At 45.7% G+C, this 71,768-nt stretch overlaps 3 protein-coding genes across 4 annotated transcripts; 2 read left to right on the top strand and 1 right to left on the bottom strand.

Moving 5' to 3' along the window:
* Nucleotides 1–27,562: 27,562 nt before the first annotated feature.
* On the top strand, nt 27,563–40,670 carry LOC123413511 (MADS-box transcription factor 5-like). Of its 2 annotated transcripts, XR_006613759.1 has the most exons (9): nt 27,563–28,010; nt 32,668–32,743; nt 33,500–33,561; nt 37,765–37,864; nt 38,066–38,107; nt 38,243–38,284; nt 38,867–38,997; nt 39,376–39,486; nt 40,579–40,670. XR_006613759.1 is itself a non-coding variant. In XM_045106445.1 (8 exons), the coding sequence occupies exons 1-8, from the start codon at nt 27,826–27,828 to the stop codon at nt 39,413–39,415; spliced, it is 678 nt and encodes a 225-aa protein (XP_044962380.1). In that variant the 5' UTR covers nt 27,565–27,825; the 3' UTR covers nt 39,416–39,683. The 2 variants fall into 2 exon arrangements, 1 of the variants encoding a protein (XP_044962380.1); XM_045106445.1 differs by lacking the exon at nt 40,579–40,670 and having other exon boundaries at nt 27,565–28,010; nt 39,376–39,683.
* Nucleotides 39,851–42,445, bottom strand: LOC123413513 (transcription factor MYB3R-4-like). Its single transcript, XM_045106448.1, has 3 exons — nt 42,036–42,445; nt 41,785–41,911; nt 39,851–40,893 (listed from the first exon to the last, which is right to left on the bottom strand). The coding sequence occupies exons 1-3, from the start codon at nt 42,443–42,445 to the stop codon at nt 40,153–40,155; spliced, it is 1,278 nt and encodes a 425-aa protein (XP_044962383.1). The 3' UTR covers nt 39,851–40,152.
* Nucleotides 42,446–43,612: 1,167 nt separating this feature from the next.
* LOC123413512 (rRNA N6-adenosine-methyltransferase METTL5) lies at nt 43,613–47,440 on the top strand. Its single transcript, XM_045106446.1, has 9 exons — nt 43,613–43,780; nt 43,881–43,937; nt 44,427–44,524; nt 45,061–45,130; nt 45,927–45,975; nt 46,396–46,484; nt 46,574–46,621; nt 46,746–46,805; nt 46,944–47,440. Exons 1-9 carry the CDS (start codon nt 43,721–43,723, stop codon nt 47,052–47,054), a joined length of 642 nt encoding a protein of 213 aa, XP_044962381.1. The 5' UTR covers nt 43,613–43,720; the 3' UTR covers nt 47,055–47,440.
* The last annotated feature ends 24,328 nt before the right edge of the window (nt 47,441–71,768 follow it).

The raw sequence follows: 71,768 nt of genomic DNA, 5'->3' as shown, positions 1-71,768 counted from the left end.
GTTCTCAAACTGAGGGAAATACTTATCTCTACTTTGCTGCATCACCCTTTCCTCTTCAAGGGAAAAACCAACGCAAGCTCAAGAAGTAGCAGGAAGAATTTCTGGTGCCTTTGCCTGGGAGTATTCAAGTGAAGCATATCTACCAAGTACCTATCGCAAACTCATCTCTTGCATTTACATTATTTTCCATTTGCCTCTCGTTTTCCTCTCCCCCACTTCCAAAAAAAATTACAAAAATATTTGCCTTTTTCTTTTGCCTTTATGTCTTACTTAGTTTGCTTGCTCGTTTTCTTTGCATGATCTTGTTGGTACTCAAATAATAGAAAGAACAAACTTATGGATCCTCATCCACTTGCTAATCTCTTTAAGAGATCCAATTATGTTGAACCAATTGCTAGTTAGTTTTGTGCACTAGATTATCTTTATGAAGTTTTGCTTGAGATGCGTGAATCTGAAAATTGTGATGAAGAAATTTATGATGTGATTCACGAGGGCTCCTTGAATGAAAAACATGATTGCAATGGTTTCACTATAAATTCTATTAATGTCAATCATGCTAAAAATATGCAAAACCCTAAGCTTTGGGATGCTAGTTTTGCTATCTCCACTACTTGTTGCAATGATCATGATTGGGGTGATGATTTTTCCTATGATCTCGAAACTTTGTTTAAGTCTCATGATGAATATGATATTGATAATAATGTTTGCAATAATATTGAAAGTGAGTTTGGAGAAGTCATGACTTTAGTTGATGATAATCCCACTATTTTTGAAGAACGCCAACTTTGCATGCTTGTGGATCATGAAAAGAATATCCTATGTGATACTTATATTGTTGAATTTGAAGATGATCCCACATGTAATTATTATGAGAGAGGAAAATATGGTTGTAGAAATTTTCATATCACTAAATAACCTCTCGTTATGTTGAGATTGCTATTGTATCTTTCTTCTTCCTTGCATATGGTAGCTATTGGTTGTCTTGATAATTTGTTTCCCTATAAAATTCCTATGCATAGGAAGTATTTTAGACTTAGATGTGATTTTCACATGCTTTATGATGCTCTCGTTGTGCTTCAATTCTGGTCTTTTGTGTGAGCATCATTGAATTATCAATGCCTACCTAAAAGGCTTTAAAGAAAAGCGCTTGTTGGAGGCAACCCAATATTTTTATTTCCTGTCCACGCCATCATGATTCTGTTATGATTGTGTTTTTTATGTTTTAATTAGTGTTTGTTCCAAGTAGAACCTTTATGATTAGTTTTGGTGATAGTTGTTTAATCATGCTGAAAAATACGGAAACTTTGTGCTCACGAAATTATTTTTAATTCCTATCCATAAAGAGATTTTGAGTTGATTCTTTTTGCTGCGGATTGATATGCAAATTACCCGAATTTTCATAATTGTTCAGAATTTTTGAGATAGCAGAGGTATACGAAATATACAGATTGCTACAGACTGTTCTGTTTTTGATAGATTCTGCTTTTGTTGTGTTGATTACTTATTTTGATGAAACTATGGTTAGTATCGGGGGTACGAGCCATGGAGAAGTGATAATAAATTGATATAACATCAATCTAAATGGAAATAAAGTTTACTACAGTATCTAAAAAGTTGGTAGTTTGTTTTCTTATGCTAGTGATATCACGAGTTTCTGTTTAAGTTTTGTGTTGTGAAGCTTTCAAGTTTTGGGTGATGTTCTTATGGACAATGGAATAAAGAGTGGAAAGAGCTTAAGCTTGGGGATTCCCAAGTCATCCCAAGCCAAATCCAAGGACACCAAAAAGCCTAAGCCTGGGGATGCCCCGGGAAGGCATCCCCTCTTTCGTCTTCAATCCATCGGTAACGTTACTTGGAGCTATATTTTTCTTCACCACATGATATGGGTTTTTCTTGGAGCGTCGTGCATTATAGGAGTCTTTGCTTTTTTTATCACAATCATCCTTGCTGCACACCTTTTTGAGAGTGACATGCACTCATCGTGAATTTGTTAGAATACTCAACGAGCTTCACTAATATCTTTTGAGCTAGGCAATTTAGCTCCCATGAGCTTCACTTATATATTTTGAGCTAGATAATTTTGCTCTAGTGCTTCACTTAAATCTTTTTAGAGCACGGCGGTGTCATATTTTGTAGAAATAAAAACTCTCGATCTTCACTTATATCATTTTGAGAGCGCTCTCTCTAAGTAACTTGGTAATTGGCGTGTGCTACGAAATTAGTCCTAAATATGATAGGCATCCAAAGAGGATATAATAAAACTTTCATATTCAAGTGCATTGTTTAGTAAGAGAAGTTTGATTCCTCACAATTAGTTTTGAGATATGGATATGGTAATATTAGAGTTATGTTAGTTGGGTGTTGTGAATCTAGAAATACTTGTGTTGAGGTTAGTGATTCCCGTAGCATGCACGTATGGTGAACCGCTATGTTAGGAAGTCGGAGCATAATTGATTTACTGATTCTCATCCTTTGTGTGGAGGTCGGGATCGCGCGATGGTTAACACCTACCAACCCTTCCCCTAGGAGTATGCGTTTAGCACTTTGTTTTGATTAATAATAAAACTTTCGCAATAAGTAAATGAGTTCTTCATGACTAGTGTGAGTCCATGGTATAGATGCACTCTCACCTTCCACCATTGCTAGCCTCTCTAGTGCCGCGCAACTTTCGCCGGTGCACAAACCCACCATATACCTTCCTCAAAACAGCCACCATACCTACATATTATGGCATTTTCATAGCCATTCCGAGATATATTGCCATCCAACTTCCACCGTTCCGTCTCATGACATGTGTCGTCATTTTCATTTTGCCATTGCATGATCGTAAGATAGCTAGCGAGATGTTCCAACGTCATACGCTAAGCTAGATCGTTGCACATCCCGGTACACTGCCGGAGGCATTTCATATAGAGTCATTATTGTTCTAAGTATCGAGTTGTAAGTAAATAAAAGTGTGATGATCATCATTATTAGAGCATTGTCCCATGTGAGGAAATAAAAAAAGAAAGAAAATAGGCCAAAGATGCCCACCAAAAAAAAAATAGGCCAAAGAGCCCAAACAAAAAAAATGATGAGAGAAAAAGAGAGAAGGGACAATGCTACTATCTTTTTCCACACTTGTGCTTCAAAATAGCACCATGTTCTTGATGATAGAGAGTCTATTGTTTTGTCACTTTCATATACTAGTGGGAATTTTCATTATATAACTTGGCTTGTATATTCTAATGATGGGCTTCCTCTAAATTGCCCTAGGTCTTCGTTAGCAATCAAGTTGGGTGCACACCCACTAGTTTTCTTTTTGAGCTTTCATACACTTATAGCTATAGTGCATCCGTTGCATGGCAATCCCTACTCACTCACATTGATATCTATTGACGGGCATCTCCATAGGCCATTGATACGCCGAGGCGATATGACCATCTCCTCCTTTTTTTGCCTCATAACCTCCACCACACTCTATTCCACCAATAGTGCTATATCCATGGCTCACGCTCATGTATTGCGTGAGAGTTGAAAAATGTTGAGAAAGTAAGAGTGCGAAAACAATTACTTGGCCAATACCGGGGTTGTGCATGATTTAAATTCATTGTGTGGGGATGATGGGGCATAGAGAGACTATATGATTTTGTAGGGATAACTTTCTTTGGCTTGTTATTTCAAAAGTTCATGATTACTTTGCTAGTATGCTTGAAGTATTATTATTTTCAAGTCAATATTAAACTATTGTTTTGAATCTTATGGATCTGAACATTCATGCCATGATGAAGAAGTTACAAAGGACAAATATGTTAGGTAGCATTCCACATCAAAAATTTGGTCTTTATCACTTCCCTACTCGAGGACGAGCAGGAGTTAAGCTTGGGGATGCTTGATACGTCTCCAACGTATCTATAATTTTTTATTATTCCATGCTATTATATTATCAACTTTGGATGTCTTATATGCATTTATATGCCATTTTATAACATTTTGGGGACTAACCTATTAACTCAGTGCCTAGTGCCAGTTTTTGTTTTTTCCGTGATTTGACCTTTTTCAGAAAAGAATATTAAACGGAGTCCAAACGGAATAAAACCAGCGGGATGATTTTTTTCCATAGCAGAAGATACGTAGAGGACTTGAGAACCAAGGCAGGAGGTCTCGTGGGAGGTCACGAGCCCCCTAAGCACGCCCTGGGGGCGCCTAGAAGGCTCGTGGGCCCCCCGTGGCTCCTCTGCCCTACCTCTTTCGCCTATAAATTCCCAAAAATCCCGAAACCAAACAGGAGAGCCACGAAAATACTTTTCCGCCGCCGCAAGCTTTTGTCTCCGCAAAATCCCATCTGGGGACCGTTCCGGTGCCCTGTCGGAGGGGGATTCGGACACGGAGGGCTTCTTCATCAACACCATTGCTCTCCGATGATGCGTGAGTAGTTCACCAGATCTTCGGGTCCATATCTAGTAGCTAGATGGCTTCTTCTCTCTCTTGGATCTTCAATACAAAGTTCTCCATGATCTTCATGGAGATCTATCCGATGTAACTTTCTTTTGTGGTGTGTTTGTCGAGATCGATGAATTGTGGATTTATGATCAGATTATCAATGAATATTATTTGAGTCTCCTCTGATTTCTTATATGCATGATTTTGTATCCTTGTAATTCTCTTTGAGTTATTGGTTTCATTTGGCCAACTTGATCTATAATTCTTGCAATGGGAGAAGTGCTTGGTTTTGGGTTCATACCGTGCGGTGTCCTCACCTAGTGACAGAAGGGGTAGCGAGGCACGCATCGTGTTGTTGCCATCAAGGGTAAAAAGATGGGGTTTATATCATATTGCATGCATATATCCCTCTACATCATGTCATCTTGCTTAAGGCGTTACTCCGTTTGTTATGAACTTAATACACTAGATGCATGCTGGATAGCGGTCGATGTGTGGAGTAATAGTAGTAGATGCACAAAATATTGGTCTATTTGTCTCGGATGTGATGTCTATATGTATGATCATTGCCTTAGATATCGTCATGACTTTGCGTGATTCTATGAATTGCTCGACAGTAATTTGTTCACCCACCGTAATACTTGCTATCATGAGAGAAGCCTCTAATGAACACTATGGCCCCCGGGTCTGTTTTACACATCATATATTCAGATCTACATACAAAAATACCAAAAATACTTTGCTGCACTTTTATTTCTTTTTACCTTTTATCACCTTCACATCTCACATTGCAAGTAATCGTGAAGGGATTGACAACCCCTTTATCGCGTTGGCTGCAAGTTTGTTTGTTTTTGCGCAAGTTCATTGGTGCCTCATCTTGATACTCCTACTGGATTGATACCTTGGTTCTCAACTGAGGGAAATACTTATCTCTACTTTGCTGCATCACCCTTTCCTATTCAAGGGAAAAACCAATGCAAGCTCAAGAAGTAGCAGTCACGAGGTCAGAACCTTTCTTGGGTTTAACCATGGAACGCTTCGACATTCCGACTGATTTGTTTCTGAAGACAATTTTGAATCATACGCTGGAATGTAGCTCCAACGCTATTAGACCGAATGGCATCGTGATGTAACAAATACACCTGAATGGGGTGATGAAGGTTCTCTTTATTTGATCCGGTCCATACATTCGGATCTAGTGGTACTCGGAGTACGCATCCAGGAACGATAGGCATTCACATCCGGGAATAGAATATACAATTTGATCTATGTGAGGCAAAGAGAAGTGGTCCTTTGGGCAGGCCCGATTGAGATGCTTGAAGTCAATACACATCCGGAGTGTATGGTTCTTCTTTGTCACGAGGACCACGTTCGCCAACCACTCGGTGTGGTAGACCTCGCGAATAACTCGGTATCTAGGAGCCGAGCGATCTTCTCGCCGATTGCCTTACGCTTCTCCACGGAGGAGCAGCGAGGTGTTCCTTGATGGGCTTGATCTTCGGGTCCACTCGGAGGCGATGCTCATCCGTCTCCTTGGGGATCTCTGGCATGTCAACGGCTTCCATGCAAAGATATCCCAGTTCTCACGGAGGAACTGGATGAGCTCATCTTCCTATTTGTCTCCGAGTGTGGTGGAGATGTTGGTCGCAGCAGCACTCGGATCGGTAGGGTGGATCTGAACCTGCTTCGTCTCGCTGGTCGACTGAAAGGTAGATTCAATGGTTGGCCGCTTTGACTTTAGCAGACCTGCAGTGTCCACAGCCTTCTTGTACCCACCATGCTTGGCTCCAAGGACCTGCTCGTTGGCAATCCTAGAGCCTTGCTTGAGGCACTCTTTGGCGACCTTCCGATTGCCAGTCACCGTGATCACGCCTTTCGGACCTGGCATCTTAATTTTACGATACACGTAACATGGGCGTGCCATGAAACGTGTGTAGGCGGGCCTACCCAGGATGGCGTGATAGGCGTTGTAGAAGTCGACCACCTCGAAGGTCAACCTCTCCTTGCGAAAAGATTTCTCGCTGTCAAATACAACGCTCAGAGTGATCTGACCGAGTGATTCTTCTTTCTTCCTGGGGATGACCCCATGGAACTGCATGTTGCTCTTGCTCAGCTGGGACAACGGGATGTCCATGGCCATGAGAGTGTCCACGTAGATGATGTTGAGGCCGCTGCCTCCGTCCATGAGGACTTTCCACAGTCGGAACCCGTTGACTGTAGGGTCGACGACCAGTGCCTGCCTCCCGGGAGTGGCTATGCTAGCGGGGTGGTCCGACAGATCGAAGGTGACGAGCATCTTTGCCCACTCGAGGTACTTTGTGACAGCCGGAGCTGCCATGTTCACCTCCCGATTGATAACTTTCAATCGGCTCTTGCTCTCAAAATCGGCGAAGATCATGAGGGTCTCCTGAATGTTAGGATACTCGGAGGCATCCGCAGGGTCGTCCTCGTCCTCCTTGTCTCTGGAGGTCTCTCCCCCCATCTTCGTTCGGAGCAGTCGGCATTCATGAGCCGTGTGCTTGGCGGGGATAGTCTCCCGCTCCCCGTCTTTGTGAGAATGGATCGAACGCGGCTGGTCTAGCAGATTGCTCTTCGACTCGGCTTTCTTCTTGCCAGCCCAGTCCTTCTTCTTCTTGGTTTTGCTTTGCCCCTGTCCTGGGACAGCAGCTACTTCGGCTTTACCCAATGGGTCGCCTTTTCACTTTTGCTTCTTCCCAGTGTTGCCCGACTGAGGGGCTTCGCTCGCTCGGCACTTGCTTCTATGGAGGCGGTCTTCTTCCTCGCCATTCGCGTACCATTTGGCGAACGATGGCCCTACCGAGACATAGGTCTCCTGATCGGCTGTACTTGAGGATGAGCTCTCGATACAGAGTGCCCGCTTTGAAAGCGCACACGGCCTGATGCTTGGTAACATTCTCAAAGGTATTGTGGAGAGTGGTCCACCGTTGGATGTACTCACGGAGAGTTTCGCTGGTCTTCTGGACGCAGTGTTGCAGATCTGTTAACCCGCATGGGAGCTTGTACGTGCCCTCGAATGTCTTGATGAACACTCGGGCGAGATCGCCCCAGCTGTGGATGCTGCTAGGGGCAGTTGGTTTACCATGCCTTCGCGGACCCTCCAACATTAGGGGCAGATGCTTCATCACGACGTAGTCGTCGCTCCCGCCGATCTGGACGGCCACTCGGTAGTCTTCCAACCAAGTCTCTGGCTTCGACTCATCATTAAATTTGTCGATCCCCGTGGCCAACCAGAAGTTCGAGGGGATTTCGGCCTCTCGGATGTGTTGGCCGAAGCACTCGAGGCCGAACACTCCTCGGTCTGCTCACGATCGATCGATCACCTGTTGCGTGATGATCGACCGAGCATTGAACTCGGGGGCCCAGTAGTCTCCGCCCTCGTGACCCCGACGCTACCCCGACGCTGATTGGGACTTGATCTGTCGTCGTGAGGACGACGGTCGAATGAGCCTCTCCCCTAAGGGGGTGACCTGCTTCGGTCCCGATGACCTTGCCTCGTGTCTCCCCGCGGGCCTCTCGGAAGAGAAGGAGACCTTTGGCGTCGCCTATGCATGCACGGTGTCTGCCGTGACGGACTTGTTGCGAATGTGATGCCGCGACTATGACACTGTGGAATTATGCTATAAGGCCGTCTTCAGGAGAGCTTGGATCCACCGAATGCCTTCCCCGGTCGAGCTATCACTCGGCTGAACTAAATCAGCGATCTGATTGACAGCGGCCAGGTTCAGCGGAGGAGTCTGCATCACCTCAGTGTGTCGCGAGCGGTCGTTCGAGAACAACTGTGTGCGGCTGCGACCGGAGCTCGGCTCGTCTCTCACAGCCCGAGCATCGAATGAATGCTGGAGCCGCTCGAGGCGCTTGCGCTCGGCCAGGTTGGCCAGTCGCACGTTCTCCAGCGCGATCTCCTTCGGGGTGTTCCCGGTGATGGGGGTGTGAAGGACTTGATCATTCCTCTGCCGAAGTTCGTCCCGCTGCTGCTCGGTGAGCAGTTGCGGAATGTGGTGGTTGTCGTCGCCCTGGAGATGCTCCCTGCCGTCACGTTCGAGAGAGTTCTCCGCGGCGTGTGATATGTCCCAAACGTATCTATAATTTGTGCTTTCTCCATGATCTTTTGGGTGACATTGTTATATGTTTTGATACACTTTTATATCTTTTTACACATATTTGGACTAACCTACTAACTCAGTGCACCCAGTGCCAGTTTCTGTCTGTTGATGTCTTTGTTGCAGGGGATTTTACCCAAATTTCCAGAGCCCCAAAAATCCCGAGAAAATCAGCGTGACGGAAGGTTCCAGATCACCGAAGATGGGCTAGAGGGTAACCAAGGGCTGCCCAGGCGGCCACCCTGCACGGCCTGGCCCCTGGTCGCGCCAACAGACCGCCTGGATGGGCCCCACCTCCTCTGACGCCCTCCTTTGGCCTATATTTACCCCTCCGATCGGGAACCCTTGAGGCATATCCAGAATCACGAATTTCTCCATCGTTCCGCCGCCACAGCACTTCCGAGATCGGGAGCGTCAGGAGACCTCTTCCTGGCACCCTGTCGGAGGGAGGATTGACCTCCGGGATCTTCTCCACCGCCATGGACGCCTCTCGGACGTGCCGTGAGTAGTCCTCCTTGGACCATGAGTCCATGACCAGTATCTATGTGATGTCTTCTCTCCAATCTTGTGCTTCCATGATTAGCCCTTGTGAGCTTCCCTACATGATCAAGGCATCTATGTAATTTTCCTGCTATTGCAATGCTCGGTTTGCTGGGATCCGATGGATTACGAAATTATGTTCAGATTGTTATGAGTTATATATTTGATTATCCTTTTATATTATGTTCTTTAGTGATTCATGCATGTTCTCCGTTGCTCTTTATTGCTTTGGCCGAGTAGTAGATTGTAACTCCAAGAGGGAGCGTTATGCATGATTGTGGGTTCATGCCTCGTGATGTCTAGCTTGAGTGAGAGAAACATGACAGTAGGGGATGTGATGTTGCCACCAGGGCGAAAACAACGGTGCTTGTGACCACGGTTGCAAGGATTGTTTACCTTACACATAGTTCGTTAATGTAGTTGTCCGTTGCTTTGAGTTTACACTTTGTGTGGGGCCCGCAACTTAATACGAGCGAGATGTTCTGGATAGATATCTCAAGGTGGATTACTAGTAAGTAGATGCTGATGAATAAACGATCTACTTGTCTTGGCGTACTGCCCATTACTATTGAGCATCTAGCTTTCAAGTAGCATAATTAGCATTCCGGTGCGTTCATAATTATGTCAATTGTCCAGCTGTAATTTGTTTACCCATGCATAGTTGTTTATCGTCTTTTGGAAGAGAGACATCACTAGTGAACATCATGTGACTCGGGTCCATATCACCACCATTCCTTACACCTCCATAATTTACTGCTTTAATTTACTTTTCCGTTGCTATCACTATCACAATTCCCGCTTTTGTTTTGATCCTTTGCAAACTACAAGGCCGGAGAGATTGAAAACCTCTCTATACTCGTTGGGAGCAAAGTTATTTGTTGTGTGTGCAGGTCCACGTCTTCTGCTAGCGCCAGGGCAGCGGACACCTACTTGTTGATCCTCTGAGTCCTCCTGGTTCGATAAACCTTACAGTCTCCGTGTGAGGGAAACTTGCTGCTCACTACATATCCACCTTCCACTTGGGGTAACCAACGAGGGGCGAGAAGTATATCCATCAACGCGTCATCAGCGTGGCCGGGGTTGCCTCCCCTTTCGGTGTCAACCATCAGGATCTCAGCTGCACCCTTGTTGCTGTCGCAGACTGATACGTCTCCAACGTATCTATAATTTTTGATGGTTCCATGCTATTATCTTGTCAAACTTTGGATGTTTTGTATGCCTTTTATGTCTTTTTTGGGACTAACTTATTAACTCAGTGCCAAGGCCCGGTTCCTGTTTTTTCCGTGTTTTCTACCATTTTCAGAGGAGAATATTAAATGGAGTCCAAACGGAATAAAACCTCCGAAAAGATTTTTTTTTTCCGGAACAGAAGATACGCACGGAGCTTGAGAACCAAGGCAGAGGGCACCAGGGGAGGCCACAAGCCCCCTAGCCGTGGCCTGGGGGGCCCACGCCTAGCAGGCTTGTGGGCCCCCTGTGGCTCCTCTGCCCTACTTCTTCCGCCTATAAATCCCCGAAAAATCCAAAACCACGGGAGAGAGCCACAAAAATATTTTTCCGCCGCCGCAAGCTTCTGTCTCCGGAAGATCCCATCTGGGGCACGTTATGGTGCCCTGTCGGAGGGGGGATTTGGACACGGAAGGCCTCTTCATCAACACCATTGCCTCTCCGATGATGCATGAGTAGTTCACCATAGACCTTCGGGTCCATAGCTAGTAGCTAGATGGCCTCTTCTCTCTCTTGGATCTTCAATACAAAGTTTTCCATGATCTTCATGGAGATCTATCCGATGTAATCTTCTTTTGTGGTGTGTTTGTCGAGATCCGATGAATTGTGGATTTATGATCAGATTATCTATGAATCTTATTTGAGTTTCTTCTGATCTCTTATATGCATGATTTCATATCCTTGTAATTCTCTTCGAGTTGTGGGTTTTTTTTGGCCAACTTGATCTATGATTCTTGCAATGGGAGAAGTGCTTGGTTTTGGGTTCATACCGTGCGGTGCCCTCACCCAGTGACAGAAGGGGTAGCGAGGCATGCATTGTGTTGTTGTCATCAAGGGTAAAAATATGGGGGTTATATCTATTGCATGAATTTATCCCTCTACATCATGTCATCTTGCTTAAGGCGTTACTCTGTTTGTCATGAACTCAATACACTAGATGCATGTTGGATAGCGGTCGATGTGTGGATTAATAGTAGTAGATGCAGAAAGTATCGGTCTACTTGTCTCGGACGTGATGCCTATATGTATGATCATTGCCTTAGATATCGTCATGACTTTGGGCGGTTCTGTCAATTGCTCGACAGTAATTCGTTCACCCGCCGTAATATTTGCTATCATGAGAGAAGCCTCTAGTGAACACTATGGCCCCCGGGTCTACTTCACATCATATTTTCAGCCCTACACTTTTACTTTGTTGCACTTTACGCCTTCAGATCTCACCTTGCAATCAATCGTGAAGGGATTGACAACCCCTTTGTAGCGTTGGGTTCAAGTTTGTTGTTTTTGCGTAGGTACTTTGGAGACTTGGCTTGATACTCCTACTGGATTGATACCTTGGTTCTCAAACTGAGCGAAATACTTACTGCTACTGTGTTGCATCACCCTTTCCTCTTCAAGGAAAAAAAACCAACGCAAGCTCAAGAGGTAGCAAGAAGAATTTATGGCGCCGTTGCCCGGGAGCATCAAGTGAAGCTTATCCAAGTAAGTGTCGCAAACTCATCTCTTGCATTTACTTTTTTTGCCTCTCGTTTTCCTCTCCCCCACTTCTGAAAAATATTTGCCTTTTTCGTTTCCTTTCCTTTGCTTGTGTCCTATGTGCCTTCAATATGCTTGCATCTTCGCTTACTGAAAATCTATTGATATGGATCCTCATCCACTTGCTAATATCTTTAAGAGATCCAATTATGTTGATCCAATTGCTAGTGAGATGAGTGCACTTGACTATCTTTATGGAGTTTTGCTTGAGATGCATGAATTTGAAAATCATGATGAAGAAATTTATGAAGTGATTCACGAGGGCTCCTTGAATGAAAAGCATGATTGCAATGGTTTCACTATAAATCCTATTAGTGTCAATCATGCTGAAAATAAGCAAAACCCTAAGCTTGTGGATGCTAGTTTTGCTATGTCCACTACTTGTTGCAATGATCATGATTGGGGTAATGATTTTTCTTATGATCTTGAAAATTTGTTTAAGCCTCATGATGAATATAATATTTGCAATAATATTGAAAGTGGGTTTGGAGAAGTCATGACTATAGTTGATGATAATCCCACTATTTTTGAAGAGCGTCAACTTTGCATGCATGTGGATCGTGAAAAGAATATCCTATGTGATAGCTATATTGTTGAATTTGATTATGATCCCACATGCAATTGTTATGAGAGAGGAAAATATTGTGGTAGAAACTTTCATGTTACTAATTTACCTCTCGTTTTGTTGAGATTGATATTGTCTCTTTCTTCTTCCTTGCATATGGTAACTTTTGGTTGTCTTGACAATTTGTTTTCCTATAAAATGCCTATGCATAGGAAGTATGTTAGACTTAGATATGTTTGTCACATTGTTTCATGATGCTCTCATTGTGCTTCAATTCTTGTCTTTTGTGTGAGCATCATTGAATTATCAATGCCTAGCTAAAGACGTTAAACAATAGCGCTTGTTGGGAGGCAACCCAATGAATTTATCTTTGCTTTTTTGCTTTCTGTTTTGTTGTGTCCACACCATCATAATTCTGTTATGATTGTGTTTTTTGTGTTTCTTTTTGTGTTTGAGCCAAGTAAAACCTTTATGACTAGTTTTGGTGATGGTTGTTTGATCTTTCTGAAAAAGACAAAAACTTTGCGCTCACGAAATTATTTTTCATTCCTATCCAAAAAGAGCTTTTGAGTTGATTCTTTTTGCTTCTGGTTGATATGCCTTTTGCCCAAGCAGTCGTAATTTTTCAGAATTGTTGAGGATTTGTGAGATACCAGAAGTATACGAAGTATACAGATTGCTACAAACTGGTCTGTTTTTGATAGATTCTATTTTTGTTGTGTTGGTTGCTTATTTTGGTGAAACTATGGATAGTATCGGGGGGTACTATCCATGGAAAAGTGAGAGTACAGTAATCTAACACCAATATAAATAGAAATAAAGTTTCCTACAGTATCTAAAGAGGTGGTAGTTTGTTTTCTTGTGCTAATGATATCATGAGTTTATGTTTAAGTTTTGTGTTGTGAAGTTTTCAAGTTTTGGGTGATGTTCTCATGGACAAAGGGATAAAGAGTGGAAAGAGCTCAAGCTTGGGGATTCCCAAGGCATCCCAAGCCAAATTCAAGGACACCAAAAAGCCTAAGCTTGGGGATGCCCCGGGAAGGCATCCCCTCTTTCGTCTTCAATCCATCGGTAACATTACTTGGAGCTATATTTTTATTCACCACATGATATGTGTTTTGCTTGGAGCGTCATGTATTATAGGAGTCTTTTCTTTTTGTTGTGTCACAATAATCCTTGATGCACACCTTTTGAGAGAGAAATGCACTCATCGTGAATTTGCTAGAATACTCATTGAGCTTCGCTTATATCTTTTGAGTTAGGCAATTTAACTCACATGTGCTTCACTTATACCTTTTGAGCTAGATAACTTTGCTCTAAGTGCTTCACTTAGATCTTTTAGAGCATGGCGGTGTCATATTTTGGAGAAATAAGAACTCTCGATCTTCACTTATATCTTTTTGAGAGCGCTACACTTTTACTTTGTTGCACTTTCCGCCTTCAGATCTCACCTTGCAATCAATCGTGAAGGGATTGACAACCCCTTTGTAGCGTTGGGTGCAAGTTTGTTGTTTTTGCGTAGGTACGTTGGATACTTGGCTTGATACTCCTACTGGATTGATACCTTGGTCCTCAAACCGAGGGAAATACTTACTGCTACTGTGCTGCATCACCCTTTCCTCTTCAAGGAAAAAAACCAACGCAAGCTCAAGAGGTAGCACAGACGGAGTTGTCGAATGACCCCTCGCTCGATGAAGGGAAGAGGCTGACAGTGGGCTCATCAGAGTTGAGCATGGACACCTGTCCGGAGATGGCCAGGTTGGCCATAGCGTGCTTGATCCATCGCTGTATCCGCGAGCGCCCAGAGTGCTTGCGGCGGACGACAGTGGGTCGTGGCGATGCCGAATGATACGGCTCTGATGGCTGCCGGATCAGGACTCTGTGCGCTACCGCACTAAAATGCGTGCACCTCGCGCGGGGAGGGCGTCAGTGTCCAGTGGCGCATCCTACAACCACGCCAATTCATCGACGATGAAGCTGAGGGAACCGAACAGGATCTCTCCGCCGAGTGTCATCATGTTGACGAAAGTGTGAAAATTCTCCAACTGCACTGGATTTGCTAGAAGCGAAGCCCCACAGTGGGCTTCAACTATTGTGAGAATGATCCTGACAATATTACCATGGGTACAAACTAAGTGGCGAAGTCTAGCTACGTGCAGTGAAAGCACTCGGATTTACGAGTTCAAGCCCCACTCGGAAGTAGTAATAGCCCTACGTCTCAAGCCCTGAGGCTCGTGTTTCCTTATGGGGGTTGTAAAATATTACAAGTGTTGAACCCTTGAGCTGGTGCCCTGGAGTGGCTTATATAGTGGCTGCCACGAACGGCCAAGCTCCATCACAAGTCAATAAATGGTAATTAAGAAGGAAGTTACTGATAACGTGGGCCTTCACTGCACTTCATGTGGTGGATTAAGTCCTTAGTCGTTGCTTCCTCTTCATTTCCTTCACCTTGTTCTGAGCCGAGTGACGAGATGCGTCTGACTAACGCAAGGTTGTCCGAGTGACTCTAAGCAGGCTGAGTAATGGTCATCGAATCGAGTGAGGTCGAGGCTTCAATGGTAACTTGTAGGACACTGACGTCTGTAAGGGTCCTAGGTGGTCCTAAGGAAGCAGGTTCGTAGGCCTACCCCTAAGGTACAACCCCATCAGTGCTTCTTTGTGTTGGATTGAATATGATAGATATGAAATTGTTTGATGCATGTCGTATAATTTAACCATGGATACATGAGGTGACATTGGAGTATCTAGGTGACATTAGGGTTGATTGATATGTATTATAGGTGTTATTCTAGTACGAACTCTAGGGTTGTTTGTGACTCTTATAGGAATAGCTCAAAAGATTGATCAAAAAGAATAACTTTGAGGTGGCTCTACTACATATACCAATTTCATCTTGTTGTTCTTTGCTAGATAGGAACTTTGCAGTGATTCTTTGTTGCACGTTGAGGGATAATCATATGATTTTACTATGTTAGTATTGTTGAGAGATTGCACTAGCGAAACTATGAACCCTAGGCCTTATTGCCAAGCATTTATACAACGTTTTGTTCGATGTTTTAGAGTTTCTACCTTGCCGTTTTTATATTTTCTGATTACAAAAACCTATATCTACTATCCATACTACACTTGTAACACCATCTCTTCGCCGAACTAGTGCACCTATACAATTTGCCATTGTATTGGGTGTGTTGGGGACACAAGAGATTTTTGTATTTGATTGTAGGGTTGTTTGAGAGAGACCATCTTCATCCTACACCTCCCATGGATTGATAAACTTAGATCATCCACTTGAGGGAAAACTGCTACTGTCCTACAAAACTCTACGCATAGATGCCCAACATAGTCTACAATAATACAGTTGTGTTGTAGACATCATAACACTACTAAGTTTGCTATGTCAAAGTCTTTGCATCGACCCAAGTGGTAGACATGCATTTCCCTCCAGTCGTTGGTGTGACCTTCACCTCCGAGCCTCGCAACGTGCTTGTGACGAGCAAACCAAGAACAGGGTCTCTGACGACGCCTAGATAATTCTCACGCGTGACAACATTCATCATCTCGAATGACATCATCATGTGCATGAATGTCGGCCCGAGGTCGATGATGTCATTCATAATGTGGACACAAGCACCATGACGTCAAAGAATGCGGGCGGGAAGTACATCTCAAGCTCATTTAGCATGACAATGATCTCTTCATGTAGCCTTCGGAGTTGCTTCACACTGATCGACTTTTGATACATAACATCAATGACATTGCACAGACCAATAAGCGTGTCACGGACGTGGTGGTCCATTATCCCTCTATTGGAAAGAGGTAGTATCTGCGTCATCATCACCTGACAATAATGAGACTTCATCCCGCTAAACTTTTTCTTCTTTGTGTCTAGAAATCGGCTTATTTCCCACAGTAACCGGAACTAACTTTGATTCTAGTAAGGAACTTGAAGAATTGATCGATCTCCTTCGGACTTAAGGTGAAGCAAGAAGGGGTATATTTTTCTTCCTCCTTGTTGACTTTTCTGCCCATGTCCCCCACCTTCGTCTCCGTCTATGTGTCCCCCGACGACTTTTTACGGGGCATGTGGAGATCTGCCTTGATTTCCAAATCTTTCAAGTCTTTTCTTGCCTTTGGCCCATATTTTGTCTTGCCCTGCATGTTCATCATTGTTCCAAGCAAACTCTTGAGGACATTCTTTGTGATATGCATTTGATCAAGGCAATGAGGCATGTCAAATTTGGGCCAGTACTCCAAGTCCCAGAAAACTGACCTTGTTTTCCATTCCTTTAGAAGTGGCTCCCACGCTTTTTTTCTCTTTTCTGATGTAGGCACTCTTCCCAGCTTTTAAACAACTCATAGATTTTTGTGTCGCTCCTCTTACATGGAGGCCCTCGATGCTCAGCCTCACCATTGAATAGATCTCCATGGTTTCTCCATGGGTCATCCTTATCGAGCCATCTTCGATGCCCCATGTACACGACTTTCCCACGGCCGCCATCATTCATTGACGTTAGATGCTGAGACATTGTATCCTACATGCACCAGGTGCCTCCACAATATTCGTAGCACACCTATCCAGCGACATATCTGTAACCGAGATAGTCATGCACCGTCATCATCAGAGCGTCTCTCATATAGAGATACTCTCCTTTGTTGGCGTCCCATGTCTTGACCGGTGTTTTCCACAACGTGTCCAACTCCTCTTTCAGTATCCCCAAATACAAATTAATATTATTTCCTGGTTTTTTAGCCATTAAATCATCATGCTCATGTGTATGTACTTTGAATTCATGCACATCGAGGGGGTTGTACATCCATACAAACACGGACCATGTGTTATGGTTGTTGTTCTGGTTACCAAACTAATTCATGCCATTCGTACTAGGGCCAAGAACGATGTTACTTGGATCGGCTGTGAAATATCGGCATTCAGCGTTGAACGCTCTCCCCTGGCTTTCATCCGCGAGATGTCTCTGCTTCGGATCATCTCCATCATCGGTCTTTACCCTCTCCGTGTGCGAACGCATGAGCTTTGATTCCTTAGGATCTACGAAATAGTGTTGCACACAGTGAGTGGTCAGTAAGTACCATACAACTTTCTAACGACATTTCTTTTCAGCCTTCTTGTATCGAGAAGCATTGCACATCGGATAGTTGGTTTTCCCGCGTGCTACTTCCAATAAATGATGCAATCGTTGATGCACGCTTGGTATATAATATGCAGCAGATCAAGAGGGCAGACGGTTTTCTTGGCCTCATCCACACTAGTAGGACACAGGTTCCCTCCAAGGAGAACCTTCTTTAGATACTTGAGAAGCTCTGTTGACACCAACTTTTAGCATGGTCAATATATTAATCAAGATGGTATCAAATGGAAAAGTAATCAGCATGAGAAAGTTCTGTATAGTCAAAATGACAACCTTTGATGTTTGGATCATCACTATCCGATGTCATCTAAAGGGCCGAAACTATGCTCAAAGTACTTAGATTTTGTATTCAGATTATTGTTCGGCCAATTATGCCCCCAAGACGGACTCATAAGGAAAATTGTTACACATGGATTGTCTTCGCCTCCTCGAAATGATCGACTTTGATACAAAAATCATCTCAATCCAAGGTCGTACGTAAAAGTTAGAGTCATCGGAGCGCAACCCTACCAGGAGGCAAAAGGTGACGCGTCCAATCAGACACATGTCTGATATGTAGCGTCGTCGATTGCATGTCATGTGAGAGCATTTCTTCCCACAAAATGGCCTCGGATCGAAAAATGTTCAACAGAAAGTTGTTCCTCTCGTCGAAACGGTTAAATTTTATTTTCGGATCATCTTCATCCGAGGTTGTTTGCAGCTTGTAAGACTCAAAATCAAACTGTTGTCTTAGACTTACCTAAATTCGAGTTTGGTTAATTTTGGAAATATTTGGATGGGATTTGAAGTCCTTTTCTTGTATGGGAAGTCCAACCGCCTCATTGAACAAATAAATCTACTACTTTTTACCCTAATTTCTACATCTCCCCCTTGTTCTTTCTCTCTCGTTCTTCGTTAGTTCTTCGTGTTGGAGAGAAGAAATCCTTGAGGCTCTAGGGGCGGGCAAACCGTCATAGGGTAGCCTATAGCTGGGTTTTGGGTCTTCAAAAGTGCCCGCCGACTGTCTTGTGTATTGCGTTGTCAGTCGGGTCTCCTTCGACGTGAGCTGCGGTACATCACTGCCGGCGTCGAGGGTACATGTGACGTATTCGTGCGTCAACACACTTTTTGGCAACTCCGCTGGGGATGAAGCTTTGAACAGTCTCGAGCCCGTTCTTGCTATGAAGAAATAGTCATCTAGGGTGTGCATACCCAATTCACTTATTTAAATGCAAATAATGCATATGTTGTTCCTAGATTGTTTAATGACCAGAATGCATAGGCTAGCCCTAGTTTTATGGATCATGCATCTAGTTATGTGCAACAGTCGGTTCCGAATAATCTTCATACTTCAACTTCATATAATTTTAGCAACGTGCAACATATGTATCCCAACTCCCATGCATCGGTAACCCCACAATTCTATATGCTGGTGAACAACATGATGAGTTTGGTTAATCAAGCTGAAACGCCCCATGTAGGAACTTCCAATAATATGCAACAAAGTGTTTCAACTTTTTATTCATCGGCAAATAACTTGCAGTATGTTAATCCAAACATGCTTGTGGATAGGGAATTGGCCATGCTGCTACTAATTATTTGGCCAATTACCCTCAAACATCATATGCTACACCTCATGCTACTAATTTTTGGCACCATACGCAACCGTTAATGTCCATAATTCGGCTCCGCACCTTCACGGTCAAGGCCGAATAAGTGAAACTTCTGCAGGAGAACAATTGCCTCCACGTAGTACCGTAGCATATAATGTTGCCCCTCCACAATTTCAAAATTTCGGCAACATAACATTGCCAAAAGCATCTAAAAGTATTGGGGGTCAATCCGACAAAGATTGGGCTTAAATTGGGCGAAAAAAGCTTAAAGATAGCCTAGCTCCAATGTTTGCTGAGTTTAAACAAGAACAAGCAGCCTTACAAATCAAAGAAAGAAAGAATGGTGATTTGGATAACAAATTTAATTTGTTTATTGAAAAGTCCGAATCAAATACTACATGTGCCGAATTTATTATGTTAAAGGAAGACCATAAGGCGTTGAAGAGTTATCCGAAAGTGGAGCAAGCTATTGTTCATATCACACAACCATCATGCTCTCTCAACATATTTGAAGAGGTATGTCTAGCAAGTGATTTGCCTATTTCCCAATTTGGTTGCAACTTTATTGTTGATGCTTCTATTAGAACGATTCTCATAAGTAGTTTTGAAAGATCAATGAAGAAGGGTAAATTATTTGTTAGCAATAAAACCATTACACAGCATATGGGTCAAAATGTTGTACCATTCATAGAGATCGATAGTGGCCTATTGCAAGCAAAGCTTTTGCCATTGCTTTATTTAAAGTTCATATCTAATTGGGTAGCTTTGCTAGTTTCATATTTGGCTTACACTTGGTATCAATTGAGACATGTGTGTTCTAATTATTTTGGTTTCGGAAATTTAAAGCCAAGGTTCAATTCTCTTGAGAAAACCGATTCTAACATAATATCTTATCCAATGACATCGAAGATACAGTGCAGAACACAATACATAGCCAAATGGGGAGATTCCAAATCTGAACCTATCGGAGATACATTGAGATTTGATTTGGACGCGCTCTTTAGGAGATAAAACGTTTTGAAAATACGAATCTACGAATAAAATGAAAACTTCCAGGTTGCGACAAGTGGCACGCATACAGTGCGACACTTGTCGCAACCTGAGGAGGTGGGAGTGATCTTTGAAAGGAGTACTCCCTAATTAGTAATTTCGGGAGGCAAAAGGTGACGCGTTCAATCACACACATGTGTGATATGTAGCGTCGTCGATTGCTTGTTTTGTGCAAGCCTTTTGGCCCGCAAAACGAACACGAATCGAAAAACATTCAACACGAAAGTTGTCCATCTTGTTGAAACACTCGTGGAACACGGGCCTTTAGTCCCGGTTCCAAAACTGGGACTAAACAATCGGGACAAAAGGTCAAATCTTTTAGTCCTGGTTGCATTACGAACCGGTACCAAAGGCCCTCCACGTGCTGCTAGGATTGGATGACCTTTAGTCCCGGTTGGTGGGGACTAAAGGTTTTTTTTAAATATATTTTTTGAAATTTTACAAAACATATTTAAAATTTATGTTTTTGAATTTTTTCCGATTTTCAAATCTTTAAATTATTTGACAATTTAATCTCTAATTACCCCTGCTTACATTCAAATCTTCTAACTTCCCAGCTAGTCACTCATCCTCTCACTACTCCAGTCCAAGCACGCTTAATTTCCGAGTTCTACCTACCATAGTTTCCAAGTCTTCACTTGTTGTTTTCATAACGATAATAATTATCAATCATATTAACCCTTAGGTCTTGATGTCACAGATTTTTTTTTTGAATTCCAAAAAATTATTAAAATAAACAACAATGATTAATTTAAAAACTTCAAAAAGGCAAAAAATTAAAAAATTCTCAAAATACAAAAATACAAAAATAATAAAAAGTTCAAAATAAAAATAGTAATAATAATATTGAATTTCAATGAAAATAAAATATGTAATAATATTATTTTATTCATTTTTGCAATTTATTCATTTAATATGGCATAATTAATATATTTAAATCTATAAACTGAAATTGAACAAATAATACCACTATTATCAGAAAAATATGAGGAATCGAAATATGACATCATTTACGAAAAAAAATCAATTTTTACATCTGAATTTTTGTTCTTAAAAATCTAAAAGAATTTAACTACTTATTCAATTAATTTATGTTATATATGTCATATCAATCCTATTAAGCCCTTGAGCATGATGTCACAAGTTCACCATTTGAGTTTGAAACTATTATTCTAAAAGATAATTATTATTTAGTAACTCTTATATTTATTGAATAAGTAGTTTCACCAAAAAAAGAAAAAAAAAACTTAGATTTGAGGATAAAAATTTTCCCTTTCGGAATTTGAGGATTCTAAAGATTTAGAAAACAGCCTACGACGGTTGCCATCGGAACCGGTTTCTCTGCTGAACATTTCGATATATTAATTTTTTTGAGCTAAATGACAGTGAAATTGAAAAGCAGTACAAATGAACTCTCAAAAGGCTGAAATTTGGCATGGTATCGTCATTTTACCCACATAGCACGTGCTAAAAAATTGAGAGGGTTACGGCAAAAATTGGATGCACTTCGTGTACAAACTAGACAATCTCTTTCGAAGTATCGGGGTTTCGGACGAATACTCAGGTGTTACAAAGGCATTTTATTTTTCTAAACTTATTTTAACACTGCGCTTTGTGTGTGCTCAATATGCACCGTCCAAATCCACGTCATCAAATTTCAACCCTTTCTGACTTCATTTGCTATATTCCATGCATTTAATGATTTTTTGAGCTAAATAGTCGTGAAATTGAAAAGGCGCTACAAATGAACTCTGAAAAGGCTGAAACTTGGCATGGTATCATCATTTCACCCAAATAGCATGTGGTAGAAAGTTGAGAGGGCTACGGAAAAAACCGGATGCACTTCGTGTACAATGTGGACAATCACTTTCGACGTATGAGGGTTTCGGACTAAAACTCATGTGTTACAAAGGCATTTCAGTTTTTTAAAACTTATTTTAACTCGAGACTTTTTGTGCGTTTAATATGCACCATTCGAATCCACATCACCAATTTTCAAACCTTTCTCACTTCATTTGCTATTTTTCATGCATTTAATGATTTTTTTGATCTATAAAACTAAAAGAGCTAAACAAAATCTCTTTTCGATTAAAACAGCCATTTAAAATAACCTAAAAATTACCAAATTTAATATAATGATAAAACACACTAAAATTAAACATCAAGGAAAAGAATCACTTAAAAATCTATTTTTAAAGTAAATTTATTCAAAAACTAGTGATTCACATAATTTCAAAGAATTCAAATGTAAACTATTCAAATTTGAAAAGTACCTGCACTAACCGAAAGTTTCTAATTTTTGTGACCTAAAGCAAAAATATTCATTCAAAAACTATAAATATTTGAACAGTTATTCCAAATCTAAAAACAGAAATTGTCTTGTTTAGAAAAACAAAACAAACCAAAAAAAGAGAAAATAGACTCCAACCGGGACTAAAGGTCCCTTCTTGCGCGGAATTTGAACCGACAGAAGGAGAGCTTTAGTCCTAGTTGGTGTCCCCAACCAGGACTAAAGATCACCCCTTTACTCCTGGTTGGTGTCTCCAACCGGGACTAAAGGTCCCATTCGAACTAGGACTAATGCCTACTGAGCTCCGTCCGGCGTCCTAGCCGCTCGAACTGGGACTAAAGCTCACATTAGTCTCGTTTCATAATGCGAGGCTGGGACTATTGCTCCGATCCGGCTAACACGAAAGCCCTGTTTTCTACTAGTGAAACGGTTAAATTTGCTTTTGGGCTCATCTTCATCCGAGGTTGTTTGCAGCCTGTGAGACCCAAAAACCGAACTGCTATCTTAGACTTACCTAAATCCGAGTTCGGTTAATTTTGGAAAGATTTGGACGGGATTTGGAGTCCTTTTCTTGTACGATAAGTCCGGCCGCCTCATAAATAGATGAGAGGTGACGGCCGATTGAACAACTCACAATCGAACAAATCAATCTACTACTTTTTACCTTAGTTTTTAAATCTCTCCCTTGTTCTTTCTCTCATGTTCTTTGTTAGCTCTTCGTGTTGGAGATCAGCGATCCATGAGGCTCTAGGGGTGGGCGAACCAACCTAGGGCAGCCCAGAGTTGTCGTGCATCCGTACAGGGTCCCTCCTGAGCGCGTGGTGTTTTAGGTCTTCAAAAGCGCCCCCGACTATCTTGCATATTGCGATGTCGGTCGGGTCTCCTTCGACGTGAGCTACGGTGCATCACCCCTGGTGTCGAAGGTACACGTGACGTGGTTGTGTGTCAATAAGTTCTGTCATTCAATTTGTTATTAGCCTTTGTCTTTAGAAGTTCAAGCATGAAACTCAAGCGGATCAACTCTGGATCGCAACCACCATACAACAGAGTCTTCGAGTTTACCTCCAGTTTCTCCAGCTTGGACTCCTCTGTAGAAGTAGCTTTGTCGCTAGTCGTCTTCTTGCGAAGCAGGTCTCGAACATGATGGTCATGCAGGATTGAATGTAGTAGCAAATAATACCGTGGCGTGTCCACGGCGGCATGTCTGGCATCTTCTCCGCTATCATGTCGAGCCTCTTCTTCTCCGCCATGTCCGACCTCTTCTCCGCCGCCATGACCGTCCTCTTCTCCACCTCCATGTACGGCCTCTTCTTCGAAGCCATTATCGGTCATCTCTTCGTGTGGTCCAAAGTCATCATTGGATACCCCGTCGACATCATCATCTTCACTTCTCCACTTAGTATAGCCATCCATGAAACCAATCATGAGCAGGTGCGCTTTCAAATGGCCTTCCTTAAAGGGTCCGTGCAAGATTCCCCCTTTGCAACTTGGATACGGACATAAAATCTCCTTCAGATATTTTCATACATGTCATGCACCGCGAATTGCAACCATCATTCCATCATCACTCCAGTGACCTTCATAATCGCTTGTGCGGTATAATTAATAAGCAAAAGGATTATAAATTGATTCATGCATGCATGCATCAAAGTCATACAAAAATTTGGCATGACCTTCCCTAAAAATGACATATAGAGTTTTTTCAAAATTCGTCAAAACGGAAATAAATCGACATTTCAGCAAAACATAAGAAACTCTCATGTCACACACAATTCGGCAAATAAACATATAGGCGGCAACTCAAGCCAAACGCATAATTTCCATCATATTGCCCGATTTATTCATATCGCACACATATTTTCCATTAATTCTTCCAAAGCACAATTTTTTACTCACCTATCTAGCTATCTCGAGAGAGACGAAGCACGGTGAGTAGATGGGTTTACTTCATTAAAGAATAGATCTAGTTGGGGAGTTGAAAGATTCCACTTACTAAATGGATATATCTATTGTCTCAAAAATGGATAAATCTAGCTAGTATGGGAAGGAGATGGCTAGCTCTAACTAGTAGAGGGAGGAGAGAAAAGTGAGGATGCTAAGAGAGAAAAGGGCTTTATTAATGGAGATGATGAAAGGGGCATTAAATTAGATAGAAGAGAGGTAGGAGAAGGAAGAGAGAAGAAAGTTAGGTAGTAGTAATGGGGGAGAAGAAAGCAAGGGAGATGGGAAGGGGGAGGGCGAGAGAGGAGTTGTGGTAGGTGGTTGCTGCGTCTTAGTAGTAGCGCGGCATGATAGGACACGCTACTGCTAAGAGCAATATATAGTAGTAGCGCAGCCGAGCAGGATGCTATGCCGCTAAGTGGGGCCTACCAGGTGGCAAAGTGGGAGAGTACTTCGAGCGCGTCTTTCCAACATGCGCTACTGCTAAATAGTTTCTGCTAAATAGTTTAGCAGTAGCATGTTTCTTTGTCGCGTGCTGCTACTCTGCATAGTCAGGTGTGTGCATTTGGGAAGTTTATCAACAACACCCTTTTTCCTCCACCGCTACTGCTAACTGTGTAGCAGTAGTGAGTTTTATTTACGCACGCTACTGCAAAGGAGCAGTGGCGCGTTACTCTAAGTCGCGCTATTGTTAAACCTTCACGTATAGGCTTTTCCCTGATAGTGTCAATTATTATTGCACACATAAAACAAAATGTAGAGTCTTGAAGCTTTTGCCAATAGATGATCTTTGCATCTTGGGGATCCTTCACACAATTTCTAGGCAATCCACTCATTGAACTTTCTTGAAATATACTTAATAGCTTACTAGTTCAATGAACTATATGTTGTTGTTAATTACCAAAACTATCAAGAGAGAAGTTGTGCTTTCAAGAACACACCCTCGTCTCCACCGAGTTCACTTGCAGTTATTTTGGTCCTTTTATTTGTGCTAGTTATTACCTTGTTATTGTTGTTATTGTTGGATTTGTCATATAGGTTGTCTACCTAGTTGCATATGTAGAAAATTTATTATTTTGTTGAGACTAAATTTTGTTAGAAGAGTTAAAAAAAATAGTTACCTATTCACTCCCCTCCAGTCCACCATACCGATCCTTTCAGGTATAATTGTCCCCACTCTAAATGGCAAAAACCCCGCAATGCTCAATCTACTGAGCAAGATGGGCCCTAACATTGCACGAAACACATTGCAAAACAAACAAAACACGGATAAATGAAGCATAGAATTCTAGAATCTTCAGAACAACATTAATAAAACTTGAACTAACTATGCACCACCACACCTTTTACCAACAATTTTAACCAAAGCGATTTTTGAACTTACAACATGCCTCGAACACCACCCATCCAACATCAAAGTGAACTTATATGGAGACACATCACCGGGGGCAACAGCCACCTGGCTTGCCCCAAGGTGGGCAAACCATAGCTGCAAAAGAACATAAACAAAACATAGATTACTAAGAACTCGTTTAATAAACATGCCATATGATCAACTTGAAAACTTTCATTTGATAGAGTCGAATGCCCCACCCGTAATTACCCCTTAAAACTCAGAAATATAATGGGAAACACAAAGTAAAAAAGTGAAACCAAGCAGGCACCAAACTAAGCAAAATCCTCGACGGGAGGGAACCGACGGAGAAGACGGTCGCCGCAGAGCAAGGGAGAAGGAAGTTGTGACAAGAGCGCCGATAGAGAAACAACAACCGAAGGAGCCGATGTCGACTTCGCCGGGGGAAGCAACCCATGCAGCGGCGACGCGAGCGAGGAAGATGGATGAGGATGGAGAGGAACAGACAAAAAGGTAAATTAAAAAGGGAAACGTTTTCCACTAGCGCGCCGGCCAAACGTTTGGCCGGACGCACGCGATCCATGTGATCTCCTCTCATCATGGCGGCTCGCGCGTGGTGGGGCACATGGCTGAGGGGGCCCACCATCTGCGCGCTCCTGCGCTGCTGCCGTCGACATTGCTGGTCCCTGCCCTCGTCAGCCGCTCGCATCGCCAGTTCCCGCACTCGTCGGCCGCCCGCATTGCCGGATCCAGCCTCTGACCGTCGTCCTCGTCGTCTGCTGCCATGACCGGGCCGCGCGTATACAAGTGTTGCAAACGTCACCCAAAATTGCTTCAACGGCTATTTGAAAAAGCTTCAACCAGGCATATAAAAAGCTGCAAGCGCTCATTGTCATGGCGGAATGCTACAACCGTTGGCATAAAATGTTATAACCGTTGGTGAAAAAAGCTGCAATTAGACATATAAAAAGCTTCAAACGGTCATTGTCATAGCGGAATGCTACAACCGTTGACATAAAATGCAACAACCGTTGATGAAAAATGCTACAGCCATGGACGAGGATGGCCGGCAAGGTGCTCGCGTTTGTTGGCTCTGCAAGGATGGCGACCAGTGGCGAGGACGTCCGGCGAGAGGGGTCGACGGGAGAAGGACCCGGGAGAGGGGAGGGGTGGGGAGCGCCGCTACGCGTTGGACGAGGATGGCCGGCGAGGCGCTCGCGTTTGTGGCTCGAGCTTGAGGACGAGAGAGAAGATCTGACGATCAAGGGATCTCAATCTGACGGACGAGATTAAGGACGAGAGTGAAAGAATGAAAACCGGAAACGGAGAAAGATAAAACCGGAAAATGGAAAACCCGCGCGGTCTGCACCACGTGTCGAACGGCGGATGGGCTGCGGTCTGGACCCACGACGACGCGACCCCCCATTCACCTGGGGCGGAGGTGAAAACGAAGTTGACGAGAGCAGAGAGCTTCGGCGCCTTTGGGGCCTTGGTTGGAAGCAGTCCAAGTACTGTTGCGGAGCGTCCGTCGACGATCGAGAGCCATGGCTACTGGCTGGCTATAGCTAGAGCCGGCCGGCACCTAGCGGGGGAGCGAGCGACGGGTGCCGCGCGCGGCACCGGCAGGCGACGGACAGGCGGGGCCCCGGTGGCGTACGGCGATTGAGAAAGGGAGAGCGCGGCTGACAAGGAGGGAGTGGGAGCAAATCTTGGAGCGAGATACAGCGGAAAGCGAAAGGGAAAGAGAGCAAGCCCAAAGTCAGGAGAGTACCACGCCAGGGTAGCATAGCATAGCATAGCGTAGCGTCCGTCCGTCCATCCATCCACCCCTCCGTCCCTCCTGGCGTCCTGCAACAGCACAGCACAGCATAGCATAAAGACGCAGAGGGAGAGGAAGAGCAAGTACTCAACTCTACCACCACAACTACTCGTCCTCCTCCTCCTCCTCCTCCTCCGGCTAGCGCTATCCGATCCGAGGGAAAGAAGAGAGAGAGAGGTCAGGGGGAAGGTAGCAAGCAAGCAAGGAAGGAAGGAGGCAGGATGGGGCGCGGGAAGGTGGAGCTGAAGCGGATCGACAACAAGATCAGCCGGCAGGTGACCTTCGCCAAGCGCCGCAACGGGCTGCTCAAGAAGGCGTACGAGCTGTCGGTGCTCTGCGACGCCGAGGTCGCGCTCCTCATCTTCTCCAGCCGCGGCCGCCTCTTCGAGTTCTCCACGTCCTCATGGTAATCAACTTCCAGCTAGCTTGCTTAATTACCCTCTCCGCTCCAACATCTGCCCTGATATTGCTTGATCTGTGCCCTAGAAGTCAATCAAGTTTGTGTATGTGCGTGTGTGTTTGTTTATCCGATTTTTTTTTGGTTGAGGATTTTTTTTTCCCACAAGATCTTTGGGCCTGTGTTCATAACATGCATGTAGCAGGCTGCACACGGATGGCTAGAAGAATTCTAGCTGCTGCTCATTTTTTTTTTGCTGTTTTGGGGGAAAGATTTGATTGCTGTGTCCTCCCTATCATCCCTCCATCGGAGCTCGGGGCGTTTCCCCTTTCCTCTTTTGGTGTTCATATGTGAGCTCGGGTCGCTGTAAGGGGCAGCTGATAATGTCCAGGTTCCATCGATCCCAGCTATATATTCCATAGCAAAGCATCTCCTCAGCTTTCATCTTTTTTTCAGCAACCCCAGTCCTGTGTTCCTCGCTAGGCACAGCCACACGTACGCCGATTGGTAAATCAGAACTAGTTCTTGGCCTTTGCCCTTTGCTAGCTAGCTAGCATCTCCAGATCTGGGCAAACACATGCATATATACCCTCTTCCTTCTTTCTTTCTTTCACAACTACACAAACAATTATATTCCTTGGTACTCATCAGAAAACAAATTGGCTACTTATTCTCCTGCACGATCTATCGAATCCCATGCTTGATGCATATGCATGGCCAGATCTGCATGCATTCCCAAACCACTGGGCAGTTCTTGGGAGATCTGGCTCCACCTCTATCTATCTATCTATCTCCCCCAGCCAGAAGCCAGATTCTACTGTTCCATTGGGAACCACTCCCCAAGCTGCTAGATCCCCACTTATACTGTTCCATTGAGCCCCGGCCCTCCCTATCTCTCTCCCCGTCTTGTCTCAGCGGCTCGGCCAGGAGCCGTACGTGCACGCGCTGCGGCAGGCGGCCAGCAGTCAGCAGAGCAGAAAGTAATGGAGGAAACGATATGCATGCATGTATATATGTACCGGCCGGCCGGTGAGCTCGCCGCTTCGTCAGAACCTTGTCTTTCTTGTTTTATTCGAGGTGTCAGGGCGCTGTCAGGGGCTGTATATCCTCATCCTGTGCATGGAGCGGTACCATGCTAGCAGCTCTTGTTCTCACCCTCTCCGCATGTGAACCAACGAACCAACGAATGAACTCGCCGGCCGGTACGTGCTAGGCTATAGTATACTAGCTAGTGCTGCGCCTTGGCCGTAGACATTTGACAGACAGGCGTACGTCGTACCTCGTCGTCGTCCGTCATTTGACTAGGTGGCCAGGGCAACGGCCACCTGGCAACGGCGAGGTGGAAACGTGAAACATGGGTATGGAATAAACGGAGATCGATGTTATAGCGATGGCATCGATCATGCCATGATGGTAGTCAGGTCTGAGCGAGAGCACAAATTCTAATCTTATATTATGGGACGGAGGAAATAATCAATAACACATCGTCGTCTCAACGGTTGTTCAGCGGACTGCGGCTTGCAGACTTGCAGGGGGCAAAATAATACTCTCATCCTTCCTAATCACATGCTTCTAGAACGTGTGCAAGTGGTATATGCTTTAGGTTTGCTGCACCGTTTGTTGTTCCGATACGTTATAGGGATCGATCGGTGATGACCACGGTTTTTGATATGGAGAGGGAGAACACTCAACATTATCATATTTGTAGGTGTACGCGGTGGCTTCGGGTGGCTTGATGTATGATCTTGTCATACCTTCATGGAATAATAATTAATAAAAATGGTTGCATGCATCGATTGATGCGAAGGCCAGGGGTTGAACCTCCTTTTTCTAAAAAAAACATGCGGGTGACACGCTCTAAGACTTTTTCTTAACATGCATATGTTTTTTTTAATTACATGCATATGTCATTTGAGAAACAAACAAACAAGGGAGTGATGAGACATTTGAAAAAAACCGGCATTGTGGAGTTCCATGTTTAAGAAAAAGTTATATTTCCTCAAAAAAAAAAGTGTTCTAATTTTCCAATGACAATTGAAGAGGTACCTATATATGCTCGTGTTGTTGTTGGGTCATTGTGTGTACCGAATATAATTGACTTACACAAATTTATTTGGTATTGGGGGCGTTGGTAAATTTTAATATATATTAGGTCAAACTTTACAAAGTTTGACTTAATACAACACTAATATATGAAGTAGAAAAAAGCAAAGGGAGTAATTTATGTTACCTTCAATGCATTTCTTGAGTACCAGCATATGCAATATCCCTATCTACTAACTTTCATTTAATTACTCGCCATATGTTTCTTGTCAAGAAAATTGGTACGGCCACTGTCTACTAATTTGTTTAGAAAAGAGATGTTACAATATTTGGCATTTTTTAAATGAGGCCTCTACTAAACGATCCTAAATTTTGGCTCTTTATCAAATGAAAAATCGTATAGCTTGATGCATATTAAGTCGGTTGCACACTCTTGTAGATGCCTTTTTTTGAACCATAAACCATAGAACAATAGTTCTATGGTGATTCCATTCATAAAATAAGTATATACAGGGTGCAAGGTCCGAAACAAAACAATAAACAGGAAAACAAAAGGGTAATGTAGGTTTCAGATGTTATGATTTATCCATCCAAAGCACGGGAATTTGCAGACATGGCCATTTTGATACTTGAAAGGTGTTTATTCATGAATTTGAAGGCACTAAAAAACACGCTTGGAAGAAAAAAAATCCATGTGGCATAACCATTTGCTAGAAATCCCAGAGTTGTAGTGTAGAAGTCCAGCCCATTAGAATGTTAGGGGCATCATTACATCGACCCAAATGGCCACCATAGGAAAAAAAATACCACGTGGATTAAAAAAAATATGCCGAGGGTCTTTTTTACCCGAACTTTCCTCTTGCTTGAAGGTGTCGTTTGCTCCCCACAGGAGATGCATGCTTATCACTAACTACTGCTAGCCAGTAGCTGGCCGGAGGATCTCGTTTCTGGTAGCTAGCTAGCTAGCCAGCCAGCCAGCAGCAGCATTACATAGACATAGCATCCCCAGGTCTACACTGTAGTATGATTGATGCGTATGCATAACTCGATCTTGCTAGCTAGCGAGGTTGTTGATTGCACTGTTCCATTGGGAGCCAGCCACCCATTCTCTCCCACCTCGGATCCCATATTCCGATTACACTGTTCCATTGAAGCCTCTCTCCACTCCATCCCTCTACGTCTTGTCCGGCCAGGCAGCGCCGTATGTAGGTCGCAGGAAAAGCAGCCGGAGGAAACGATACGTGTCGACCGTCAGGGTTTATCCTCCTCCTACGACCTAGGCCGGTCGTCCTTCTTCATGGCATGCATGCATGTGACCCGCCGGCCGGCCGGCCGGTACCACGTCGCCGTCTCTACTGCTGGTCGATCGTACGTACGTAGAGTAGAACTTTGCCACCGTCCTATCCATCCTAGCTAGCCCGGCCAGCATATTAAAGCAATGGAAAGTAGCAACGGTGCTGTAGCAAACACGTGAAGGGCGTACCGGAACTTGATGAGAAATATTATTAGCGCCGTAGTACTGCCACCACGGTACTCATACTTTTCTTCTTCTTCTTCTTTGCGCCTGGCACGCGCCATCATGTTATGCAAGTTTTCCTTTTTCTTTCCAAATGTCATCACGAGTCTGAAACAAGTTTCTTTTTTCATGCAAATGTGAACAGTTTCTTTTTACTCCCTCTGTATCTAAATACTTTAATTGGGGAGAACTAGCCTAATTTTTTTCAACTACAAGTATTTAGGTACGGAAAGAGTACATCATAATTAACATGACGTACAGGTCCAAATATATTTCTCCATAAACTTGGTCAAAGTTTATAAAGTTTGACTTCCAAAAAGAAAATCATACGCACGACGTTGTCCAATGGATGTGTAAACTTTACCAGCATTTTACTTTCTTTCTAGAATAGCATGTACGTGCAAAACAAATTGATCAATAGAGGAAATAGCGCGAAATTTTGTTAAAATATGTTTCATGTTTTTGGAAATATGTTCCGAGTTCTCTTGGTAACAGTTGAGGACATGTGTATTATGTGTTTGTGCAGCGTGCACAGAATAAAAACCACCTTGTACAAGTTTGACCGGATCACATGCATTAGATGTTAATTACTCCTTCTGTATCTAAACAATTATAGTTGGAAAGAACTAGACTAATTTTTTTCAACTACAATTATATAAGTACAGAAGAAGTGCATTATATGCTTGAGTACCGACCTGTGATGTGGCCAATATAATGTCCTAATTTTCTCGTAGCTCTAAATTGTCCGAAAATTAATTGGAGTACCGTCTATCTGTTAATGGAAGACATGTTACAGTATTTAGTAAATGGGGACCTCCATAGGGGAAAATCCAATGGATTAAAATCCTACAGATTCTTAAAAAAAAACTTATTCAATCCAAAGGGGCACTACAGTTGCATACAATTGTTTAAGGGACTTGGTGGCTTTGAATTAACCGTTCTTCAAACGATTTTATAATGTCCTATTTGTTGGGTCATGTCACACGATTTAAAAATGATGTATTGAAAACTTTCAGCCTACACAAATAGTCTCTTACGGTGTATTAGGTCATGTTTTTTCTTCTTTCAAAACCTTGTCTTCAATCCATTTTTCTTGTCCTTCAACAGCATGTACAAGACACTGGAGCGGTACCGCAGCTGCAACTTAAACTCTGAAGCAACTGCAACTCCAGAGACTGAACTAGTAACCTTTTCAACACTGTTGCTTCCTATACATTTCATGTGCACTGTATGTACAAGACACTAGAGTGGTGTTCTAGAAGTATATACATGGCGTGCCACGTGCATTTTGTGAATTGTTAGCCTTGTATAGGATTTATGTTTAGGATCAGATGATGGAAATTTGGTGACTGGCATTAATGTGTTTAATATAATTTCACAGGTCATGGCAAATCAAGTATCAATAGATTCAACAAAAAATAATAATTCAAATTGGATCTTTGGATATAAATTGTTAATAAAATATAGTATAGGGTTGTAATATAAGAGCTCCATCTACTGCTTCTGAGTAGCAGCAAGTATTCAACGGAACTAAATAGAACTCTTTGAACATTTGCACATGTACAGAGCTCTCACATGATAGATTTAATATATTTTTCTTAAAATATGACATAATATGCCACAACATCAGATATGATAACTAATTAACGCTGGAAATGACTTATCCCCTAATTTTAGTGTGTGACGTAAAAACTACACTATATATGCACGCTTTGTCATTCATACCATCAACTTTGAAATACATAATTAGCAGTATGATATAGTATGCCATGCCCTTTTATTTTCACGGTTACATAGCTGTTGTATCCTAGTAAGTTTTAGTAGTAGCACCTTGTGAACAACCGTACATGTCGACGGTTCGTGCATAATGCAGTCTTGAATTATAGTCATGATTTCACTTGATTAATCAGTGGGCTGTTAATTCTCTATTCCAAACTAGAGCAATTACCAGGAGTTTTTAAAGCTGAAGACAAGAGTTGAGTTCCTGCAGACAACTCAGAGGTATGTATGAAAATGTTGGATATATCATGTCGATCATTTATTACTTACCAGGTGATAGCTATTTAATCGTGTCAAGCATTTTAGAGTTGGACATCATCGAGTAGGAATGCATGTTCCTTAGAGGGGGATGGAGTCAGACACATGTGTGTGTTGTGGCTGCCTGCTTTTAGTTGCATAAATAATTAATTGGTGGATTAAGTGTGATTTCATGTCCTGCATGCAAGAAGGGATCGTCTATTAGGAGAAGTGTGCGTGCATGTAGTTTGCTTGGATCACAAATAGTTTACCGAAAAAATTTCCGGCCCGCTTTTTTTCTTTTTTTTTTCACGTGTCAACGGTGGGCTTACGCCTGCCGGAACTTTATTGCGATCACCAAGAGTGTTACAAGGTGCATGGCACCGGAAATACATTGGGCCGGAGGAGTCGAGAGAAAAAGGCAAGAAAGAAAATACAGCTTGCTTTGGGCTACATCCTCTCGGCCAAGTGGAACAACATAGAGCCTGGGTCACAAAGCATAACTTGTTTCTCGGCATTCTTGTATCGCTGAGATCAAAGTTAAAGGTCGCTTACCGCAGAGCTTGCAGTAGTGCGTAGTTCGAGGTGGACTTTCAAAAAACTTTGGCGTTCCTTCGCAGCCAAATATTCCAGAGGACAGCCATGAGAATAGTCAATCTAGTCTTGTTGTTGAACTTGTCGTCCCAGGCGTGTAGGAGTCCCTGCGGCAGAACTGGGCAGAGGCTGTCCAATTCTGCCCATAGCGGGGTCAGCTGTCGGCATTCGAAGAGGAGGTGTTCGACAGTTTCACATTGCATGCAGAAGGGGCAGGCGGTGGAAGTAGCAATTCCCCGCCGGAAACGCCTTGTGTTTGTGAACATTCGGTCTTTGCTGGCTAACGAGATAAAGATTCTGCATTTATTCGGGGTGTAGTTTCTCCAGATGGTCGGGGCTCGCCTTCCAAACCGCCTTGTATGCCAGCTTAGTGGTGAGCGGTCTGGCTGCTTTCCTTGAAACTCTGCAGCCAGGCACCTGCAAATTCACGTTTACCATAGCGAGGAGATTGCGTAGCTCATTAAGTTCGCATTCGGCCGTGTGGGACAGCCACGAAGTTAAGTCCAGGTTCAGGTCACTCGAATCCATAACACGAGCCACGGAAGCCTTGGGCCGGTTGAAGTGGCAGAACAACTGCTATGGTATGAGTGAACTGAGGGAGCCATAGGTCAAGCCAGAAGGAGGTTCTGATTCCGTTGCCGAGTTGCAGCATGGTGGTTGATCGAAAGAGCTCAAGCCCTTTCATGATGTCGCGCCAAATAGGGTGTGGTTGGTATTCGTCATGCTCACGTCGTGAATCATGGACCCAGCCATACTTAGAGACAATGTAGGAGGGATCCGTCGCAGGGTGGACGTTGTGCAACTTAGAGATGTACTTTAGAAGAAGGCAGAGGTTCATCTGCGTGAGTGAAAGGAAGTCAAGGCCTCCGTTGACGAAGGGGGCGCACACAATGTCCCAAGCCACTTTGCAATTACCCCCGGTGACCGTTTCCTGACCAGTCCAGAAGAATGCCCGACGGCGTTTCTCGATTTCCTGCACCGTGCCTGCTGGGAGAAGAAGAACACTCATAGCATAGATTGGAAGGGCCCGAAGAACGGATCGAACAAGGATGACCCTCTCGGCTAATGGCAGCAGCAGGCCCCTCCAACCATCCAAGCGCTTGTCAACCTTGTCGATCATGAAGAAAAATCCGCAAGGCAGAGTTTGTGGGTGAAGAGGGGCAAGCCTAAGTATGATTGAGGAAATGAAGAAACCGGGCACCCAAGGATGGCCGCAAGGCTGGCCGAGAGCTGAGGGTCGACGTGGATAGGGGCAAATGTGCTTTTGTGGAAATTTATTGTGAGGCCAGTTGTCTCTGAGAACTGAAGTAGGATGTTCTTTAGGGCCCATAGTTGAGTTGCGTCAGGTGGCAGGACGATGAGTGTGTCGTCAGTATATTGCAGAACAATACAGGGGATGTCAGCCGCGATCGTGTGGGATAGAATTCCATTGGTGGAGGCCTGGATAATCAGGCGCTTGAGGACATCGGCGACAATAATAAAAAGGTAGGGCGAGTACGGATCCCCTTGTCGAAGGCCCTGACGACACTTAAATCAGGGTCCCGGCTTCCCATTTAGAAGGACGGCGGAGCTGGGGGAAGCGTTGAGGTGATCCACCCATCAGCACCAAGCAAGAGGGGATCCCTTTCCATGTAAGATACCATTAAGGGTCGTCCAAGAAACTGAGTCGAAGGCTTTGTGAAAGTTGAGCTTAATGAAAATTGTCGGAAGGCGGCATTTGAAGCAAGTCTGAACAATATCAGTGGCCTGAAGGAAGTTACCCACTATCCCCCTTCCCCGGATAAAGCCCCGCTTTATATAAAAAGCAAAGACCAACATCACTCAGAACAAACGCACGCCACCACCAGACACACAAAACCAAGGCATGATACATAGACGCTGAGCACGGCAACACCATCCCTAGCACTACCACCACGAAGAGATGAAGCCGCATACGACGAACCGTGGACTTCAAGGCGGCACCTTCAGGAAGGATAAGACACCGAAGCGCCGCCACCGCCCAATCTAAGGATCAGAGTTTCCTTTGGAGCCTCGCCATGGGCAGTGAGAGACGCGAGGACGCCTTCAAGAAGGGAACAAGCTTCGCCGTCACCGGTCCATCCGAAGATAGAACATGTTTCCACCCCGTCCAACACTCACCACCACCAAACGCCACACCCCGGCTACCACGCCGCCCACACGGTCGTGGCTACGGGCAGCGCCAAGCCACGGCCTCTGCCCAAGAGCACCACGCTACCGCCACCAGAGTCGCTGCCCCGGCATCCAAGACCTTGACACCACCTCACCCGAAACCCGTCACTACCGCAACAAAAGAGACGGGCGAAAAGGTCCCACCTTTCACACCCATAGCAGACCCCTAGCAGCGAGATCCGATAAGCCGGCCAACACTGACATCCATCGATCCGTCCTGCAGCCCTGAGCGTGAGACGAGCCCGATCCTAGAGCACTGTGAGGGGGACGAGGTCAGTCCTGCTGCACCATGCACGAGACGGGCTCGGTCCTGCTGCACTGTGCGTGAGACGGGCTCGATTCTATTGCATGGGATGCGAGACGAGCAATGGACTGTGGATTGGAGAGGGCCAGCCCTTCGATGGAAGTAGCGCCTGGGCGACGCGGAGATGGGACGAAGATCAAAACGGTCGGAACGCAGATGAGCCGACGCCGGAGAAGCCGGCCGCCGTCGCAGGCAGATCCACCGAGCCACCGCGAAGCCGCCATGACACCGGGAGGCACCACCATCGGGCCTCCCCATGCCGCCTCCCACGGCCAAAGCAACGGCCATGCCCGGTCGCTGCCCTACCCGTGTCGCCCGACGAGCTCCAAGCGTCGTAGCCGCCGAGCACGCACCACCGTTGCCACGCCACCACCACCACACAAGCGACTCCGTGCACTGGCTAGAGCCGCCCAGCACCCCGCCACCCCACAACCGAGCAATAGAGCCGCCAGCCGCCAGCCGCCACGCCACAACCTAGGCCTGACCGTCGGCCACCCTAAAGGCGTTCATCGCCGTCACCCCACAGATCTGGGCAGGGACACCCAGATCCGCCACCAACATGGCCCCCGCACCCCACCCCGGAGCCCCACGAGCAGGGAGGGGGTGGCACCGCCGGCAAGCCAAGACGCAGGAGTGAAAGGAGCCGAGCCCGAGGAAAGCCCGACGACCGCCGCCGCTGGCACGGAGGGCCGCGCCCCACGACGCATGCCTCCTGTGAGCGGGAAGAAGGGGCCCCGCCGCACGGCCTTTGGCCGGTGACACCACCGGCGGCGGCGAGGGGAGGGGAGCCCGGGCTAGGAGTTGAGGGGGGCAGCACTAGGGTTGGCTCCCGGAGTCGCCCACGGGAGCGACTCGGGAAGCAGAACAACGAAGCTTAGGCAAAAGTAAATAAATGAAGCAGTGATTGTGGTTCTCTCTGATCACAAATAGTTTTACCGAGTCGTCTAGGAAGTAATGAGAGCATGGAGTGATTAGTGCAGCATGTGTGTATGTGTTGAGCCTTTTTCACTGTGTGTGTTCTTGAGAAAAGATGATAGAGAGATTATACACAGGAGAGGAGGTGTTACTGGCTTACTGCCTAAAATTATTGATCTGTGCAGAAATCTTCTTGGCGAGGACTTGGGCCCACTTAGCATGAAGGAACTTGAGCAACTTGAGAACCAAATTGAGGTCTCTCTCAAACAGATCAGGGGGGCAAAGGTACGTCGTCATAGTCAAGTTAACTGATTGTGATCATATTTTACTTCTCAAGCACTCTAGTAAGTTCAGCAAGTAGTAAGTTCAGAATTCAGATGCATGCATGATGTGTATATACTACATTGTAATATATAATTATGTATGGGATAAGATTTAAGATGTAAATATAATGCTGACTAGCTATTTCTGTGTACACTTGTACAGAGCCAACAGTCACTTGATCAGCTCTTCGAACTCAAGCGCAAGGTAATTAATCTACGTATCATCTTGTTTTTGTTTTTCTTTTGAGGGGCGCGTGTCATCTTGTTTAGCCTCGGGTTTTGGTCTGTGTACATCTTTCAGCATCTAGGCCCCAGAATCACTAATTACTTATTTGTGCAGGAACAACAACTGCAAGATGTTAATAAAGACTTACGAAAGAAGGTACAATACACTAATATGAGTGATAAACCTCATCTTATCCCTCACGGTTTCTAATAATTTTATTTTATTTCCAGCCTTTGTTTATCCTGAATGTGTCATTTATACCCATATTATTTTGGTTAATCCTCAGTTGGATCGACCTGCCCAGGAGTTCCATACATAGTATACAGAAGCCTCAGTGGTAGAAGAAAAACATATATATGAAGGGAAAGTTAGGAAAATCTGAGATCGTATTTGTTCGGTTATTCCATTGAACTATTGATCACCTAGTTTCTTTCTCCTAACTAAACAAGGATCGTGCAACTAAAAATATGTCACAGAGAGTAATTTAATTCTCCTAAAGAGGCATGGCACACTTAGAAATGTCTTGCTACAGTGGTTTGAATATGTACATGACTGCATATACACTTTTGCTTGTCTTATGGAGATGCACAACGACTAGGCAAAAGAAGGTATGCATACTGCTCTTAAAAGTCCATTGCTGTGGTTTTGTGGAACGGTAAATTAATGGTTGAGTTGGTTGCAATATGCAAAGGAAGTGTGAGCTATGCATGTTTCAGCTTCTATATCTCTTTGTTGCAGATACAAGAAACTAGCGCAGAAAGTGTGCTGCAGATGTCTTGCATGGATGTTGGACCTAGTGGCCATGCTTATCAAGCTAATGAACAGGAACTTTTTCATCCTCCAGCTTGTGACCCTTCCTTGCGTATGGGGTAATTTTTTTTCTTCAGCTACTAATACAGTACAAGGCTACAGGCATGATACTACCTTGCTAACATTAACTATGTTTTTATTTTACATATGAATTATCTCAGGAAAAAGGAAAGAAATCTTATCAACAGCTTGTACTTTTAGCAAAATATGAATTGATTTTTAAACCTTCTTTTTGGACAGAGTATAGTATATTTGAACTAGATTGCCACCAACCATGAATATACAAAAATGAATAAAATCCAATGTGCATTACCAGCAGAAACAGAAGAACGTCACACTAGAACAGCTTTTGCAGAATTAACAAAAACATTTCCAGTTCAAATGTGTCTTTGTCTATTAAAAATTTGCGTAACACTACTGGTTACAATCTTGTGCAGGTATAATCATGATTACCTGGATCACATGAACAATGAATGAAGGGATGGTCAAGCTGATGCCCTAATAGCAAGGACATCGTGCGTTGGGTCGATGTGATAATATATTTCAATGTAATGCTCTCTTTTACCCGTGTGTCCTAGCTTAAAGCAGCTTATTATGTACGTATTAATCAAGAGCTTATGTTGTATTCTATTTTGAACTGAAGAGAGGAATTATCTAATTAATTCTGCTGGATGCTCAATGGAGTACACACATCTCTCAGTTTGAATTAAGTAGTAATAGACATGTGCGCATTTCGTGATTCCAACTTACCTGTTTATGTCCACAATTGTTTACATAAATTAGGTGTAGCTGACTAGGAAACATATAGGATTAGCTGACTAGGAAACATACTGAAAGTAGAAAGTCAGAAGTAAATAAGTAATTCAGTATACCATAATAAAAACGATGTACATGCTTAAAACATTAATTCAAGATATAACCAAACACTTCATTTTGAAGCCATATAAATACAAATGGTCTTATTTACTGACTTCTATTGTGTCGGTATGGATTCCCATAATACATTTAAAGGTCGTCGTATTATCTATGGAAACATTCAGAAGGTCATCATATTATCTATAAATAGCATGTCCTGTAGTAATATCGGAAAGGTCGTCATATCACCTGTAAATACTAAATAGCACCCAAAAGGTCGTCATATCACCTGTAAATACTAAATAGCAACGAAAAGGTCGTCATATCACATAGAAACATTCAGAAGGTTGTCTTGTCCACTAGCTGCAATTCCGTGTATGTGTGACCAGCTCAACTAGATCCATCTCCTCCTTCACATGCAGAGTCTTGATTTCTGTTGGACCTAGCGGTGTCACCAATGGTGATGATCCAGATTCAATGTTTATGAGTGCATCATCACACCAAGCCATCTCCATATCTATCTCATGGTCAATCTTAATAGTGTAGTCCATATGGTTGAAGATATAGTCCATGTCAACATCATCATCTATGCTGTAAACTGGGTATTGGGCATCCTCCTTTGTGTCAAATAAACCATCACACATGTCAATAGAAAAATCATCACAGGCAGGGGCTAGAATTTCTTCACAAGAGTCAGCCTGTCTGTCATCTGTGCTGAATAGCCCTTGGCTGATCATTATGTTGGATGGGTTGGATTCTGACCAGCTGTCATTCACCTGTGCCAGATTTTCTGTTGGGGGTGCTGGTGAAGATGGTGACAGTGGAGGTTCTTTTGGGGCTAGAGGAGCAGCAGTGACCTTGCTAGAGCCAATTCCAAGGCTTTTGATGTAGTTCTGCAGAAGGGTCCCAGATTTGGGATTCTTGGCGCTTGTGCGGGTCCGCCTTCGTGCAAACTGCCTTCTCTTGGTTGCATTCCAATGATTTTTTATGGAGTTTTCAGTTCTCCCAGGGAGGCGCTTAGCTATCTCAGCCCATTTGTTGCCAACCTCCTTGTGTGTTTGTATTAGAACCATGTCTTCCTCCTCACTCCAAATATCTTTCTGCATTTGTGGTTTCATCCACGCACAAAAAGTTAATTTCAAGCATGAATACTACACAGATAATATGAGAAGTTTTCAGGAAAAGGATCTTGACAAAAAATATTTCGGATATGGAAACATCCATGCCCGTTTTTTGTGTTTCACCATGATATTTACCCATTATGGTTATTTACCATTAAACATTTTGTAATTTTTTTATATTTAATAAGGACAAAGGGTATTTGAACTTCTATAGCTCTGGTCGAACAAAGGATTTTGCATGATGCATTGCTTCTAGTTTTTCCTAAATCATATTTTCCCTTAGTTTATGTTTTCTTATCCCATGTCAGGTTAGAATTTTCTTCTCTTTGGCTCATTGGAAGGGTAGAAAATTAGTTTTTGAGTGCCGGTTTGAGTTTCTATCATCATCGATAAAGAATCATTCTACTACTAGTACTATCCCCGCCCATCAACCTGATAAAAGCTAACCAAAAAATACATCGCTTATATTACTCCCAAAATTTAGTGCACCCTTAATGAATTGCAGGCTGGCCCAATGACATTAAAATCTCCCTCAACGTGTTAAAACTAGTTTTTTAAGCTGAATTAGATTGAAAATCTAGTACTGAATACTACCCCCGCACATGAATCTGATATAAGCAAACCAAAAAAGATATCGTGTATATAATTCCCAAAATTTAGTGCACCCATAATGAATTGCAGACTGACCCATTCAAATCTCACTCAATGTGTTCAAATTCGTTTTTTGGAGCTTAATTTGTTTACTATTTCATTAAACACAGTCAAAGCAAAATACATAACTGCAAGCATTTCATTTATTACAGAATATAAAGGAGATCAAAATAGATTTGACTCCTCGGTTCAGCTCAAACGGAAGTTGGAGAGACAAACCTTGATGTTAGGTCTCAAATGGTTGTGCCATCTTTCTCTGCATTGCTTTCCAACTCGTCCAGGCAACATCTGCGCTATCTGAGACCACTTCCTCAATCCAAACTGCTCCACTAGCTTTACCAACTTCCTGTAAAATTTGCAAGAACGAACTCCTTGATAACATATCAGATAGCAAGTAATAACACAGACTTACAGAGCTGCAAACAGGGAAAATACTAAAAAAAGCATGAAACAACCTATCTAATATTTACCTGTCTTCTTCCAGCGTCCACTGCCCTTTGACAACATTAGCCCTCTTGAGAGCCTTACTGGAGGCCTTCTTCCTTGGGAAAAACCTGCGGCTCATCTCATAGGCCTTGTATGGTCCAAGGCCACCTCCTATGAGATGTGAAACCTCGAGCTTCGGCGTCAGCAGAGGCAGGTGAGGTCCAGAACTATGAACGACCGACGAAGCATCGCTGCCGATGACAGCCTTCATCGTCGCTCCTTGCGGGTAGTAGTCAGGATAGAAGGCTGTTGCAAACGGACCGATCGATCCGCCGACAGGATTGAACGAACGATCAAGGGAATGGAGATCATAGTGCCCACCCTGCTGCACATGGAAATCAAGTGGCGTGTCATCGCAGCTCCCTGCGTGGGGCTGGAAGCAGCCGAAATCCATGGAGCGTTTTCAGAAGCTTGCTATAGCTAGGGGTGGGGGGGAGAAGGACCGGCCAGGTGCTGGTTCCTGTCTACCTGCATATCTCTCGGAAGAGGAGACATTGGCATGGCGTGTCACATTATATCTAGACAAAGACCGACCTTATGGCCCCTTAATGGCCACAACCCAAGGGGGTTTTATGGGTTTATTAACTTGCGTTGTTAATGGGGCATTTACATTCATAAATACTAGATTACTTCATGGAAGAGAAAGAAAACTATAATTAATTAAGCAGCATGCATTATTCAGAAAACGTGGCACACACACCACCCCTTGCAACATGCTGGTCAAGTCAAGAAGGCATTAACATCCACGGTAGTGCATGGCATGCGATGCTATGCGCCTACATCAGTCGTTCCGTCTTCCTCGTTGTGATGTCAAAGTAAAGCACATCAATTTGGCTGAAGATTAAACTGTGCAGAATTCAGGTGTACATTCCTTCTGCAGTGAACCTGTGATGCTTAGAGCAGCTTACCCAGAGAGTACAGAAACCATTGTCTAAGCGTGATCAATAAATACAGTAGTACATGTTTAAGAAAATGGCAAGACTTCGGTTCTTGCTGGGGCACGAAGGCATGTGTGCGACCGATTTGAACTGAATAATACTTCAGAGATGGCATGGTTAACTAGTCTGTAATTAAGCTGCAACACCGATCGAGATGAAGGAAGCTGCCAGCTCAAATTATCACGCACTGGAACAAAATTGAACCCCTTCTTGTGGTTGTGGAGGGGGATAAATCTGGCTAAATTAGCAAGGAAAAAATGCTGCTTGCATAAGCGCAACTGCAATGAACTGGGGCGAGGACGAGCGAGCAGCACATACCTAGTACGTGCACCGCCGCCCACGGGAATATCCCGTCTTGCCGGCGGCGCGGACGTACATGGAGCGGGAGGCAGCCGGCGGCGATGGCGACGGCGGTCTCGAGTCCACCGGCCGCCGCACGGCACGAGCAGAAAAGGAAGGAGAGAGAGAGAGAGAGAGACCATCCGTCTCTCCGAATTGCTCCCCAAGTACTGGGCTCGTTTTGGGTCGCGCGTGATGGGCTCTTGGGCTGGATTTGGGCCTTACCGGCGGGCCAGAATGGGCCTCGCCGGCCCTAAGGTAAGGTAAAGGCCGGCCTCTCGCCGTCGGAGGCGCCACTGGCTCGCCGGCAGGAAGAGAGGGCACATCTCCAAGTCCGCGGCGTCTTCTCCCGTGCTCCGCGACGGCGACGGCGACGGCGAGGGGAGGAGGAGATGAAGCTGAAGCAGCTGGAGGGCCTCCTGGGGGGCCTGACCCAGTTCTCCGACCCCAAGGTACCCTCCGCCGCCTCCGCCCCTCGATTCGCCTCGATAACAAGCAGGGAATTTACATGAGCTTCGCTGCCGCCGTCGCCGGCGGCGGTGGTGGGTGCAGGTGGAGCTGGAGCAGTACGCGACGGGCCCCCACATCGCGTCGAGGATGCTCTACACGGTACCACGCCCCGCCCCGATTGATTCCGATATGCCTTGTTGTTGCCTTTATGCATGGATGCGATCCTTGTACTTGCTGTGATGCGATTGTGGCCGGAATTGGACGCCGCGAGTGCGCGCGGCCGCGGCTCCATGCCCGAAACTGGCAAGCCTACTCCGGCAGTAGGCTTGTGGCGGCTTTCATGCTTTGCCATACAAGATTCTGCACATGCTGTTGCTAGCACTTTAGTTCTTTTAGCTTTGTAAGATTATTACTGCCTGCAGTACAAAGTTGGGAATTTTTGATTTTTCAGCTGCTTGCAAGTTGTGCCTCAACCTTTAGGAATGCCTCACCTGGCTATTTTTTATCTGAACAGTGCTTGTGGAGCCATAAGGTAGACGGATAGCTAAGTAGGCTTGTTGGGTGTGCAGTGCTTGGATGCTGAAATTCTAGTGCTTCTGGTGTGCCTCTGTTTTATCTTTCTCATGGTGGTTTTGGTAAATCCATCAGGCGGAGAACAGCTTCGATGACATAACTGGTAAGGTGGTGGCTGATTTTGGGTGCGGCTGTGGTACCCTGGCCATCGCGAGTGCTCTGCTGGATGCTGAGTGAGTACGTTGAAGCTCTTAATATTTTTTTGTAATATTTTTTGTTTACTGATTGATTGTGCAGAAGGTATGCCATGTTTTGGGGGACAATAAGGGTTTAACTAGTAGGCAGTACATTGCTTCATGATGTTTATCTGCTGATTTTACCAGTACTTGATTTATCTACTACCATACAAGCTCACTGATCCACTCGCCTCTGTGCCTTGACTGTAACTTAATTATTCATACTCAAGAGCTAATAAAATAGAACTGTTTCTATTACTATCATACTTTAGCTGACCACCTATTTTTTCGTTTGAAATTTCAAAATGCTGTTCAAAATTATGTTGTGTAACATATCATTACGAAACATGATGAGTATGTGGCACTATCATTCCCATGGCATGTAACAGACGCATATGCTGCATGATATTTTAAATGCTTGTGCATTACTGTCATGAACTGTAAGCCGTCGTGTTTGTGAACCAATTGGGTATCTTTACGATTTTTGTTGTTAGAAACTCCTAATCTTATTCACTACGATTGCGGAATGACAGGCATGTCACTGGTATTGATATTGACCTCCAGTCCCTTGAACTTGCTCAAGAAAATGCTACTGATCTGGAGGTATGTTGTTGCTTTCGTTTCCAATGCAATAATTGCTTTTGTCTAAAGCAGATAAACCTTCATATTGACTCTTTTGCCTCAATAATGAGTTTCCAAAGGTCTGCTTGGTCTATTATCTCAAGCGCTTACTACAGTTGATCAAATAATGATGACTTGCAAGTGCAGTTAGCTGAAAAATGTTTTGGTCCCCATTTTCTGTTGCCTTTGACATTACGTTATATGCTATTCTTCTTAAGAAATTCCCAGGGACAAAGTTGTGGCCCTTAGCTTGTACCAAATACAATTCTGGAGGGTTCTTTTTTGGCAAGGAGAATGTAATCCTGGAGCTGACCAAGCTGTTGGGTGCACTTGTAGACATCATACACCATGTCATAGTGCCGCCCAGCCCCTACATATAGTATCTATCTGAGATAGGTGCATTACCCACCTCAACCCTGAACTCCAATACTGGTCAGAAAAACACTCCTCAACCAACAAAACCACTCACCTCAATTATGTTCCATTCAGTACTCCCATGGATGTGCTAAGCTATCCTGTCACATACTTATGTTCGCCTTTTCGTGAGCAATAACAACCTCGGTGTTGTTGACTCTGATGTGGTTCTTGCATGGTTTTTACCCTTTTGGTACCAGTGACCAAATTTAATGGTTAAGTACATGTCGGTGAGGTAGAGGTAGAACTGAAAGTAGGATGTGAGAGGATTGATGCAGTAACTTGATTTTTCTAAGATCTACTACTCCGTATATTTTAACATGTGAATGACATGTTTGTTTTCATTAAATGTTTTGTTATGCAGCTGGATATCGACTTAATTCAGTGTGACATAAAGAACTTAAATTTAAAAGGTATTTTTCTAAAGTGGTAACATATTTTGTGTAGGTTCATTGAAACTTCAGTGTTCTTTTGCGTACGAGTTACAATACACTATTTTCTGTTAACATTATGGAAGTTCTTTTCAACATTGTTCTTCTCCCTTTTTGTATGTTCAATTCGTAAGTAAATAATGTCTAGAAAATCACTTTATGACCAATTTAGTATCCTAGCTGAACGTCCTTTCCAAGCTGGTTAAATTACTTCCTAGTCTTTAGTATTTGGTGTAGCTTGCAGAGGTAAAAGAAAGTAGATGAAATATAATCATGCAAGCAAAAGGAACACTTGTAAAATTTGGTACTTGAAATGAGTTACATTGGTTCACAAATACATATGCTTTTAACATTGAAAAGCGTCCATAACCTTTTGAGTTTCTTATAAGAGGTATGTTGCAGGCCTTCTTGTTGACACTGTTGTCATGAATCCTCCCTTTGGGACAAAAAGAAAAGGAGCTGACATGGAATTCCTTTCTATGGGCTTGAAGGTGGTCAGAGCAGTAGTTTGCTATACCAATTAGCAAAATATGTCCTTAGTGTTGTAGTAAGTTCTTAATGTCTGTTTTATTATTCGCAGGTTGCATCTCAAGCAGTGTATTCTCTACACAAGACTTCCACGAGAGAAGTAAGTTCTTCTGCCCTGTAAATCTTTAATGCTTTCTTTCTAGAGAACCTAACTATTGTTACACTTGATGTGAAAAATTGTTCTTTGATTTTTCACTTTTGTTTCTGTGTTTATGATCTTTTAGTACATCAAGAAGGCAGCCTTGCGTAACTGCAACGCAATCAGTGCTGAAGTTCTGTGTGAGGTATCACTTTTAGCTAGCCTTTCTTGTCTTGCTTAAACCGAGGTTAAATGCTGTTTAATTTTTATGGGAAGGTTATTCTGCACTGGAAATTTCGGGCTGTGATAATGTAAATTGTCCTCTGTTTCTCCTTGTTTACAGCTTCGCTACGATCTACCACGGACCTACAGGTTCCACAAACAGAAGGAGCTTGACATCGCAGTCGATCTGTGGCGCTTCGTCCCACGAGCTCCAGACGAAAGAGCAAGCTAGCGGCCTAGCATGACGTAGTGGCAACATAACGAGATTGTGACATCGCGCCTGGTTTAACCACCACCACGGCACGATGGCTGGACTTGCCAGGAGAAGAAGACGTTGGCATGGGGCGATTTACACATGTTGCTCCCCTTGTGAGCGGCAGGCAAACCCCGGTGGTTTAGCAGCCATACCCTGGGTAGCGATGGAACTTTACAGCACCTTGCCAGGGTTGGCTGGCGTTCTCTCTGTACCAGTACTTCCTTCAGTGTATGATCTTGTTTTTGTCATGCTGGATATCCGGCCTGAGGAAAAACAGCGTCGAATTCAAAGTTAAGCCCCGTGGTCGGCGACAGATCGCCTCTGCGCCCACCTCTGGTCTTTCAAAGTCCTGTTTCAATTCAGTCATGGTGCCATGGGAAATTTGGCACACGGGTACTCTTGTCTTGTGGATGGCCCTTGCCGTGGGGCTGGACAGTGCGTGTTTTCTGAGATTTGGATGGGCACAGATTTAAATTCAGCACTATCCCATGTTGTGTATGATAAGAATGCGGCACTGTGCGCACGATTGGATGAAGTCCTCTTGTTTAGAATCCGATAGGATGAGATGAGGGGTCCGGTGACAGGAGAAGATGGAGGAGCAGCGTACTGCGTGCACCATCAAAGTTATCAAGACTGGGGAAAGGCGACAGTGCATCATGAGCCCCTGTTACATGAGTTCAAGGAGACGAGAATGATCTCCAGGGGCGTGTTTGGTTGGGTGACTCCACCTGGGTCGCATCTGGCATACAAAATTCGGTCCGTTTGGTTTCCTGCGCGGGCCCCTCAGCCTGGCCCGGCTGATGCAAAAACAGCCCTCTCAGCCAGGCTGAGAGGAACGCGAGAATCGAGAATACCGCTAATGCAGTATCGTGCATGCACCCATGTCATTCACTTAAAACAAAACAGTATGTGCGATTGATCTTGATGTTTTCCGAAATTACTTCGAAAGTGCCATCGTAGCCTCCTGTATCTCTTTTTTCCTTTCGTCGGGGTCAGATCAGATCGATGCGCAACAACCAATCGACGCCACCGCCGCCGCAGGGAGGAGCTCCCTCTTCTGCCTCTGGTCCGAGCTCCCTCGGCTGCCTCTTCCGCCTCAACCCCGCCATCCGAGCTCCCTCTTTCTCCACCCGTTCGTTGTGACCCCATCGCCGGGCATCCATGCTCCGTTGCCCGTCAGCGTGTGCTTTGCAGCGGTTGGCGGGTTGGTGCCTCCTTGCCTGAAATAAATCCGTCGCCATCTTGCTTTTGGGAAGTATCAAGTATGTGCCGGTTTCTCATACAGTCTAACAAAGAACTTCTTACATTGGCCTGCCCCACGGTATGCACACAACCAAACATACATCTCAATTCTTTTTTGCATCGCTTAACCAGGCTTGACTCTGGCCAGGATGATGCATACGATGCAGAGTCAAGCTATGCAAGGAACCAAACACGCCCCAAGTGCTCCAGCCGTGCCGAGTGTCACCAATGATACACGGTCCGTCTGCTGCTGCACGACCCTCTTCGTCCATCAGAAAACGCTGTCAAGATACAAACCGGCAGGCAGGCAGAGGCGGGTGACGACAAGCGAGCCTGCTCGTGGCTAAATTTCGTGTTTTGACACTTTCCAGATCTTACCCTATTTTACAAAAAAAAACTAAGATTTGATCTTTTTCCTACCATCAAGGTCGTTGGCGGTAGTGTATAACAATTACGGTCGAGGTCCCTGACATTAGGGTTGCATGTCCTACCGTCAAAAAATTCTAAGTATCAAACACAGTACATGTTCGCATCTATCGTTGGGCACTTTGACGATACGGTTATATAGGCTACCACTAGTATATTTTGTGTTAGGGATTCATCGTGCTGATTTGGAAAAATTTCTATCGTCGGGGACCTCGACGGTAGGCTGTTATACCCTCTAACACTAGAACAAAAATCAAATTTTATAATTTTTATAAACTAAGTTCAGGTTAGGATCAACTTTCAAGAAAGGGTCAAAACACGACGAAATTTCGCTGCCGGCCGTGGGTACATGCGATGCGATGCGATGTGATGTTACCATTCCACTAAAAGAAGAATGGCAGGTTGGTTGGTTCGTTCGCCCCTGCCCGCCTCGTGCGGCACGCGCGCGCACATACGCCTGGATGGAGCTGCAGATTCAGATAAAAGCTTTGAGTGCCGCAGTGGGTGGGAGATCGGCCAACTTTTTTTCTTACGTGCTGTGCCTGTGCCTGCGCGTGTGCGTGTGCGTGTGCGAGGATCGCACTCGCGTGGGCGTACGTAGCGTCCCACGCAGCCACCACCTCAGCGGCAGGTGGCACGGCAGCACAGTAGTACAGTGCACCGCACACGGGCTTGGCGTCCACGTCCCGGCGTCCGGCCGGCTGGCTGGCCTGCTTGCTTTTCACCGGACGGTGAGCTGGATATGCATCTGCCGCCCACAACCGCTAGCTAGCTCTATCCGGCTTGCCACAGCGATCTCCTGGTTACAGGGCCGTAATACTTACTACTGCTGCTCAATCATCCTGTCATCCACCGGTGCGCAACGCCTAGGGATCACGATACGGCACGGGTGCACCGGTGTGACGTGGCGTGACGTGACGTGACGTGGGTGGGCGGTGACGTGGTCGATGGGTCGGCTTGACGGTCAGGTCGCCCGGGCCGGCCTTGCCCGGCAAATTTGACTCGGGAGCGAAAGTATTTCACAAAATAAACCATGTTTGAATTTTTTTTATTCAACTGATCCTTTTATGTGGCGTTCCACGGTCAAGCGCTACACTACATTGTGTGACGTTTTTATTTTAGGTGCCACATAATATAGTGTGACGTCTATATCTTGAACGTCATATCAGATCTCGGATGTCACACAATGTAGTGTCAGACGTCACATAACACACAGTTTAGTGTGACGTCTAAGATAAAAACGTCACAAAAAGAATCAGTTGGGTGAATTTCTTTCACGAAAAATCTATTTTGTGAATTAGTTTTGTTTTTGGATCAACTTCTTTTTGCATTTTGCCGTCTTGCCCCGGCCCGATACGTAACCAGCAGCCATCAAATGATGGATCCCTGGAGTCTGGTGGATGGCCATGTTGATGCAGCCAGGCAGTGATGACCATGTTGACCGCCCGGCCGACCGGAGGATGGCTAGAAGAGGGACAACTACTCTGGATCCTAGTCGCCGATGAGGACGACGACGCCGACGACCCCGACCGGTCTCTCACCGAACAGCATCACGCGCCAAGTCCGCACGGCGTTGTTCTTGCATGCGGTGCTGCTCAAATGATGGATCCCTAGTGTCTGGTGGGTGCGGCTACTCCGTTTCAACAGCAACAACTGCATCACACCTAGTTTACGCTTCCATGAAATATTTATCGAAAACTCTCCCAAAAAATATCCGCACGCACGAAACATACCGTATCTTATCTTATCTTATCTTACCTATTATATATATATATATATATATATATATCTCCCCTAATAATAAAGCGCGCAACGTTTCTGGCGTCCGTCGTCGGTTATTTTACAGAAAAGCCCTCGCAGTTTCAGGTAATTAAGCCGCGGTCTAATTTTAAGTTAGAACGAATCTTTTTTTGTCATTTTACAGAAAAGTCCTCACAATTTTAGATAATCAACCCGCGGTCCATCTTTTAGTCATAGCCGAACCGTTTTTTTGCATTTTTCATAAAAGTCCCTGATATTTTAGGTAATCAACCCTCCGTCCTTATGTAAGTCAACCGAAACGTTTTTTTTATTTTAATAAAAAAAACCCTGACTTTTTAGTTAATCAATCCATATTTTATCTAAAATAAAATTATCCATACCTTTTAAACCGTAACTCTGATTTTAACATGTTATATATGAAATTTGATTGAAAAAATGTGTAGAATCTAAATAGGATGTTATTTTTAGCTGTTGAATACTTCTTAAATATTATTTTTGGTGCAAACTTAATCTGTAGTGCACGGTCCTTTTTTTTCCTCTTTCCGGCGACCATACGAATTGCAATAAATATCCATTAAATTAAAACCAAATTGAGAGGAAAGAAAACATCGTTAACCATATATGCACACCTTTGGAAAATCTCGTGGGGAGAAACAACATATTTCTCATCTTATTCCGAGTGATTGTACATTCAAACACGTGTTCGTTGTATGAGCACTGAGGTCATCGTCGACAACACAAATGTGATGCCATGTGAAAATATATTGCGTTCAAAGCGTGTGTTATTTTCTCATCCCTTGCAACGCACGGTTTTTTTTGCTAGTATATACTAATAAAACAAATAGTGCTTCTTCTATACGTCATTCAAATTGTCCTTAAAGTTGATTAAAATTACCCACCAATGCCACATATAAGTCATAAAAAACGTTTCAAACAGGAAAATCTCCTGACTGGGCCGGCCCATGTAGGCACCTCCTATATTACTCTCTGGGCGTTGAAAAAATATGCAGCACACCTGTTTGGGCCGGCCCATGCTTGGGCGCCTGTTTTTTTAGTTTAGTTTTTTTATTTGTATTTTTAGTTCCATTTTGTTTTTCTACTTTAAATAATTTAGAACTTCAAACAAATTTTCACAATTTTAAGAAACTGAGAATTTCAAAATCAAATATTCAAAAAACATATTTTTTTGAGAATTCAAAACTACTCAGGAGTTTTGAAAAATGTTTGCATATAAAAAATGTTAAACTTTGAGAAAATGTCCATAAAATCAAAAAGTCAACGATTTTAAACAAAAGTCCGTGTAAAAATCTTAAAAACAGTTCGTGCCTCTGTTTTTAGTCTCATTTTTTATTTTCATTTTTCTGTTCCATTTTTTAGTTTAAATAATTTAGAACTTTGAAAAACTTTTGCAATTTATAAATCTGGGAATTTTGAAGAAAATATAAGATGTTTGTGAATTTAAAATATGCTCAGGATTTTTGAAAAAATATTCGCGTATTCAGAAAAATGTTCATAATTTTGAGAATAATGTTGGTGAAAACAATAAAAGTCCATGATTTTGAAAAAAGTTTGTGTGTTATTTTTTGAGTGCAATTGAAAAAAATGTTTGCTAATTCAAAAAATGTTCATGCATTTCAAGAAATGTCCTAAAGTTTTAAAGACATAATATGATCAGCACCATTGAAGATTATAATTGTTTTTCTTCCGTTGCAACGCACGGGTCCTTTTGCTAGTAATATCAAATCTATGTGTTTTTCGGAAATATTTCGGTATTAAGTAGCTATCGAGTGGACATAATTCAAATTTGCATTACATGTACCTTAGATAAGGCCTCCAAATTCATGCCCAAGTAATTTTTATAAGTTCCTATACGTCATATAAAGAAAATCAATGAACAACCCAAAGGTTTGTGATATTTAAACCTTGCATGCATGCATGCATGCATCTATTGCTTTTAGTTTTCTCCAAGTCTTTCTTTTCAGTTCCATTTTTTTTCTACTTTAAATAATTTATAACTTCAAACTAATTTTCTCAATTTTAAGAAACTGAGAATTTCGAAATAAAATATTCAAAAAACATATTTTTTTGAGAATTCAAAACTACTCAGGAGTTTTGAAAAATGTTTGCGTATAAAAAATGTTTAAACTTTGAGAAAATGTCCATAAAATAAAAAAGTCAACGATTTTAAACAAAAGTCCGTGTAAAAATCTTAAAAACAGTTCATGCCTCTGTTTTTAGTCTCACTTTTTATTTTCATTTTTCTGTTCCATTTTTTAGTTTAAATAATTTAGAACTTTGAAAAACTTTTGCAATTTATAAATCTGGGAATTTTGAAATAAAATTTTGAAGAAAATATAAGATGTTTGTGAATTTAAAATATGCTCAGGATTTTTGTCATAATTTTGAGAACAATGTTGGTGAAAACAATAAAAGTCCATGATTTTGAAAAAAGTTTGTGTGTTATTTTTTGAGTGCAATTGAAAAAAATGTTTGCTAATTCAAAAAATGTTCATGCATTTCAATAAATGTCCTAAAGTTTTAAAGACATAATATGATCAGCATCGTTGAAGATTATAATTGTTTTTTCTTCCGTTGCAACGCACGGGTCCTTTTGCTAGTAATATCAAATCTATGTGTTTTTCGGAAATATTTCGGTATTAAGTAGCTATCGAGTGGACATAATTCAAATTTGCATTACATGTACCTTAGATAAGGCCTCCAAATTCATGCCCAAGTAATTTTTGTAAGTTCCTATACGTCATATCAAGAAAATCAATGAACAACCCAAATGTTTGTGATATTTAAACCTTGCATGCATGCATGCATGCATCTTATTGCTTTTAGTTTTCTCTAAGTCAAAATGTGATCTAAAAGTTATGAAAATTAGCACGGTGGTATTATTTTATGACCCCATGGTATTGTCTTTGAAGTTTCATAAAATTTCACAAATATGGTTTTCAGGGCCCCCTTTATGACATGTGGGGCCCACACAATCTTACATGCATGATCTACGTGGCCTGATTTGTGCGGCCCGCCAATTTGTGGCACCCTTTAGTCTGACTTGTGGGCAACTTCGTGTGATCTGACATGCAGTTCCACATGTTGTGCATATGGGTCCCACCGTCCTGTAGGGCCATATACCTTTGACGTTATATGGTGAAAATTATATGCATGTTTCATTGCATATCTCCCTTGGAGGTCATGAGCTTGTCGCGGATTCATGATGGAAATATTAGGATTGTCATAGGTGGTTCCATGTCTATTAAGTTTTTGAGAGCAAAAATGCTACACATACGAATTCTTACGTGAATCACTTGCGAAAGCAGGTTTCTTTTCCTAACTGCCACTAATCTCCCCCTTGAATTTCAGGGTGCGGTCCAGTGCAAGCCAATCAAAAAAGCCCACATCAGCATCTACGTAAACTTTCGTAGAGAACTTTACGTAAGTCTAACAAAGCTCTTTTGAGACTGTTATCAAAATGCAATCATGAATCACTGATTTTCTTCTAGAGGTCGACATTGCCGTTTCATGCATGGCAAGTCGGGTTGCCTCGCACACCCTACTCCACTGCACCTATGTGAACCATGATTGCCGATGGCGTCCCCCTCACCTGCCACAAGGACATGTTGGTGGTGAGTGTTGGGGAACGTCGCATGGGAAACAAAAAATTTCCTACGCGCACGAAGACCTATCATGGTGATGTCCATCTACGAGAGGGGATGTGTGATCTACGTACCCTTGTAGACCGTACGGCAGAAGCGTTAGTGAACGCGGTTGATGTAGTGGAACATCCTCACGTCCCTCGATCCGCCCCGCGAACCGTCCCGCGATCAGTCCCACGATCTAGTGCCGAACGGACGGCACCTCCGCGTTCAGCACACGTACAGCTCGACGATGATCTCGGCCTTCTTGATCCAGCAAGAGAGATGGAGAGGTAGAAGAGTTCTCCGGCAGCGTGACGGCGCTCCGGAGGTTGGTGATGACCTTGTCTCAGCAGGGCTCCGCCCGAGCTCTGCAGAAACGCGATCTAGAGGAAAAACCGTGGAGGTATGTGGTCGGGCTGCCGTGGAAAAGTCGTCTCAAATCAGCCCTAATACCTCAGTATATATAGGAGGGAGGGAGGGGAGGAGGCAGCCTCAAACCTTCAAGGTTTGGCCGAAATTTGAGGTAGAGGAGTCCTACTCCAATCCTACTTGGAGTAGGATTCCACCTTCCCACTTGGAAACTCTTTCCACCTTGTGTTTTTCCCTTCTCAAACCTTATGGGCCTTAGTGGGAACTTATTCCAGCCCACTAGGGGCTGGTTTATCTCTTCCCATAGCCCATGAGACCCCTTGGGGCGTGACACCCCTCTCGATGGTCGCCGTCACCCCTCCCGGCACTCCCGGTACACTACCGATGAGCCCGAAACTTTTCCGGTAATGCCCAAAAACTTTCCGGTAACCAAATGAGGTCATCCTATATATCAATCTTCGTCTCCGGACCATTTCGGAAACCCTCGTGACGTCCGTGATCCCATCCGGGACTCCGAACAACATTCGGTAACCAACCATATAACTCAAATACGCATAAAACAACGTCGAACCTTAAGTATGCAGACCCCGCGGGTTCGAGAACTATGTAGACATGACCCGAGAGACTCCTCGGTCAATATCCAATAGCGGGACCTGGATGCCCATATTGGATCCTACATATTCTACGAAGATCTTATCGTTTGAACCTTAGTGCCAAGGATTCATATAATCCCGTATGTCATTCCCTTTGTCCTTCGGTATGTTACTTGCCCGAGATTCGATCGTCAGTATCCGCATACCTATTTCAATCTCGTTTACCGGCAAGTCTCTTTACTCGTTCCGTAATACAAGATCCCGCAACTTACACTAAGTCACATTGCTTGCAAGGCTTGTGTGTGATGTTGTATTACGGAGTGGGCCCCGAGATACCTCTCCGTTCACACGGAGTGACAAATCCCAGTCTTGATCCATACTAACTCAACGAACACCTTCGGAGATACCTGTAGAGCATCTTTATAGTCACCAAGTTACGTTGCGATGTTTGATACGCACAAAGCATTCCTCTGGTGTCCGTGAGTTATATGATCTCATGGTCATAGGAACAAATAGTTGACACGCAGAAAACAGTAGCAACAAAATGACACGATCAACATGCTACGTCTATTAGTTTGGGTCTAGTCCATCACATGATTCTCCTAATGATGTGATCCCGTTATCAAGTGACAACACTTGCCTATGGCCAGGAAACCTTGACCATCTTTGATCAACGAGCTAGTCAACTAGAGGCTTACTAGGGACAATGTTTTGTCTATGTATCCACACAAGTATTGTGTTTCCAATCAATACAATTATAGCATGGATAATAAACGATTATCATGAACTAAGAAATATAATAATAACTAATTTATTATTGCCTCTAGGGCATATTTCCAACAGTCTCCCACTTGCACTAGAGTCAATAATCTAGTTCACATCACCATGTGATTCCAACGAATCCAACACCCATATAGTTATGGGGTCTGATCACGTCTTGCTCGTGAGAGAGGTTTTAGTCAACGGTTCTGAAACTTTCAGATCCGTGCATTCTTTACAAATCTTTATGTCATCTTATAGATGCTGCTACTACGTGCTATTCGGAAATGCTCCAAATATCTACTCTACTATACGAATCCGTTTCACTACTCATAGTTACTCGAATTAGTGTCAAAGCTTGCATCGACGTAACCCTTTACGACGAACTCTTTAACTACCTCCATAATCGAGAAAAATTCCTTAGTACATTAGTTACTAAGGATAAATTTTGACTGCTGCTAGTGATTCAATCATGGATCACTCTCTGTACCTCTCAACAGACTTTGAGTCAAGGCACACATCAGGTGCGGTACACAGCATGGCATACTTTAGATTCTACGGCTAAGGCATAGAAGACGACCTTCGTCTATTCTCTTTATTCCGCCGTGGTCGGATTTTGAGTCTTACTCAAATTTACACCTTACAACGCAACCAAGAACTCCTTCTTTGCTGATCTACTTTGAACTCCTTCAAAAAACTTGTCAAGGCATGCATTTTATTGAAACTTTCATTAAGCGCTTTTGATCTATCTCCATAGATCTTTGATGCTCAACGTTCAAGTAGTGCAATCCAGGTATTCCTTTGAAAACTTCTTTCAAACAACCTTATATGCTTTACAGAAATTCCACATTACTTCTGATCAACAATATGTCTACCACATATACTTATCAGAAATTCTATAGTGCTCCCACTCACTTCTTTGGAAATACAAGTTTCTCATAAACCTTGTACAAACCCAAAATCTTTGATCATCTCATCAAAGTGTATATTCCAACTCCGAGATGCTTGCACCAGTCCATTGAAGGATCACTGGAGCTTGCATGCTTGCTAGTATCTTTAGGATCGACAAAACCTTCTGGTTGTATCACATACAATGTTTGCTCAAGGAAACCGTTGAGAAAACAATGTTTTGACATCCTATGTGCAATATTTCATAAATAATGCATCAACAACTAACAGAATTCTAACAGACCTTTAGCATCACTACGAGTGAGAAAGACTCATCATAGTCAACAGTTTGATCTTGTCGAAAACATCTTTGCGACAAGTCGAGCTTTTCTTAATAGTGACTTATCACCATCATCGTCTGTCTTCCTTTTAAAGACCCATCTTTACTCAATAGTTCTCTGACCATCAAGTAGTTCTTCCAAAGTCTACACTTTGTTTTCATACATAGATCCTCTCTCGGATTTCATGGCTTCCAGCCATTTGTTGGAATCCAGGCCTATCATTGCTTTCTTCATAACTCGTAAGTTCATTGTTGCTCAACAACATGACCTCCAAGAGAGGGTTACCGTACCACTCTGTAGTAGTACACGACCTTGTCAACCTACGAGGCTTGTAGTAACTTGATCTGATGCTCGATGATCACCATCATCAGTTTCCACTTCAATTGGTGTAGGCGCCACAGGAACAACTTCCTGCGCCCTGCTACACACTGGTTGAAGTGATGGTTCAATAACCTCATCAAGTTCTACTACCCTCCCACTCAATTCTTTCGAGAGAAACCTTTCCTCGAGAAAGGATCCGTTTCTAGAAACAAACACTTTGCTTTCGGATCTGAGATAGGAGATGTACCCAACTGTTTTGGATATCCTATGAAGATGCATTTATCCGCTTTGGGTTCGAGCTTATCAGACTGAAACTTTTTCACAGAAGTGTCGAAGCCCCAAACTTTCAAGAAACGACAGTTTAGATTTCTCTAAACCTCAGTCTATACTGTGTCATCTCAACGGAAATACGCGGTGCCCTATTTAAAGTGAATGCGGTTGTCTCTAATGCATAACCCATAAACGATAGTGGTAATTTGATAAGAGACATCATAGCATGCACCATACCAAATAGTGCGTGGCTATGACGTTCAGACACATCATCACACTATGATGTTCCAGGTGGCATGAACTGCGAAACAATTTCCACATTGTCTTAACTGCGTAGCAAAACTCGTAACTCAGATATTCATTTCTATGATCATATCATAGACAGTTTATCCTCTTGTTACGACGAACTTCACTCCGAAACAGAATTGAACTTTTCAATATTTCAGACTTGTGATTCATTAAGTAAATACTCTTGTATCTACTCAAATCATCATTGAAGTAAGAACATAATGATATCCACTGCGTGCCTCAGCACCCATTAGACTGCATACATCAAAATGTATCACTTCCAACAAGTTACTATCTTGTTTCATCTCAATGAAAACAAGGCCTTGCTCATGTGGTATGATTTGCATGTCAGTAGTGATTCAAAATCAAGTGAGTATAAAGATCCATTAGCATGGAACCTCTTCATGCAATTTATACCAACATGACTCAAGCGGCAGTGCCACAAGTAAGTGGTACTATCATCATTACCTCGTATCTTTTGGCACCAATATCATGAACATGTGTAACACTACGATCGAAATTCAATAAACCATTGAAGGTGATTATTCAAGAAAATAGAGTAACCATTATTCTTTTTAAATGAATAATCGTATTGCAATAAACACGATCCAATCATGTTCATGCTTAACGCAAGCACCAAATAACAATTATTTAGGTTTAACACCAATCCCGATGGTAGAGGGAGCGTGCGACGTTTGATCATATCAACCTTGGAAACACTTCCAACACGTATCGTCACCTCGCCTTTAACTAGTCTCCATTTATGCCGTAGCTTTCATTTCGTGTTACTAATCACTTAGCAACTGAACCGGTATCCAATACCCTCATGCTACTAGGAGTACTAGTAAAGTACACATCAACATCATGTATATCAAATATACTTCTTTCGACTTTTGCCAGCCTTCTTATCTACCAAGTATCTAGAGTTGCTCCGCCTCAGTGACTGTTCCCCTCATTACAGAAGCACTTAGTCTCGGGTTTGGGTTTAATCTTGGGTCTCTTCATTAGTGCATCAACTGTCTTGCCGTTTCACGAAGTGTCCCTTCTAGCCCTTTGAAACTTAGTGGTTTTACAAACCATCAACTATTGATGCTCCTTCTTGATTTCTACTTTCGCAGTGTTAAACATCGCGAATCGCTCAAGGATCATTGTATCTATCCTTGATATGTTATAGTTCATCACGAAGCTCTCACAGCTTGGTGGCAGTGACTTTGGAGAACCATCACTATCTCATCTGGAAGATTAACTTCCACTTGATTCAAGCGATTGTCGTACTCAGACAATCTGAGCACAGGCTCAACGATTGAGCTTTTCTCCTTTACTTTCTGGACAAAGAATCTTGTTGGAGGTCTCGTACCTCTTAACAAGGGCACAAGCATGAAATCACAATTTCATCTCTTTAGAACATCACTTATGTTCCGTGACGTTTCAAAACGTTTTCGGTGCCTTGCTTCTAAGCCATTAAGTATTTTGCACTGAACTATCGCGTAGTCATCAGAAACGTGTATGTCGGATGTTCATAGCATCCACAGACGACGCTCGAGGTGCAGCACACCGAGTGGTGCATTAAGAACATAAGCCTTCTGCGCAGCAACAAGGACAATCCTTGGTTGTACAGACTTAGTCTGCAAAGTTTGCTACTATCAACTTTCAACTAAATTTTCTCTAGGAACATATAAAAAACAGTAGAGCTATAGCGCAAGCTACATCGTAATTCGTAAAGACCATTAGACTATGTTCATGACAATTAGTTCAATTAATCAAATTACTTAAGAACTCCCACTCAAAAAGTACATCTCTCTAGTCATTTGAGTGGTACATGATCCAAATCCACTATCTCAAGTCCGATCATCACGTGAGTTGAGAATAGTTTCAGTGGTAAGCATCTCTATGCTAATCATATCAACTATACGATTCATGCTCGACCTTTCGGTCTCATGTGTTCCGAGGCCATGTCTGCACATGCTAGGCTCGTCAAGCTTAACCCGAGTGTTCCGCGTGTGCAACTGTTTTGCACCCGTTGTATGTGAACGTTGAGTCTATCACACCCGATCATCACGTGGTGTCTCGAAACGAAGAACTGTCGCAACGGTGCACAGTCGGGGAGAACACAATTTCATCTTGAAATTTTAGTGAGAGATCACCTCATAATGCTACCGTCGTTCTAAGAAAAATAAGGTGCATAAAAGGATTAACATCACATGCAATTCATAAGTGATATGATATGCCCATCATCATGTGCTTCTTGATCTCCATCACCAAAGCACCGGCACGATCTTCTTGTCACCGGCGTCACACCATGATCTCCATCAACGTGTCGCCATCGGGGTTGTCGTGCTAATCATGCTATTACTACTAAAGCTACATCCTAGCAAAATAGTAAACGCATCTGCAAGCACAAACGTTAGTTTAAAGACAACCCTATGGCTCCTGCCGGTTGCCGTACCATCGACGTGCAAGTCGATATTAACTATTACAACATGATCATCTCATACATCCAATATATCACATCACATTGTTGGCCATATCATATCACAAGCATACCCTGCAAAAACAAGTTAGACGTCCTCTAATTTTGTTGTTGCATGTTTTACGTGGTGACCATGGGTATCTAGTAGGATCGCATCTTACTTACGCAAACACCACAACGGAGATATATGAATTGCTATTTAACCTCATCCAAGGACCTCCTCGGTCAATTCTGATTCAACTAAAGTTGGAGAAACTGACACCCGCCAGTCATCTTTGAGCAACGGAGTTACTCGTAGCGATGAAACCAGTCTCTCGTAAGCGTACGAGTAATGTCGGTCCGAGCCGCTTCGATCCAACAATACCGCGGAATCAAGAAAAGACCAAGGAGGGCAGCAAAACGCACATCACCGCCCACAAAAACTTTTGTGTTCTACTCGGGAAGACATCTACGCATGAACCTTGCTCATGATGCCACTGTTGGGGAACGTCGCATGGGAAACAAAAATTCTCCTACGCGCACGAAGACCTATCATGGTGATGTCCATCTACGAGAGGGGATGTGTGATCTACGTACCCTTGTAGACCGTACAGCAGAAGCGTTAGTGAACGCGGTTGATGTAGTGGAACGTCCTCACGTCCCTCGATCCGCCTCACGAACCGTCCCGCGATCAGTCCCACGATCTAGTGCCGAATGGACGGCACCTCCGCGTTCAGCACACGTACAGCTCGACGATGATCTCGGCCTTCTTGATCCAGCAAGAGAGATGGAGAGGTAGAAGAGTTCTCCGGCAGCGTGACGGCGCTCCGGAGGTTGGTGATGACCTTGTCTCAGCAGGGCCCCGCCCGAGCTCCGCAGAAACGCGATCTAGAGGAAAAACCGTGGAGGTATGTGGTTGGGCTGCCGTGGAAAAGTCGTCTCAAATCAGCCCTAATACCTCAGTATATATAGGAGGGAGGGAGGGGAGGAGGCAGCCTCAAACCCTCAAGGTTTGGCCGAAATTTGAGGTGGAGGAGTCCTACTCCAATCCTACTTGGAGTAGGATTCCACCTTCCCACTTGGAAACTCTTTCCACCTTGTGTTTTTCCCTTCTCAAACCTTATGGGCCTTAGTGGGAACTTATTCCAGCCCACTAGGGGCTGGTTTATCTCTTCCCATAGCCCATGAGACCCCTTGGGGCGTGACACCCCTCTCGATGGTCGCCGTCACCCCTCCCGGCACTCCCGGTACACTACCGATGAGCCCGAAACTTTTCCGGTAATGCCCAAAAACTTTCCGGTAACCAAATGAGGTCATCCTATATATCAATCTTCGTCTCCGGACCATTCCGGAAACCCTCGTGACGTCCGTGATCCCATCCGGGACTCCGAACAACACTCGGTAACCAACCATATAACTCAAATACGCATAAAACAACGTCGAACCTTAAGTATGCAGACCCTGCGGGTTCGAGAACTATGTAGACATGACCCGAGAGACTCCTCGGTCAATATCCAATAGAGGGACCTGGATGCCCATATTGGATCCTACATATTCTACGAAGATCTTATCGTTTGAACCTTAGTGCCAAGGATTCATATAATCCCGTATGTCATTCCCTTTGTCCTTCGGTATGTTACTTGCCCGAGATTCGATCGTCAGTATCCGCATACCTATTTCAATCTCGTTTACCGGCAAGTCTCTTTACTCGTTCCGTAATACAAGATCCCGCAACTTACACTAAGTCACATTGCTTGCAAGGCTTGTGTGTGATGTTGTATTACCGAGTGGGCCCCGAGATACCTCTCCGTTCACACGGAGTGACAAATCCCAGTCTTGATCCATACTAACTCAACGAACACCTTCGGAGATACCTGTAGAGCATCTTTATAGTCACCCAGTTACGTTGCGACGTTTGATACACACAAAGCATTCCTCTGGTGTCCGTGAGTTATATGATCTCATGGTCATAGGAACAAATAGTTGACACGCAGAAAACAGTAGCAACAAAATGACACGATCAACATGCTACGTCTATTAGTTTGGGTCTAGTCCATCACATGATTCTCCTAATGATGTGATCCCGTTATCAAGTGACAACACTTGCCTATGGCCAGGAAACCTTGACCATCTTTGATCAACGAGCTAGTCAACTAGAGGCTTACTAGGGACAATGTTTTGTCTATGTATCCACACAAGTATTGTGTTTCCAATCAATACAATTATAGCATGGATAATAAACGATTATCATGAACTAAGAAATATAATAATAACTAATTTATTATTGCCTGTAGGGCATATTTCCAACAGTGAGATGAGCACGGGTTTATGCGAGTTTTGGGTGGCGTCGTTGCCGAATATCATGCACATTTCTTTGGCGATCTCACCCAGGAGGTTGTGTCTTGTTGTGATTGTGTGTTGGTAGCTTATCGACTCTTTAATCCATGGTGACAGGGCAATGCTATTCTTTGAAGGATGATCTGGATTACTTGGCATCGGCGGTTAGCCTCCACACAGTTGAAGAAGGCATTAACTCCTCTGAAACTAACTTCCTTCATCGCTTTATTTCCTTTTTTTAGAAAAGGAGGACGACACACGGTCTCTGCATCTGGAAGATGCATGCGATCATTTTATTTATTATTTTTTAGACCTTACAAAGTAGCACACAACAATATGTCTGAATTCACCATTTTGACAACATGTGTCGCTACTTCTATCCATATGATGAAGGGATGCAAGCTGGACCAAATACCTAGACCTCTCACCTAAGTCTAACATCTAAAGCTGGAGGCCCCGACCGAGCCACATACCGGGTCCGAGGCACAAACCGGTCTGACGCACTCACATGTGTCGCCGCCATCATCTTCCACCGGTTCATCCTCAGAGCAGATTGAGGTGCCAGCCTTGACAGGTGCCTCCGCCATCGACGCCACCATCACGCCAAACGACAACCTCCACCTACGCGAGTCCATCTTCAAGCAACGGACGCAGATCCATGCTAGGATATGGCCGCACCACCACTGCCGTCGCCCACCACCCACAAGCACCCAGCCCCAAGGTTCCCAAAGCGTCGCCTTCAAGAAGGGAACGACGCCGTGAGCGCCGCCGCCGCCCAACAAAGTTAGGGCTTTCGCCCGGGAGACCTAGGAAAAGGGGAAGTGAGGGGATCAGTCCATACCGACGCCTCCAAGGAGGGGAACGACGCCCTCAGACGTCGTCGTCGACGCGGCCGGCCATGGTCGGCCAAGGATTTCGCTCGAACTAGATCCCCGCCACCAGCATCGCCTCCTGTACAGAACCGACGATCCAAGGAAGTTCGGCCCGACCAGGCTAGCACGCACGCCAAACAGGAGAGGAGGGGATGCGCCAGATCGTGCGCACTGGCCACCGCAGAAGCCGCTGCTAGCCGCCAACAACCACCGGACCCCGTAGCCCGCGCAGTCGTGAAGCCAGATCCACCGCCCGCACAACTGCTAGCTTGTCGTGCCTCGCCCATGGAGCCGCCGCTCCAGATCCGGGGTTCCCCACACAGAGGCAGGGCAGCCAAGGCCACGCCGCCACGATCCTTGGCGCCCCAAGCTTGCTCGACGGCTGCCTCACACAGCGGCGAGGAAGGAAGGGGGAGGGAGTGAGGCCGGGGGGCGGTTATGGTTGGGAGGGTTGGGAGGAGGAGCTAGTCCTGCCATCACTTTTATTTCCTATCTAGCATGATTGTGAGATTGGACGAGGGTCTCGACGCCCAACTGTTTTCTTCAATTTCTATGTGTGCTTGATGTGTGTGTTGCATGTAAGGTAATTTTCAACGATTTGTATCTATCAATTATACCTCTTTGGATTTACAAGGCTCATTTTGTCCAACCTAAGTCAAGCCCTTTTGAATTTGACCGACTATCTAGAAATTTATTAATATCTACAGTACCAAACATATCTCACTTGATCTGAAATGAGATGTACTCGTATTTCTATATTTCTCGAAACAGGCTTTCGCCCCGCTTTATAGATAAAGCACAACGGCCAGAATCCAACACACAAGTCCGAACACAGAAAATAAAAAAGAGAGTCCGCTGGGGCAACAGCACAGTCCAGCCCAAAATAAAGAGAAGAAACAAAAATGCCCACACTGGGGCAAGCTAGGCAGCAAGCAAGGGAGAGGAGAGTCGTCGGACGGCCGCCATCAACGCGTCCAGGTAGTGCTGAAGTCGGCCCCGGTCCCGGGTCCTAACGAGCGGATGCCAATGATGCAAGAAGGCAAGGAATTTGAAGAACGAGTCAGAAGCACGCTACGGAAACACCTTCTCAATCACCATCTTATTGCGAGTAGTCCAGAGGGTCCACATCATTGCCGCGAATACCAACCAAAACAGTCGGCGTTTATGACCGACCTGGGTGGCCCGCACCTGCAGAAAATCTGCAAGGTCAGAGGCCTCCCACTCCGGTCCCAGAGCCTCGCGTACAAAGCACCATAGTGCCTGTGCCGCGACGCATGAGAACAGAATGTGAGAGCCAGTCTCCGGGACATGGCACAGGGGACATATGCCGTTACCCGGACCATGGCGTTTCAGCACCTCGGTCCCTGAAGGTAAACGGTCTCCGAGAAGCTGCCAAACAAAAATCTTGATCTTCAAGGGCAGCGGGGCCTTCCAGAGTGGGGATAACCACGGGAGGACCGGCATCCTGCACAGGGCCAGGTATGCCGAACTAACAGAGAATTCTCCCGAGGGAGAGAGGCTCCAAGAGATACTATCACTGACCGCCGAGGTCGGGAGGGGAATCACTGCCAAGAGTAATTCCCAATCCAGGACCTCAACAGGGCCAAGGGGTCGGCGGAATGCGACATGTCATCCGTCTTCCAGAGCAGCTGCAGAAACCAGGACAGCTGGGTCGGCGCAGATAGCAAAGAGCCTCGGGAAACGGAATCATAACAGCTCCCCTTCCAACCAGGGATCTAACCAAAACTGGGTCCCAGATCCGTCGCCCACCAAGATCCGCAGACCCAACCTAATATCGTGCTTGATGCTCTGGATAGACTTCCAGAACTGCGAACCATTCGCAAGAGAGCATGCCAAGAGTGGTCTGCCTCGAAGGTATTTTGCCTTAATCAATTGAAGCCACAGACCCCCATCTCCCTGCAGAATCCGCCAAACCCACCGGAGTATCAGGGCCACGTTCATGAGGCAGGACGCAGGAATGCCTAGCCCCCCTCGGTCTTTTGGCAAGCAGATGTCTGCCCATTTCACCATGTGATACTTGGGCCTACCATTCCCTGCCTGCCAAAAGAATCTAGCCAGTTCCTTGTCAAAGGCGATGTGCACACCTTCGGGCAGGATATACATCCCCATCATATACATGGGGAGGCTAGCGAGGTTAGAGCTAATGAGGATGGATTTGTTGCCTTTAGAAGTGAACCTGCCGCACCAGGGTTCCGCACGGGACGCTACTCGTCCCACAAGCGGATCGAACCCGCTAACCAGAATCCTGGACTCCACCAGGGGCATTCCCAAGTACGAGATAGGGAAAGAAGCCAGCTTGCAGTTAAGGTTGTCCGCAATCCTGTGCTGCTCAGCCTCAGAGTAGCCCAGGACCACCACCTCACTCTTATCAAAGTTAATCTTAAGTCCAGACATTTCCTCGAAGCAGAGAAAAAAGAACTTAAGATTGGCAATGTCCGAGTCCGCGCCTGAGACCATGATCATGGTGTCGTCTGCATATTGTAGGTGGGACACCCCACCCCCTGGATGAGGTGACCAACCACCCCCTGAATATGCCCGGCTAATCTCGCCTTATCCAGGATGCCAGCAAGGGCGTCCACGGCGAGATTAAACAGCAGGGGGGAGATAGGGTCCCCTTGCTTTACCCCCGTGGAAGCCCGAAAAAAGGGGCCTACTTCACCATTGATATTGATGGCGGTGCAACCAGATCGAACCAGCTGCATGATCCAGGTGCACCACCCCTCATCAAATCCGCGCCGCTGCAACACTAACCTCAAGAATGACCAATCAAGACGGTCATACGCCTTTTGGAAGTCCAATTTGAGAAAGACCCCCTTCAATCCCTTGGACGCCACCTCATGGACAATCTCGTGAAGGGCAAGAATTCTTTCATGAATCTTCCTACCCTTCAGGAATGCGGACTGAAGGGGGTGCGCAATCCTTTCGGCCACAGGGGACATACGAGTGGCGCAGACTTTAGCAAAAATACGCGCCACCACGTTAATCACCGTAATAGGCCTGAATTGCCAAATCTCTGCAGCCCCAACTAGTTTGGGGATGAGGGCAATGACTCCATAGTTAATCCTGCCCATGTCGAGAGTGCCTATATAGAATTCATGGAACATGGGCATGATAACCGGGCGCACGGTCTCCCAGAATCGCTGGAAAAAAACCACTGGGAGGCCGTCTGGCCCCGGAGCCGAGCACGCCTTCATAGAAGCGATCGCCTGGCCAACTTCCTCCGAGGAAAATGGGAGAGTGAGTTCGGCATTCTCCATGTCGGACACCTGATCAGCTAGCGGGCAGAAGTCCTCACAAAGAGAGGAGCCACCCCGCAGATCGGCCAAGAATAACTCCTTATAGAAGGAGTAAATATGGGATGAGATGTCTTCCGGGCTTTCCAGAAGAGCATCCCCATCCCGGAGGAAAGGGATGACACATTTCCGCCTTCGGCCATTGGCGATGGCCTGAAAGTACGCGGTGTTTGCGTCCCCCTTGAGGAGCCAGTTCTGGCCACCTCGACGTTGCCAGAACAGTTCCTCGGAGCTGAAGATGCCCATAAGCTCAGCGTCGAGGGAGTATCTCCGGATCCAGTCATCCGGGGACAGACCCGTACCGTCCGCCAAGTCATCTAGGTTCTTAATCTGGCCTAGCAGGGCCCCTTTATGGGCCCGGAGATCAGCGCCCAAGTTAGCACCGCAGCCCTTCATGGCCTGACGCGCCATCTTGGCACACTGATGCCAAATGTCCACCGCATAATAGACACGCGGCGGGGAAGCGGCAGACCGAAGCCACCGGTCGCGGACCAACTCGCGGAAACCAGGCTGATCCAACCAAAAAGACTCAAAGCGAAAGCGCCGTGATCTAGGGGGGAGCCTTCCCCCGAGGAGAAGAGCAGAGGCGTATGGTCTAAGCCAATCTACGTGATGGCCCTAAGCCCGCACAGGGGGAACATCACTTCCCACTGAGGCGACACAAAGACCTGATCTAGAACACTCCGGATGGGGTCCGCGTGCTTATTCGACCACGTGAACCTGGCCCCTACGCGAGCTATCTCACGTAGTGCCACGTCTGCAATGCAGTCATTAAAAAGACGCATCCGGGGTCAATATACATTTGGAGAGCTTTTATCAGAAGCCCACCTAATAAGATTAAAATCACCAGCCACCACAACAGGGGTGGTGCACCTATCCACCTTATTCTTTAGCTCGGCGAGGAATTCTGCGTAGCGGACATGGTCTGCCGGGCCATAGACGATAATCACCTCCCAGCTGAGGTGGGTAAGTCGGTCGGTGATGGCCATGCTCACAAAGAACTCCCCCCGGTCCATGTCCTCCACCGAGAACGCCTCCTCCCGAACACCAAGCAGGATTCCCCCAGAGTGGCCCGAGGCAGGGAGCCACTGCCAGGAGAACTGGTGGCGGGAGAGCCGCTGAAGCTCGAGCATGCTAAAGTCCTGCTGAATCGTTTCTTGTAGCCCTACTATGTCAATCTCTTCCTGACGCAAATACTCAACAAGCTGCCGCCGCCGGCCAGGGAGGCCGAAGCCCCTAATGTTCCAACATAGGAGCTTCATTTAACAACCTCGCTTGGATTCCTAGGCCCCGCAAGCGGGACCGAACTAGCCCGCCCGTCAACCTCGGGGCGAGGGAGAGCATTAGATGGGCGACCCCGGCGTCCCCGAGAAGAGGGGACATCGGAGGTCGTCGGGCCAGAGGAGGGAGCTCCGGGGCCTGATACTCGCTCCTCTCCACGGGTCTCAGTGGGGTTGAGACGGGTAGGCGGCCACCCCCTGGGCTTCCGGACAGAGGGAAGCCCACCTATGGGCGGCACAAGACCAACTGCAACTGCTGCCGGAGGTGCGCCACCATCCCTGGTCTCTCTATGACCAGGACCGACGTGCACCGGGGGAGAGGGGGAGTTGGAGCGCGCGGCGAGATAGCGCGCTTCCGCTAACGCCCCCTCAAGCCTCTCTTTCGCACAGAGGGCGGAGATCTGCTCAAGAGGGGGACCTTTCTCCACCCGAAACACAATACCACTGTCCGCAGGCACAACAGCCAAAAGGGACACCAAATCGCTAGAGAGAACAGAAAACCGAGAGCCAGAGCCAGAAGGGGGGAGGAGAGGAGGCGTACCTGGGAACAGATCGCGGAACGCAGCACGCCGGGCTGCCAGCTCAGGGATCGTCGGGACGTGGCCGTCCTGAAGGGTCCGGGACTGGCTGATCCGAGCGCTCTGACGTGCCGCCACGACGGGGGAAGTGTCCTCCCGAGGCCGAGAGCGGGGCACGGGAGGGGACTCGGGCGCCCAACCAGGGTCGACGGCCACCGGAGGACGCGGATCCGGGGACCCTAAGGTTGGGGAAGGGGGGAACCCGGAGAGCGCGAGTAGCAAACCACCCCTGGCGAGCGCGGGGACGAAGCAGGGCAGACCTCCATACCCACACTCACCTCCTCCTCATCAGCGACCACCGAGATAGGGGAAGCAGGGAGAGTGATCTCTGTGCCTACCACCACCACCCGCGCCAAAGTGCCCACCGTGGAGCCTCCTGCGAGCCCCGACTGGCCAGCACCGAGGGGCGGGGGTGCGCCGACTGCCAAACGGCTCGGGCGGAGCCCCGACCGCATCATCGTCCCCCTCAGAAGAAGACCCCTCCTCCGATGAGCCCCCTCCTCGCCAAGCCCCCCGTCGACAGGCTCCGGCCCAGGTGGGACCGGATCTAGCTGAGTCGCTGAGGCCGGGGACTCGAGCTCGAAGGTCAGACGCCTGCCCTTGGACCCAAAGTAGAAGACCAAAGACAACCCGTCAATCTCAGCAGGAGCCGGGCAGAGAATCTCAATGCGGGCAGGGCCATCATCCTCGAAAGACGCCAGGTCGACGGTGATCAGTTTGCCCACGGGTTCAGAGATGGCTTTCAGAATATGAGTGAGCTTGCCACCCGCGGAGCCGCACTGCCGTTCCTTGGGAGGCCATAGACGAGGACCCAGACCTTCTCCAAGGGAGGGACGGGGTCAGGCTCTGACGTGGCCGCCTGGACGCTGATCAGGAGCTGGTTGAGGGGACACCGGATAGGACCATACGAGCAGACCCGGAGTAGCTCGGCCGAGGGGAAGGGGACCGAGAACACCAGGGGAGCCGTCTCAGTCACCTCCCATGCGAACTCAGAGCCGCGAAAGTCGCCAATGTAGGCCGCAAGCTCATCCCGGAGGAGGTCAGACGAGATCACCAAGCCATCCGGGATAGGCTGCTCGGGCTCCAAGGTGACCGTCGCTAGGTGAGGCCGAGCAGCTACCTCCTCAATCTCCGCATCCACGAAGTAGAAGCTTCCCCGCTCAGTGCCATACCCAAGATAGGCAAGAGTTGTGGGGCACCGTGGGGGAGCCTCACACTCCGAGCGGTAATGCCCGGCGCACCCGCAGTTGATGCACATCGTGTCCTCGCGGGAGCGCTGGCGGGTAGCCCGAGCAGGGGGGGGGGTCCAGAGCCTCATGCTCAGGAGCCCCCTGAGCTCCTAGCGGCATCAGGCCACCAGCACCGCCAACAGCCTTCTTCTTCTCCGACTTCTTCTTCTTCTTAGCCGGGGCCGGGGCGGGAAGCGGAGCAGCAGGCAGGGCATCTAGGGACACGTGCCTAGAAGGCCCGTCATCCCGGCGCCAGTCCGCATCCTCCGCCCGCGAGGAGCGCCAGTCAGCCCGACGTCCATCATCATCGCGCCGCATCGGCGGCCCGCCCCACCGCTCCCCCCGGCGGTGGTCCTGGCGATCACGCCGCCAGGAAGGCGGCGCGGGGCGGTGATCGAGGTCCCGAGCCGGGGGGTCGCGGGGCGGTGAGCGAGGTCCCGAGCCGGGGGGTCGCGGGGCGGTGGCTCCTCACGCGGCTAAGATGCCGGAGTGGGGCGAGCAACGAACTCCGCACGCAGAGACGCTTCCCGGTCCATGTCGGCCGCGCGGGCGGCCTCCAGGCGACGACGGTCCCCCGGCGAACCCGGCAACGGCAGGCGGGGATCCCTCTCCGGATCATGACGGGGAGGCGGACGACGAAGGGAGGTCCCGGAGTAGTACTCCGGAGACTTCCCCGGCCGAGCAGACCCACCGCACACGGAACGGGACGAGGCAGCACCCCCATCCGGGGCACAGTCACTGGCAGCGGGCAGCGCCTCCAACCCCGCGCGATCCTGGTCACGAGAGGTCGGCGTACGGAGGAGCCCCTGCCCAGCCGGGAGAGGCCGCTTCGGCCGGGCCTGGCCGTCCCCGGCGTGGCGTGTCATGAGCACGTCCCGGTAGGAGCGCCGCGGGGAGGGGATGGGGAGCAGGTCCGGGCGCCTGGCCGCAGACGAGGGCGCGACGCCGGCAGTGCAGGCGAGGAGGGACGAGGTGGTGGGAGAACTACGGCCGGCGGGACAGGGCGAGTGGGGCCTGGGGACCGGCCGGCGGGACGGGGCGAGCAGATCCTGGGGAACTACGGGGACGTCCGCGCCTGACGGGAGAGAGCGCGAGGAAAGGGATCGGGAGCCCGCCGGGAGAGAGCGAGGGTAACGGGAGCGGGACGGGACGAGGCTGCGAGGTGGCGGCGGCGCGCCCTAGCTCCGAGCCGGTCCGCCCGACGCAGGCCTGGGCCGGGACGCGCGCACGGGGGGAGGCCAAGGTGGGCAACGGCCCACTGCCGGTTAATCTTCTCCATTACTCGGGAGACGCGGCGGGAGGCCCAGGCCATCTCGCTAGCTGAGATGGGCCCAGGCCCCGTTCGCAGCGGCCCATGGGGAGAGCCGGCCCATCCGGTCGCCAGCCGGCCTGGGGAGCTAGCGCACGGGGGAGGGGACTGACCAGGGGCTCGGGCACCTCCCGCCGCCGCCGCCACAGGAGGCAGGGCACCAGCGCCTGGTCGGGGCTCGCGGGGGCCCTCACCGGCGGCCGCCACGGGGGACAACCCAGGCAGCAAACCGGCTCGGGCCAAGGAGGGGAGAGGGGGAACCACAGGGGGACAGTGCTCCGGCGACCGCCGCCCGACCTCCTTCCCCGGCCACCGGCGGGCAGGGCGCGCCGCAACCAGGAACGAGCCGAGCAGCGGCGGCGCCAGGGACACCGGTAGCTCCAGCCTGCCGTCACCATCCTAAGAGGCCATGTCATCGGG

Source organism: Hordeum vulgare, chromosome 7H, assembly GCF_904849725.1.
Source record: "Hordeum vulgare subsp. vulgare chromosome 7H, MorexV3_pseudomolecules_assembly, whole genome shotgun sequence".
Taxonomy (NCBI): domain Eukaryota; kingdom Viridiplantae; phylum Streptophyta; class Magnoliopsida; order Poales; family Poaceae; genus Hordeum; species Hordeum vulgare.
Note: the sequence above shows the minus strand (reverse complement) of the source record. Positions and strands in the feature narration are given on the sequence as shown.

Excerpts from the sequence above, each read along its gene's own strand:
- LOC123413512 (XM_045106446.1), top strand. The coding sequence starts at position 43,721 with ATGAAGCTGAAGCAGCTGGAGGGCCTCCTGGGGGGCCTGACCCAGTTC. Across the intron at positions 43,938-44,426 it reads CGTCGAGGATGCTCTACACG|GCGGAGAACAGCTTCGATGA; the intron begins GTACCACGCCCC and ends TAAATCCATCAG. Across the intron at positions 46,622-46,745 it reads ACAAGACTTCCACGAGAGAA|TACATCAAGAAGGCAGCCTT; the intron begins GTAAGTTCTTCT and ends ATGATCTTTTAG.
- LOC123413511 (XM_045106445.1), top strand. The coding sequence starts at position 27,826 with ATGGGGCGCGGGAAGGTGGAGCTGAAGCGGATCGACAACAAGATCAGC. Across the intron at positions 38,108-38,242 it reads TCTTCGAACTCAAGCGCAAG|GAACAACAACTGCAAGATGT; the intron begins GTAATTAATCTA and ends TTATTTGTGCAG. Across the intron at positions 38,998-39,375 it reads GACCCTTCCTTGCGTATGGG|GTATAATCATGATTACCTGG; the intron begins GTAATTTTTTTT and ends AATCTTGTGCAG.
- LOC123413513 (XM_045106448.1), bottom strand. The coding sequence starts at position 42,445 with ATGGATTTCGGCTGCTTCCAGCCCCACGCAGGGAGCTGCGATGACACG. Across the intron at positions 41,912-42,035 it reads TGGACGCTGGAAGAAGACAG|GAAGTTGGTAAAGCTAGTGG; the intron begins GTAAATATTAGA and ends CAAATTTTACAG. Across the intron at positions 40,894-41,784 it reads ATTTGAGACCTAACATCAAG|AAAGATATTTGGAGTGAGGA; the intron begins GTTTGTCTCTCC and ends CCACAAATGCAG.